At 42.4% G+C, this 63,181-nt stretch overlaps 3 protein-coding genes and 1 pseudogene across 3 annotated transcripts in view; 1 reads left to right on the top strand and 3 right to left on the bottom strand.

The window, feature by feature from the left end:
- The window catches only part of Srp72 (signal recognition particle 72), a 29,283-nt gene extending 28,773 nt beyond the window's left edge, over nucleotides 1-510 (bottom strand). The window contains exon 1 of the mRNA XM_031342813.1: nucleotides 360-510. Within this exon, the coding sequence (XP_031198673.1) occupies nucleotides 360-468 (109 nt within the window). The 5' untranslated portion in view covers nucleotides 469-510. The remainder of the gene's footprint in view (nucleotides 1-359) is intronic.
- A 6,730-nt stretch (nucleotides 511-7,240) lies between these two features.
- On the bottom strand, nucleotides 7,241-24,794 carry Paics (phosphoribosylaminoimidazole carboxylase and phosphoribosylaminoimidazolesuccinocarboxamide synthase). Its single transcript, XM_031342812.1, has 9 exons — nucleotides 24,641-24,794; nucleotides 20,204-20,401; nucleotides 17,528-17,706; nucleotides 15,486-15,665; nucleotides 15,258-15,371; nucleotides 13,105-13,188; nucleotides 10,697-10,877; nucleotides 8,377-8,535; nucleotides 7,241-7,949 (listed from the first exon to the last, which is right to left on the bottom strand). The coding sequence occupies exons 1-9, from the start codon at nucleotides 24,654-24,656 to the stop codon at nucleotides 7,783-7,785; spliced, it is 1,278 nt and encodes a 425-aa protein (XP_031198672.1). The 5' UTR covers nucleotides 24,657-24,794; the 3' UTR covers nucleotides 7,241-7,782.
- On the bottom strand, nucleotides 13,327-15,101 carry LOC116071307 (annotated as a pseudogene).
- Nucleotides 24,795-25,292: 498 nt separating the features above from the next.
- Nucleotides 25,293-58,469, top strand: Ppat (phosphoribosyl pyrophosphate amidotransferase). The gene is made up of 11 exons (XM_031342811.1): nucleotides 25,293-25,539; nucleotides 41,407-41,473; nucleotides 42,074-42,280; nucleotides 46,638-46,750; nucleotides 46,830-46,975; nucleotides 48,807-48,879; nucleotides 50,401-50,552; nucleotides 50,998-51,125; nucleotides 52,301-52,522; nucleotides 54,485-54,605; nucleotides 56,214-58,469. The coding sequence occupies exons 1-11, from the start codon at nucleotides 25,412-25,414 to the stop codon at nucleotides 56,408-56,410; spliced, it is 1,554 nt and encodes a 517-aa protein (XP_031198671.1). The 5' UTR covers nucleotides 25,293-25,411; the 3' UTR covers nucleotides 56,411-58,469.
- The last annotated feature ends 4,712 nt before the right edge of the window (nucleotides 58,470-63,181 follow it).

Raw genomic sequence — 63,181 nt, 5'->3', positions numbered from 1 at the left:
CCCCCCCCCCCCGTCTTGATCATTTCGCTCAAGATAACGAAGAAAAGTCAATCTGACATCTTTGCAAAATCCGGCAGTATCCGGAGAAGACATCAAGAACAATTTGGAAGCCGTTCCGCGTGCCCCGGTCTCTTTAAGTCCCCCCTCCCCCTCGCGTCCGGTCTCGCGGGGACTGAGGGAAGTACACGTGGCCCTAAGCGTCCGAGCTCGGGCCGCCGGTGGCCGTGGGGCAGCGACTCGCCCCCGGGCTTGGGGCCGAACCTGTGGACGCTGCGACCCCCTCCGCGCTTTGCGGGGGGGAGTCGCGCGCCGGACTCAGGCGGCGTCCTCCCCGCAGCCCGGGTCGCCCCGACACTTACTCTTGTTGACAGTCTTAAGGGCACGCGTGAAGTCGCCGTTCTGCCCATAACGGTTCACCTCACTCCACAGCGCCGGGACTGACACCCCGCCGCTGCCGCCGCTCGCCATCTTGGAGGAGGTGGGGTGGGGGGAGGGGGAGGGCGACCTCTGCCCCGGAAGAGGATCTCGAAGTCGGCCGGGCGAAGGAGGAAGTTGATGGTTGCTAGGCGGCCGGGAGTCCCGAGCTGGCAGGTCCCAGAGCCCGCGTTAGAAATCGGTTTTCCTTCAGTCTTGCGGCAATACCGTTGTTTGCCTGACGCCCCTACGTCTAGTCCGAAAGTGGCGGGAGGTAGGAGGAGTCTGATTCAGAAGGCGCTCGCCGAAACTGTCAGCCCAAAGCCGCCGGCGTTCTGGTGAGATCCGGGTGGTATAAGGTGGTAACTAATTTAAGGAACCGTAGGGAGCCGCTTGAAGGCGGCAGGTAGAGGCTCAGCTTCTCATGGGTGCTTCAGAATTGCCATTTTAAGGACACGCACAGTGATTTGGAGAACCTGGGACTGAATCTGGGGGAAGTGAGGATAGGTCTGGTGCTGACGAAAAGACAGAGAAAGGTACTGTTTAGCCTCTCTTTGAGATTTAGTTCAGGAGCAGTGTGGGCTGGAAGCCCGATGTGATGAGAATGTCCAGGTTCTGAACTGATTTTATGACTGAAGTAAATGTCATACAATAAACTAAAGCCCTGGAAGACTTTTTTTTTTGTTTTTTTTGGATTTTCAAGACAGGGTTTGCTTGGCTGTCCTAGAACTCAGTAGACCAGGCTGAGTAGACCATTTCTCGAACTCAGAAATATGCTGGGATTGAAGGCATGTGCCACCACTGCTCGGCTTCTGGAAGACTTCCTTAATGTACTTCTTTAAGGAAATTTGTACGTGCAGCCTAGCCAGTATATATCCTGGTTCTAAGGCTCAACTACCTTGTGGAGAGGACCCATGCATACTAAGCAAGTGCTCTTAGCATTCAACTACACCCTCTACAAGGCTCTCTATTCCGGAGTGCTGATCCTTTAAAACCCCTCTCTCTGGACGACCTATAGTCCTAAAGCCAGAGACCTTATTTACTTTGCTTACTCCCTGAGAGACCTGAACCAGATCTTCCTTCACTTCCCCTAGACTCAACCTCAAGTTCTTTTAATGTTGTTACTCAGCTATTCAACCAAGCATCTACTTCATATTTCTTGTCTGAGTCAAGGGCTGAAACTCTAGGTTGTCTCTTCAGGTTCTTATCTTCCCACTGTTGGACATTTAGGCTAATGTCATCCCGATTGTGTCCTGGGAGCCTCTCCCATCCCTGGCATCTGGAACTTTCTAGTGGTTCCCCCTTATCCCCCACTGCCACATATATTGTCATATATGTGGTCAGTATAGTAATATATCATACTGAACTTATGTGGTTTCTTTTGGGTCATGATTTCATAGATTTCAGACACAGTAGGTTGGCTTTGCTGCTTTGGAACCTCAGCGAAGAGCATCATCATGATGGAAATCATGTCGTGTCACACAGAACTCTACTTCAGTAGTGTCTGGACAGGCCTAAAAACCTGATCACAGACCTGAGGCGTACACTTCCAAAGGAGTCAGTCTCTTGAGGTAGTCAGTCGCTGACATCTCCTAGCTCAGAGTGTTCCAGATTGGTTTCTGCTAAGTCTGTGAAGAGATCAACATGCTTTCTTTATTCAGGCATAAAGGTGCCCTAAGAAATATTTCATTATAGTTAAAACTGAGATTGAACATTATTTCCTGGCCTCTACAGTGTTTCAATAATCCTAATTGACTTCCTACCTGTAGTTAGCTTGGAATTTCTATAAAGAAGGTGTCTTATCAGACAGGGTGTCTCCAAAGTTAGAGATAACAGTTAGGCACTAATTTTCAGAGCAGTCACACACAAGGCAGAATCGCTTTACTGACTAGAGAGAAGTTAATTATCTATGTTATAGCCAAGGTTATTCTCAAGTACACCCAGCTGCTTGCCTCAGACAGACCCAGAGAATTTATCTTGGGGCTGCCAAAATAGCCCAAGAAGGACACCACTGATCCTCCGCCTTGCACCTGGCTGTTTGATCTTACTAACTTTGATGTGACCACTACCTGCCTACGTGACTTATGTTATTTGCCCTGTTCTCTGTATACTATATAAGCCTGACTTCTACTTTGTACAAATTGCATTCAGATACCATACTCCCTTGTGTCTGTTTGCCATTTCTTCGCCAACACCTTGTCTACCTGACTAGGACCCTGTTGCCCCCACGAGTTGAGGGAGGCCCAGACTGGCCCACCTGTGGCAATGTCGTAGTCACCCAAAGCTGCTAACTTAATGGTTACTGGGAAGGAAGGACCTGGAAGATGCCCCAGACAAAATGTCAGCTTTAAAAGTACACTCACACCGGGCACCATCTTCTACAGCCTGTGAGCTGTGACCCCTTGAGGGGGGTACACATTAGATATTTAAATTACTATTCATAATAGCAAAATTAGTTATAAATAGCAACAAAATAATTCTATGGTGGTGGGGTCACCGCAACATGAAGAACTGTATTAAAGGGAGATTGAGGTAGGTCTCCAGGTACCTATCATCCAGGTACCTACCTCCCTCTGCCTCCCATGATTATTGTGTTCCCCCTTCTGAGAGAGATTGAAGCATCCACACTTTGGCCTTCCTTCTTGTTAAGATTCATATGGTCTGGGAGTTGTATTGTGGTTATTCTGAGCTTTTGGGCTAATGTTCACTTATCAGTGAGCGCATGCCATGTATGTCTCCTTGGGTCTGGATGTACATACTTCACTCAGGATATTTTCTAGTTCCATTCATTTGCCTGCAAAATTCATGAAGTCTCCTTTTCAATAGCTGAGTAGTATTCCATTGTATAAGTGGATACATTTTCTGTATCCATTCATCTACTGAGAGACATCTGGGTTGTTTACAGCTTCTAGGTATTATAAATAAGGCTGCTATGAACATAGTGGAGCATGTGTCCTTGTTATATGGTGGTGCATCATTTGGGTATATGCCCAGGAGTGGTATAGCTGGGTCTTCAGGTAGAACTATTTCGAATTTTCTGAGAACAGCCAGATTGATTTCCAAAGTGGTTGTACCAGCTTGCAATCCCACCAGCAATGGACGAGTGTTCCTCTTTCCCCACAACCACACCAGCATCTGCTGTTACTTGAGTTTTTGATCTTAGTCATTCTGATTGGTGAGTGGGTGGAGAAGCACCCTTTTAGAGGCAAAGGGGAGGGGCATGGGTTGGGGAGGGGAGTTTGAGGAGGGAAGACCTGGAAGGGGGACAACATTTGAAATGTAAACAAAAATAATTAACAATAAAAAGATCAGAAAAACTATCAAAAGTACTGTCATTATTCCATATTAGGATCATTTAAAGGACTAAAGCTCTAATTCAGTGGTAGCCATTTAACTAGCATGCACAAGGCCATAGGTTCAACCCTTTGCTGGTGGGAGGAATCCCACAAAACACAAAAATCAACAACAAAAAAGCCACATACATACACAAAACCACAAACCCAAAACCACAAAAATCCCCAAACACTACAAAGGACTATTTAATGTTTTTGAAATGATCTAACCCTGCATACATTATAGGTTGTATTTGTGGGAGGCCTCTAGGGAAAGAGAAGCAATGGTGAATGCGAGTGCGCGCGCGCACGCGCGCACACACACACACACACACACACACACACACACGTGTTTAGGATTCAGCCTAACAGCTGGAGAAGCTAAGAAATCCCACACTCTGTCATATGCAAGCTATCCCCCCTTCCCCACCAAATAGTGTTTAATAATTCTGGGTCAAACATGATAGCTAAGGGCAAGAGATGTATTTCCAAGCTCAAACAGAAATCAAATTCAAACTTTTTTGTTCTGGTTTGTCCTTCAACAGATTTTAATCAGTCTATATTCTCTTCCAGAAACATTCACAGAAGTAACTTTATCAGCTACCTTGGAATCTTAGACAACATTAGTCATTATGTAGGCACTCAAAAGCTTGTTTGTATATGAATAAACTTGGCCAGTTATGATTCCCGAGAAGTTTCCACATACACTAACTTATACCAACAGTTCCATGAGACAAGTGCTCTTTAGCCTCATTTTACCCTGATCTCCAAACTTTCCATATCCTGGGACCATAGGATAACCTGCTCTAGGGATTCCTGTGCTAAGTAATGACAGACTGGATGCTCCACAGTCCAGAAGCAAAGTGGCTGGTGGAATTCCCGGTCAGGGTGGTACTCATGGTGAGTTAATTACTACATAGTAATCTGCCAGGACACATGCACATCCCTATACCTGTATACATACTTGAAGTTCAAGGTTATCCTCGGCTATAGATCAAGTGTGGGATAAATGTGGGCTACATGTCAGTGTCTCAATAAAAAATAGACTACTTGCACAATTAAACTGTCTCAAACAAAGTTCACCTACAAACCATGGGAATGGCAAGGTTTGTGTATGTTTAAGGAACTAATGGCCGGGATAGAGTAATGACCCAGTGGTCAAGAGATTCTTCCAGATAATCTGAATTTGACTCCCATAACCACATCAGGCAATAACTCAGAAAAAGTCTGACACTTGTAGTTTTCTGAGGGCACCAACACATGCATGTACCCACATGTGTATACTTAAAAACAAATGGTGAAACTGATGACCATTTAATGAATGGTTCTATTAACCAGTCTATCCATGATTAAAAATTTTGATGTGCCACAGGTTGTAGGCTCAGCCACAAAAGGGTTAGTAGAGTAGAAATATCAACACATAGCTATGCTATTCAAGGAACAGTATGCCTGACTTGATGTCAAAATTTAAGTCCCCTTAATGTTACTAATTGTCATTAAGAAAATATACTCTAATTTCCAGTAGATATTGAGGCATAGCAGAGTGATAGTTAATGTTCACTGTAAAATTGACAAGTCTTAAAATACCCATGGAAATGAACTGTTGGCTGTGACTCATCTTGAATGTGGGTGGTAGCACCCCAGGGGCTAGGGCATTGGGCAGAGTGAAAAGCAGCAAGTGAGCAGAACACCAGAATTCAGTCACCTTTCTGCCCGTGGAAGCACAACAGGCTCTCCTATCAGCATGCCTTTCCCCTTTAAGATAAACTGACTCATCAATGGCTACTGTCAGGTGTCTTGGCACGGTAATATGCAGTAACTAATACAGCACAAGGCACATAGCGATAACTGTTATAGCCACCATGGCTATGTGAATACATGGAAAGATAAAGCCCAAGTAATATTTTGAAGGATTAAAAAAAAAGTGGGGAACATAGTGATTCCTCTTACAAGTGCCTTGTGCAAGCTTGAGAAGTGCCCTACCACCAGGCTATATCCCTTGCGCCTTTCCCTTTCTGAAACAGGTTATCACATGCCCCTCGCTGGCCATGACCTTGTCAACCTCCTGAGTAGCTGAGATAACAGTTTTGTTAACAGACCTTGTTCACACGAGTGACTTTTAACAGGCCTTCAAAGTACCTAAAGAACCCGTAAAATCAAGTGGTCAGTTGTTTGTGGATTTTTTTAAAAGACAGAGTAAAGTGGAAACTTAAGGGATCTTTGGAAAGTCAATTTTGTTGGAAGAAACACAAGGAATGTCTCGCTGAAGGAGACAAAGGATGTTCTGCTACAGGGTGAGAAAAGAGAACCATCTCAATGTTGAGCTGAGAGAATGGTTAGCTGGTCACATTTAACAGGCCCAAGTAAATAAATGGTAGGAGTTCCTGAAATATGGGAAGCACAGACTGGTAAGGGCTTGTCACCACTTTATCTGTAGCAGCTTAACTCTTGAGGGTCATGATCCCTCTAGAGAAAGCCTAAACTCCCTTCTCATAAAAATGAACATGGAAGTTTACATGCAAACTCATGGGTGCTCAGATGAGTTTTTTACAGTTTAGTAACCCATAGGCCACTGTATTGCCCTATTACTAAATACTAGATTATGGTTTGTTTTGCTGTTTAACAAAACAAAAATGCACAATAATGCTGTATTCATTCACAAAAATAACTTATTAACCGACAATTCTGCCCTCCCTAGACTTTGCATATCTGTAGCAAACATGCTGGCAGGGCAGTTGCCACTAAAAGATGCAGTCTCAAGCTAGGCTTAGTAAATACGTTCAACGCTGTTGAGAGTAGAGCAGAAGCAAGTAGAGCAGGAGAGAGGTAAACCAAAGACCCAACTGGAGGAAAAAAAAGCAGGCATGTGACGAATATGGCAAAGGATGGGGAAACACTGAAGTGAATCTGGCCCATTGTTCAGACATACACTCGCCATCAGCCCACCACACCCACCCACTCCTTCATTATGACGACAAACTAGTGACTCAATTTCTGAAAATGGTGGTAGGATGGTGACTGCAGGTGTGGCAAAAAATACCAGAAAACTAAGTTTACAACCCAGAGAGGCACCTACCAATCCTAGTTAAGCGGCTAAGCAGTACTTACTCCATCTTTCCCTGGAATGGCTTTATTCCATGTAGAACTGTCCCACTGCCCAGAGACCTTGGGAAAGAGACCTTGATAGCACCTCTTTCTTCTACCTCTAATTTCAATTTCTTTAAAAACAAAACAAGCAAATGCCCCCAAACAAACTGGGGTTAAAGCATGGGCAAGGACCGAAGGTTTCCTCAACACTGTACAGACCCCAACAAAGCACACATTCCTTGGCTGGAGATTCATGTAGCATTAACTTAGATAATGACTTAGAATGTACAGACCACGCAGCGAGAATATACTGATAAACACAATACAAATATTTTAATTTTCAAAGCGCTAATTCAGATCAAGCAGAATCTGATTAATAAAAAAAAAATGCTATAATCATTTAGAAATACTTTTTAAAAAGTTTATTTTTTAAAATTGTGTGTTGGGTGGGGGAATGTGATAGTATTTGAGAGCAGGTACATAAGGAAGCCATGGGGTCAGATCCCCTGAGTTTTGGTTATTTATTGTATAATGTCTACAAAGATGCTGAGAACCAAACTCAGGTTATCTGCAAGAGAGCCACGCCAAACCACAGACACATCGCTCCAGTTCCATATGATTTAGCAGTATCATGCCAACTTTACTAACTGTAAAGGTTCCCTCCCTGGCAAGTACAGAGTCTCAATACACACTTCAGGCTGGCCTTGAACTTAGTGATCATGCTGCCTCAGCCTCTAGAGTACTAAGATTACAGGGACATATCACTATGTAGAGCTAGAAAATATTAATAATATCCACTGACAATGTACCAAATCATAAACACTGAGGACCATTTGTTCATTAGTAAACTGAATTGTTTTCTCTTATGTGAAATCATTTTGCTTGATTTTTTTTCTTTAAATCCAAACTAGGAATATGTAACTTTTCTCCTAAAAATTAAGTTGCTTTTTTACAAATTGCATTGTCTGATTTTCTTATCAGCCTGCTTTAAGGATATCCACGTGTTCAATATGCTCGCTCGAAGCTTGGCCCACACCAAATGGTTGTTTAACCCAAATATCTGAGCAGCAAACTGAGCTGATCCTTCTGGAGAAAGTATAGTTGAACAGCCAAGACCTGTTGGTTCAGAAAAGAAAAAGACAGAAAAATGAGTTGGTAGCTTAAAAATTAAAAAAGAAAATGATGAGCCGGGCGGTGGTGGCGCACGCCTTTAATCCCAGCATTTGGGAGGCGGGGGCAGGCGGATTTCCGAGTTCGAGGCCAGCCTGGTCTACAGAGTGAGTACCAGGACAGTCAGGGCTACAAAGAGAAACCCTGTCTCAAAAAACCAAAAAAAAAAGAAAATGATGATAATAAACCCAAATCCTATTTCTTAGAGATGAATACTTAAGCATCTAAGTATAAAATAATTCAAAACTAAAAAGCCTGATTTAAATTAGTAGGCTGTTTTAAAATAAAATATGTAGTCAAATATTAATAGATGAGGCTGGATAAAGAGAGAAATTCTGGGTATACACAGTACTAAAAATTTTCAAGGTCTTACCACTGGGCAGTCGAAGAGATGACCACACATCCTGAACACCCCAGTCTGGTGTGATCGGGGGACAGCTGATAACAGGGTAAGCAGTGTTACCAGACATCACTGGGCCCAGACCATTGCTTCTGCCTGCCACTGCGACAAATACAGTAGGTACACCATCCCCTAGGGAAATTAAAAGATAGTCAGGTCCTTTTGTTTTGTCAACAATAACAATAGCCAGGTACAAAAAACAGTGCAGGGCAGGTAGCTCAGTAGATAAGGGTGTCTGCTGTCAAGCCTGATGACCTGTGTGACCTCTGGAACCCACATAGTAGGAGAGAATTAATTCTGGCAATTGACACATGCATCTGCACACATTCAGTAAAAATAAATAAAAAGTGAACTTTAAATATTTTGAGTAGTCTGTTATAGAGAAAATATCTAAAAGGTAATGACATGCATAAGTTCAAAATATATGGTTCATCTTTTCACATAACTGTATCATAAGCAATAACCCTAGGCAGAATAGGTTTCACTATTTTTGAGATCTGTTGTATAAAAGAAATATCATGAGGTCAGTGAGAGAATGGCTGCCTCATTTTGCTATTCCTGCTTAGACTCAGCAAAATGAAGAATTTCACCAACTAAACAGGTACCTTTATGTTGAGTTGTCTTTAAGTAGTGCCAGTAGACTCATTAAATAGTAATTAGAGATTCTGTGGATACTTCCTAAATTATAAAAAGTGTCCAGGTGCTAGGATATACATGGTATAGCCCCCACAATTCAAGTACATAACATGCTTGAGACTCTATGCTCAATAATTTGCATGCACCAAAAGTGCATTTCAAATTCTTTAAGAACCTTGATATGGGCCGGAGAGATGGCTCAGCAGTTAAGAGCATTGACTGTTCTTCCAAAGGTCCTGAGTTCAATTCCCAGCAACCACATGGTGGCTCACACTCATCTGTACTGAGATCTGATGGCCTCTTCTGGTGTGTTTGAAGGCAGTGAAGTGTACTCATATACATAAAATAAATAAATAAATAAATAAATCTTAAAAAAAAAAAAAGAGCCTTGATATATTTAACAGACAGAGGGTCTTACTCTGTAGCCCAGGCCCACTTTGTATTTACAATAATCCTCCTGTTTTACATTCCTAACTGTTAGGATTACAGGTATGATTCCTACTCCTGGTTTTATGTTGGTGCTAGGTACTGAATCCTGGGTTTCTTACAGGCTAAATAAGCATTTTACCAACTGAGCTACACTATTATCTTTAGTCTGCTTACAATTAAGTTTTTACTGGGAAAGAACCCAAGCTGTTACTAGCTTAGTAAAAGGATCTGAAGCCTCGAGAATCATTTTTTTAATTGTTTAAAACAGTTTTGTAAGCAGATTCCAGAATTTTAGATCAATGATATCCTACTGTTTGTTTAATGTATTATCTACTGAAACTATAGCTTTCTTGCATGCTTCCAAGAAATCTAACAAAAATACCAGAGAGGCTCTGCTGCTTCAGTCTCCTGCAGTGGAGTACGGCCTTCATCATTGGAGCACCCAAGAAACAATGCTAACAAGTGCTGCTAATTAGACAAGGAGGCCAGGCAGTGGTGGTCACGCCTTTAATCACAGCACTTAGGAGGCAGAGGAAGGCGGATTTTTGAGGCCAGCCTGATCTACAGAGTGAGTTCCAGGACAGCCAGGGCTACACAGAGAAACCCTGCCTCAAAAAACCAAAATAAATAAACAAACAAACAAGACAAGGAGACCACACTTCCTCCCGGATCTAGTCTGTTTTCTTTCATACTTATACTTTCTCAAAAGTGTATGTTTGGGTGTTTTGCCTCCACACCATGTGTCTATGCACACTTGTGCAGTGAGTGCCCTTGGAGGCCAGAAGAGGGTGATAGATTCCCCTGGGGCTGGAGCTATAGATGGTTGCATATGTTCTTAATCACTGAGCCATGTTTGCAAAGATTATTTAAAAAATTATGTGTGCCTGCATGAGTTTATGCATGCAGGTGACCACGAGGCCATAAGAGGTCAAATCTCCTGAACTTGAAGTTCCAGGCAGTTTGTGAGATGATGCCTGATGTAGAATCCAGCTGAGGCAGCTCTCCAGCTCCTCTATATACCTGTATTTTAAGTTTTCTCCTTGTTCTTTCATAGGTTTCTTTAAGCATCCCTTCTAAAGATAAGTGTAATAAATGTATATGCTTGACACCTGTTTTTCCTCAGAAATATGGAAAAGCTCTTTTAAGCATTAGTATTCAAAAATATGTACTTTAAAATCTTTTACTCAAATCAGAAATAACTTAAATTCTCTAGTTATTTAAAGTTTACCTTCATATTCTGCTTTAATTCTCAAAGTTTCATCTGGTCCTTTATGTGCAGATGTTACTCTAAGTTCACACGGGATCCCAAAATTTCCACAAGCCTTCTTAATTTTTTCGCAGTGACCAAGGTCAGAGGTTGAACCCATCAGCACTACCACCCTGCACTGACTGTCTGACTTGAGAAGCAACTGGAAAAGAAAAACAGAACTATGAAAAATGGGTAACAGTCAATGTAACAGTGTGTTACCTTTTACTTTTGTGTGTCAGGGTGTTGAGCCTGGATGTTATATAGCGGAGAATGACCTTAAATTCCTGATACTCTTGCCTTAGGTACCAGATAAATGGCTTTCCTGTTTGTCCTTCCCTTCCCTTTCCCTCTTCTCTTCCTTCCCTTTTTGAAAAGGTCTCAAGCAGCCAAGATTGACCTGACTGGAAATCATGGGTAACTGAGGGAGACCTCCAACTTCTGATACTCCTGAGAGCGAGGGTCACAGGCTTGTGCCACCACACTTTGTTCTATGCAGTCCTGAGCAATCAAACCTAGGGCTGCTTGTATGATAGGCAAGCACTTGTAAACTGAGCTACATCCCCAGCACATTCATGTTTTTGATTTACATGATGTAGAGCAGGCTGGCTTCAACCTCAGAGATATGCCATATCTGCCTCCAAGTGCTAGGATTACAAGTCTGTGGTATTATGCATAGCTGGTATTTTCTTTCTGAACAGACTAAAATTAAGCTGAGCAAAACAGATCATTAAAAAAACAAAACAAACAAACCAATGGGCTGGAGAGATGGCTCAGCGGTTAAGAGCAGTGGCTGCTCTTCCAGAGATCCTGAGTTCAAATCCCAGAAACCACATAGGAGCTCACAACCATCTGTGATGAGATCCAATGCCCTCTTCTGGTATGTCTGAAGACAGCTACAGTGTAATTTTATATAATAAATATATCTTTAAAAACAAAACAATGACAACAAAAATCTTGGCCAAGAATAATAGCACCAAATTCACTATGCATTGTGGCACAAACCTGTAATCCCAACACCAAGGAGGCAGGTCAACCTGGTCTCCATAGTGAGGCTGTCTTCAAACAAACTAACATCCCAACCCTGTACTCTCTCTAAACCACTTAACACTCAGAACAGGAACGAAGTATTCCATACCAGAGGCTTCTGCACATTCTGTTGAATCTTTAATGCACAGTCAACCAAATTAGGCTATCAACCTGTTAGTTGGCTTTTTTGAACAGTAAACATAGATTAAGTTGAAAATATTTGTCTATGAAGTGATTATGATTGATGAGTCATATTCAACTCTGGGTTCATAGTAGTAATAAAAATTTAAGTGAAACAGAGGTTAGAAACAGGATCTCAGGGTTCCACACTAGCATCTGGGAACATCATGATTAACTTAGTGGATGAGAGTTCAGTGTAGCCTGCTGTGACCATTCCTAAAGGCGATCCTTTCATTCAAAGTCACTGAAAACAAGATGTAAAGGCCTCTCTCACTTTTATTTTAGCCACTTTCATGTAATTAGGTTCCACACTGGCGTGGAACTTGAAACCCTTTATGTCTTAGCTTCCAGAATAGCTAAAATTGTTGGCAAGCTCCATTACACCTTTTTTGGAAACATTTTTCACTTTTGCTATGTATGTACAAATGTGTGGAGAGGACACCTTCAGATGTTCCTCAGGTACCACCCAGATTTTCTCTTTTACTTAAATTTTTTTCTACTTAATTTTTGTGAATGTAGCCAGGCAGCGGTGGCACATGCCTTTGATCCCAGCATTTGGGAGGCAGAGACAGGTGGATTTCTGAGTTGGAGGCCAGCCTGGTCTACAGAATGAGTTCCAGGACAGCCAGGGCTATACAGAGAAACCCTGTCTCGAAAAAACAAAAGAAGGAGCTGGCGAGATGGCTCAGCGGTTAAGAGCACCGACTGCTCTTTCGAAGGTCCTGAGTTCAGACCCCAGCAACCACATGGTGGCTCACAACCACCCATAATGAGATCGGACACCCTCTTCTGGTATGTCTGAAGACAGCTACAGTGAATTATGCCAGATCGAGCAGGCCAGCAGAGGTCCCAAGTTCAATTCCCAGCAGCCACATACATGATGGCTCACGGCCATCTGTACAGCTACAGTGTACTCATACACATAAAATAAATCTTTAAAAAAAAAAGAAAAACGAAGAGAGGACTTGGGGGGTGGGATCTTCTTGTCTCTAATGGCCCAACCTTGGTATTCCAAATGTCTGCCACTACATCTGTTATTTTCTTTATTGTTTTACATGGGTGCTAGAGAATCGAAGTCAGGTCAGGTCTTTGTTTTTGTAAGGCAAGCAAGCACTTTACCAACTACTGAGCTAATTTCTCAGTCCAATAATGTTATTACATGTCTGCTTGTGAAGAATTACCTCCACTCGGTCTGCAACCCACTCAAAGTTTTTCTTTACCATCTGGAGTCCTTCCTGAGTTACTTCTTTGAGATCACGGTAACACTAGAAAATAAAACAAAATTTAGAAAGTTACTTTCTTGTGCTATATTAAAACAGGGTTTCCTTCAAGTCATGAAGTTTGTATAATGAAATGTATCTGAAAATGCACCTTGTCGTACAAATGCTTTTTCAATGGAAAAGTTCAGTAGCAAAGTAAGTAAGTTTCATTTGAGGTCAAATGCTTCCTTCATTAGCAAAGTAACCGACTTATGAATTAACATGCATTCATATATTCAGGATTTTGCCTTAACTTTTTTTTTTTAATTTGCTGCTTGATCAATGTTTATTGTCTTTATGAAAAAAATCTTCATAAAAAAGTGTTTTAGCTTTCAGCAGCCCGTTCCTGAGCTCTGAGGAAGCTTGCCTTCTTTTGAGCAACCCTGTCTTCCTTCTGAGCAGGAGACATTTTGGGACGATTCTACCTCCTCTTCTTCACTTCTTCTCTTGGGCTTCTTCTCATAGACTGGGTTCTCTCAGATAGCAGCATGAGCTTTCTTATACATCTCCGTCATGTCTGGAGTTACGTTGTTCTTGATGTACTGAGAGAACTGTTTCTTGTACGCATCTTCATCTTCCTCCATTAGATAGCACATGTAGTCTGCCACATTCTGACCCATGATGTGCTTCCGATGCACCTCTGCATTGAACTCTTTGCTTTCAGAGTCATAACCAGGGAATCGTATGGTACTATGAGGGATAAACAAGCCTTCATCCACAGCTCCCTTCAAGGTCCCAAAAACTTTATTGCCAGTTGTAGTTCGGGCAAGACCTGCATGCAAATAGCAAGTGAAGGCACCAGGCTGACCGTCATTGCTTTCCACATTGTATTCACCTCCACTTGGCCTTCATAGATCTTGTCCATGCCAAACCTATTCAGAAGCATGCCAACTTTCACACCGTATTTTGGAAGTTCATGTGCATATGCTGCGCAGACGATCATATCCCCTTCTATATGGGCATATGTAATCTGGCATATGAGACCTCTGTTAGTTACATGAACTATCATCATGTATTTGGGTGTGTTGTACTTGTTCTTGTCCTGGATCACCAATCGTTTCTGTGCATAGTAGTCAGTTTTGCCTTCTAAATCTCACTTGGTATCTTTTAAAGTAGGCCTTATTCTTGACAACTTTCACGAATCCCATCCTGCGAAACAGAAACCGCAGCTCCACACAGACCTGCAGAGTTGGCAGCGCTAGGGGGAAAAGCTGCCTTAAATTTTTGTTAGAACTAAAGCCTGTTGTGGCCCCGGGGACTTGATGTCTAGAGTCCCAGATCCGTCATTTAGCCTTGACGTTGTGATGATACTTATCAGATAAACAAGGACACTTGTTCTTTACTGTTTCAGAATCTGAACATGATAAATACAAAAGCTGTTTGTTTATAGGTTAAAAGTATTTCTTAGGGCTAGCAAGATGGCTCAGCGGGTAAGAGCACTGACTGCTCTTCCGAACGTCCTGAGTTCAGATCCCAGCAACCACATGGTGGCTCACAACAACCCATAATGAGATCTGATGACCTCTTCTGGTGTGTCTGAAGACAGCTACAGTGAATTACGCTGGAGTGAGCGGGCCAGATAGAGTGGGTCGGTCCTGAATTTAATTCCCTGCAGCCACATGATGGCTCACAGCCATCTGTACAGCTACAGTGTACGCATACACATAAAATAAATAAATCTTAAAAAAAAAAAATGTATTTCTTAGCACCAAAGGAGATTTTTGTTCATTTTTACTTTTTTGGTGCTGAAGAGTGAATCCAGGGCTTTGTATGCTTTGCCATTGCCATTGTGTGGAGGGATGATTTGTTTTTTAAAAAAGCTTTATTTTACTTATGCAAGTATGCTGTAGCTGTCTTTAGACACACCAGAAGAGGGCACTGGATCCCATCATAGATGGTTGTGAGTCACCATGTGATTGCTGGGAATTGAACTCAGGACCTCTGGAAGAGCAGTCAGTGCTCTTAACCTCTATGCCATCTCTCCAACCGGAGAAATGTATAAGCACGTATCAATAAGACTAAAACCCGCCCCCACCTCTCTCACAACTTGATAAATAAGCTCAAACAACACATACCTGTTTGTCTTTCTGCTGGCTCCGATCTCCCGATGGCCACAGTCTCCAGGAATCATTATCAATGACATCAGCAAGAACAATCTCTTTGGTGGTTACATCAACACCAAACTCAATCTAGAAGCAGCACATTGCCAAGGGAATGATTTGAAAATGACACAGAACTAAAGACATTTCGGAGTTACAACGTTCACTTTTACATTACATTTTATTGATAAAATTTATCAATACCTTCATATCAACCAGCGTACAGTTCTGGGGCAGCCAGGATTTCTCCAGAATTTCAAAAATAGCTCGTGTGGCATGACTCATGATGTCCACTTCAGTCTGCCCAATAACAAGTCCAGCAAAACAAAATTTTGCTGCGATGAGTTGCTCCTCAGACCACTGTGGATCATTATTGGCATCGTCCTAGGAATAAAGCAGTATAGTTAATTTAAATCTTGGAATTTTTAACTTTCCTGGAAAATAAGTTTTCCTTTAAATTTATGGTCCTAAGAATTGCTATTTGGATGTAATTTCCTCCCAGAATACCCTATGATTCAAGTAATTTTTTGTTTCTTATTTTGTTTTGTTTTGGTTTTGTTTTTTGAGACAGGGTTTCTCTGTATAGTCCTGACTGTCCTGGAACTCACTCTGTAGACCAGGCTAGCCTCAAACTCAGAAATCCACCTGCCTCTGCCTCCCAAGTGCTGGGATTAAAGGCATGCGCCACCACTGCCTGGCATTTCAAGTAATTAAGTGTACTTTAAATTTTACTTTTTATTTGGGTCTGTGTATATATGCTGCACTACGTGTGGAGAGGAGACCAAATTCTAGTTCTCTTGAAGAGTACCAAGTGCTGTACTACCATTCTGGCCCCAATTTGCTTACACATATGCCATTTGTGCACCATGTCCATGCCTGGTGCCTGTGGAGGCCAGAAGACTGAAGCACACACCAGGGAACTACTAGAGTAGCTATGATATGGCCAGTCATGCGGTGCTAGAACTACTTGAACTTTGAACAAGTTTGCATGCTTTCATGCTGAGCCATCTCTTCAGCCTCTACTGTTTACTTTTAATTATTCTTAAGGTATTACATGAGTCCCTTATTTTAGGTAATGAAATAATTCATTCCAATCTCTCTGAAAAGCCATTTTTTTATGTGTATGAATGTTTTACCTACATACACGTACATCACATGCACACAGTTTGAAAACAAGGTCAATAGTGTATTTTTAATCAGGTAGCTGTATAACTTGTTATACATTATAACTAAATTTACAAAAATCCCAGCACTTGGGAAACAGAGTTTGAGGCCAACCTGGTCTATAAAGCAAGTTCAGGACAGCCAAGACTACACAAGAGAAATCCTGCTTCAAAACAAAACAAAACCAAAAACCAAACCACAACAAACAAAACAAAACAAAAAAACAAAAACTCCTGCAAACTCAAAACCACTTCCCTTTTACATATGAAAATTTGAAATGTAAAAAAACAAACCAATCAACAATCTTTCTGAACAGGTTCTTATTCCATAGCTCAGGCTGGCCTTGAAATAGCAATTCTTCTACACCTATTCTTTAAGTTTTATGTATAAATAAATATGGGTGTTTTGACTATATGCATGAATGCACCTGTAGGCCTTAAGAGACTGTCAGATTCTTGGAACTACACAGGTACGAGCCACCAGTGAGTGCTAGGATCAAACTTAGGTCCTCCACAAGAGCAGCCAGTACTCAAGACTGCTGAGCCACCTCTAACCCCTGCACTCATTAATAGTTGGCAGGAATATGGGTATGTACCACCAAGCAATGTGCAACTAAATCTTTTCCCCCGCCTCAAGACAGGGTTTCTCTGTATAGCCCTGGCTGTCCTGGAATTCACTCTGTAAAGTAAATCTTTTTAATATGTTAACTTTCTTCTTGATTTCTGCTCATTTAAATTTATTTTTGTTAGTCCATCTTGTCAAAAAATATTTTCATGCTGGGCAGTGGTGGTGCACGTTTTTGATCCCAGCACTTGGGAGGCAGAGGCAGACAGATTTCTGAGTTCGAGGCCAGCCTGGTCTACAGAGTGAGTTCCAGGACAGCCCCGGCTACACAGAGAAAACCTGTCTCAAAAAACAAAAAAATTTTTTTTCAGGGATTCCTCCCCTTCCCCCAACCTGATTATTATTGCTAATGTAATTCTACACTATCAACATAAATTTCTAGTAGGACACATATAGTTTCAGATGTTTTAATGTTTAACATTTTGAGTTTGTAGTTTTAAGTCACAAAAAGCAATTACCTTGAAGAACATCTCCACTTTTGGTGGATAAAACTTATACCCTTCCTTTACTCCAGGGTTCCTTTTGAGAAAAGATCCAGTTGCTATTCTTCGGCATACCCACTCAATTGGAATCATTTCACACTGGGGTGCAATGAAAGCAGTCTCCCCAAATTTCTTAGTGAAAGCAGTTTTTATACCTACAAATTGATGATAAAAGAGGGAAAAAGCAATGAATTTTTTTTTTAGGAAGGTGGATAAACTCTAAAAAAGTTTTCATCCTTTAATTTTTTTTAATTTCTTCTGATGTGTATGTATGTGGTTGTGCATTTACACCCATGAGTGTCATGACATGTTATGCATGCAAATGCACAATGATGTGTATGTTCTTGTGGATGTAGTTCACAAGCCTGTGGTTGTGTGTTTGCATTCATGCAAGTCAAAGAACAGTTCTCCTCCCTCTTTACATAGTTTCTATGGCTGCACTCAGAAAGTTAGTCTCGCATGGCAAGTGCTTTACCTCCTCGGGCAAGTCAAAACATCTATCAAAAATAGACACCAGCATGGGATTAGAGAGAACTCACAGGCTAAGAGTGCTTACCACTATCCTAAAGCACCAGAGTTCATTCCCATCACCCACGACCCACAAGCCCTTGTAACTCTAGCACCAGGGGATCCAATGCCTCTGGCCTTCTATAGCACCTGCACTTCCATACACCCAAACACAGACATATATAATTAAAACCGTAAGGTTAACAAAATAAGATTTTTTTCTGTCTATGAAAACACCAGACAGTTACATTTTAATATCACACGGAAACCTAAAGACTGGAGTTCAGTGTTTTAGCCTCCAGCTTTTCATTCATATTCAGATTGTCTCCCTTCTCTACTTATCTAACCTTGTAGAAGTCACATAAGTCATCCAAGTGGCATTAAATTACCTCTAAAGATAACCTGACTACAGAATTCTCATGTTCTACAGTTTGGTATCATATTAATTCTTATAGATTGGTCTACCTTATCAATCAGAAGAGCCCTAAATTCTGAAGATACTTCTTCTTTAACTGCTTAAATAACCCCTGAAAAAGCCTCCAGCAGGTAATATCTGGGACACTGCAGCTACTCTAGCCAACGATGAGGAAAGCAATGCTCTTCCTTCCCTGCCACTGGTACTGAACAGCTTTATGTGGTGACCTTGGAAACTAACAACCTCTCTGAAAATAGTTTAAACCTGTCATATTCCAGGCCTGTAGAGCAGTAGAGATTATTTTCAGAGAAGCTGGGTGCAGTTCCCAGCACGTGTACAGCAGTTTCCCAGCTCCTATAACTCTAGTTCCACGGGACTGGATGCCCTCTTCTACACACACAAAAAACCTTATGATCCAACATGGAGAAGCGCCCTAACTGCCCTTCCTTCACTCCAACATTCCATAGATAAGTTCTAATTTTAGTTTCATCTTTTACTTCTCTAATGGAAGAGAGGTCTTTCACTTAGAACGGGACAGGAAGGCACAGCTGCTATCTTCGAACACTTCTCAGGGTTTACAAGCAGAATCAGGCTTACAATTCTGTACTGTCCTCAACAAGCAGAACAAAGCACAACTGTGTAGCATTCCAGGTTCAGCATTCCAGCATTCCAGTGAACTCAGGTTATTATTTGGGGCTGCTATACCAGCAAGGCTTCTTTTTAAACTCCCCAAGGCTAAAGATGGCCTTGTAGAGGGAAGTTACACTGGTGATTCATGTGACTGATCAAAATTGTAGGAAACTTAGCTTCTTTCTCTTGAAACTTTTCTCTGTGGGAGGTAGTACTTTGAATGCTTGGTCCCCACTTGGTAGAACTCTTTGGAGGTGTGGCCTTGCTGGAGGATGTTTGTTATAGGGGCAGGTTTTAATATTTCAAAAGCACAAGTTATTCTCAGTGTGATGGTTTGTATATACTTGGCCCAGGGAATGACACTATTAGAAGGTGTAGCCTTGTTGGAGTAGGTGTGTCACTGTGTGTGTGGGCCTTAATATCCTAGTCCTAGCAGCCTTCAGATAGAGATGGAACTCTCAGCTCTTCCAGGCCCATGGCTGCCTGGATGCTGCCATGCTCCTGCCTTGATGAAAATGGACTGAACCTATGAACCTGTAAGACAGTCCCAGTTAACTATGAACTGACTATATGTCATCCTCATAAAAGTGTCTGTTCACAGCAGTAAAGCCCTAACTCATACACCCAGTTAGCTTTCTTTGCCTCCTACTTGCAGTGTAAGCGCTCAGCCACTGCTCCGGTGCCCAGCCTGTCTGTGGCACACTCCTGCCGTGATGGTTATGGACTCCCTGGAACTTAAGCCCCAAGTTAAATCCTTTCATTTTATTTTACTTTTGGTAAGTTGCCTCAGTCAAGTAACAGCAAAGTCACTAAGACAGTGGGCAATATTGAATATTGAACCTAAGACTTTATGTATGCTAAGTAAGTACTTTATCACTGGGCTATCCTTAGCTTAAGCTTCTTTAGAACACCATTCATTACTTCCAAAGCAACTTAGCCTGTGAGACATTCCCAACAGGTTAAGTCAAACAGCCATCTCCCAGAGTCAGTTACCTGCTTTAGATGGAATAACACATGAGAAGTATAACATATTCTTGATCCAGACAATTTCTCCCCTGGAAAATGACCACTGTGAAAGACTTTCAAAGGGCAGCACTCACCAGCTTCCTTTAATAACTGAAATATGCAGCTGGTGATCTTATTGGAGATTGCAGCTTTGCCTTCCAGGTGGTTCTTTCTAGCTGCATTCCCTGCTGTAATCTGGTCCTTGGACTGCAGGAGGACTCTGCCTGGACTATCTGTCAGTTCATAGACTTCTTTTGTTTTACCCTCATAGAGTTTCTTCCCGACGTTCAGGACTGTGGGAATAAAACATAATTATACCAGATTCTAAGATTTCTTAAATAGTAAAGAATCCATTGAAATGTTGAATCACTCCATGGATAGTAACTCTCATATAATTGTGTGTTAGTATAATTATAACTATAAAGATATTTCCCCTGACTTTTCATAGCAAGCTAAGTGAGAAAATTCAGAACAATTTCTTCATTTCAAATTAATGTACAAGAGGCTCCTTTGCTCATCAAAAAACAAAAACAAACAAAAACAACAACAAAAAAGTAAGTAGTGGAGGCAACGAATAGGGGTGTATTAGTCAGGGTTTCTATTCCTGCACAAACATCATGACCAAGAAGCAAGTTGGGGAGGAAAGGGTTTATTTGGCTTACTTCCACATGGCTGTTCATCACCAAAGGAAGTCAGGACTGGAACTCAAGCAGGTCAGGAAGCAGGAGCTGATGCAGAGGCCATGGAGGGATGTTCCTTACTGACTTGCTTCTCCTGGCTTGCTCAGCCTGCTCTCTTATAGAACCCAAGACCTCCAGCCCAGGGATGGCACCACCCACAAGGGGCAATTGAGAAAATGCCCCACAGCTGGATCTCATGGAGGCACTTCCCCAACTGAAACTCCCTTCTCTGTGATAACTTCAACCTGTGTCAAGTTGACACACAAAACCAGCCAGTACAGGGGGCGTAGCTCAGTGGAGCTTGCCCAACATGTAAAAGGTCTAGTCGAAAGTCTAGCACCAAAGGAAAAACAAACTAATTCCAAACCAAAAGAAAACTTTATGATGTTAAGTTTGGATGCTAGTTCCACTAGGCATGGAGACAACAGGCCCTCCTTTATTTATGTTTCCATTAACCCAACCGGGCTACTTCTCAATCCTCTGGCATCAGTACACTCTTTATTGAGGATGTAGGAAAGTATCAGGAAATGGACACAAAGGCGTTTTCTTTTCCCTGAGACAGGGTCTCATTACTGGCTAACCCTGGCTAGCCTAGAATGTCCTTCCCAGACGAGACTAACATCAAACTCAGATCCATCTGCTTTCCACTGTGATTAAAGATGTGCACCACCAGACCAGGCAAAACCATCTAATGTCTTCAGCCTGAGACTTACTACTGAATAAGCTCACCCCTTCCTAGTTCTTTCTGAGCTCTGGCTGGCTGGTTCAACTCAGCTGCTCTGGCTCAGACTCATCTCCAGGCTGATTGATACAAACTGGCTTTTCTCTCCTTTCCCAAATTGCTCTATTTGACCTCAAAGTAACTCTAGCAATCTGTTCTAATCTTCTGGCCCCTTCTCATTCCCTGTCTTCATCTTTGTCTAGCTTGTTGTCTCTCTTCCACCTGTCACTGTACAACTGTCCCAGTAAAACTTCCTCCTGCTCTCTGCACTTCACCATAAGTAGCTTCCCTTTTTTCTCTCTTGTGAGAGTTAGGCATATCCTATTTTCTCAAATCTTTCTGATTCATCAGTTTGTCTGCCACTCAATTAGACCTCACTTTCAAACATGGGTGCTTCCTTCTACAAACTAACTTTACTATTGTTTGGGGTTAAAGATATGTGCCACGGACTGAGCTACATCACAACTAGAAACAGCATTCCTGAGTAAACAACACATTCTTGGTTCACAGCATGATCAGATATCTTGCAACATTTATCCTCAGTACTTTCCCAAAGTATTTGTGTGCCAGGGACTGTGGACAGAACAGCAAATGAAATCTAGTTTCTGCTCAAGGGACCTAAGTCTTGAAGAAAGCTAGTAATAAATAAGAAATCATAATAACAAGCAGATTTCTGAATTTAAGGCCAGCCTAGTCTACAGAATGAGTTACAGGACAGCCAGGGGTACACAGAGAAACCCTGTCTCGAAAAAAAAACCAGAGGAGGAAAAAAAAAGGAATTTAACAAGAGGAATTGAAAGAGATAAGACCAAGGAGCCAAGTCAAGGACAGCATGGCTAAGCACTTAGTGTTCTAAGTACGTGTGATTAAGAAGCAACCAAGTAGATAGGAAAAAAAAATACAAAACCCCAAACTAAAGAGCTGATCAGGTCACACCACCAGCTGGCACAGGAAATAGCTCAGGAGGCACAGGAAACAGTGAAGTGTCCAAGAAGAAAATCAATGGCCTATCATTAGTTCAGTGTACCAAAAAATGTATGCAGGAGGCCAATTCTTTTCTTACATCAAATTTTAGTTGGCCACAACTATGTGAGAGGACCTCTAGAGTGGACCAAACTGGATTTCTAGAACATTAGCTTCACAACCTGTTATCTACAATATACTGACTCCTGCCCCCAAACTACTCAGAAATAGTTTTCTTATCAGAAAACCCAAGTTTTGGTAACATCAACTATACTCCTGTAAGTGATTTGTTATGAAGCTTTCTTGTGATTTAATATACTATAAAACTAAATACACCATTCAAGCCTACTTGCCTTTAGGTATCTGAGATTATAATTCTAAGTAGCACTAAGTAAATGTAATTTTCCCCCCAACTAGGCTAAATTTGATTCTGTGTTGACATTGGTGATAAATAAGTTGGCTAACAATTGCCAAGTTGTTACCTCACTGTGGTTCAGTGATGTAAAAGATGAATACAGCATCTTCCTAACTTAGCATCCAGAAGAATTAACGAAGTCTAAAAAGCCCCTCGTGGCATGACTGCCATGAATTTCCTTTCTGGAAAAAAGCTATAAATTTGAGCTATAAATTTCCTTTCTGGAACTCCAACTTCCTTAATGTTTGTGTCCTCTTCCCAGCCTCTTGAAAAGGCCTGGCACACTGCTCATTCCATCCAGTTCACTACTAACTCATCAGCTATGTAGACGTGACCCAAGGACCATGGGGCTACTAAGTACTAAAGAGCAGCACACAGACGTAAGATAATGATTTAACACAGATTTAACAGTTTTAGTCAAAACTTTATTTAAAGAATAAAGGCTCCTGTCTAAGATCCAAATTCAGTTCACAGCAGCTACACTGGCTGCTCACGTTTAATTACTCCAGCTTCAGGGCAGGACCTGGCATCTATGTGGCAAACAACCACAGATACAAAATGAACAAAGTAAAACAGAAGCGGTGAGAGATTGCTCAGCAATTAAGAACACTCGCTGTTTTACAGAGGATCCAGGTTCAGTTCCCAGGCCCTACATGGTAGTTCACAACCATTCTAAACTAAGCTAGAGATGTGAGGACCCTTCTTCAGACCCTTGTCGGCACAGGGACACAAGAGATGTGGAGGAGAAGAAGAGGTTAGACTCTAAGATTTTTACAAGTTTAGAGGTACTGGCATTGTGATCTCGGAAAAAGTCTGGCCATAAGTCCCAATCTTATGGAACTAAACTACAGGAGGTGGGGGTGGGAGTTTCCTTTTGGTTTTCATAGGTAGTAAAGAATGTGTTGGGGTGCCCACACGATTTGCTTCATTAGTAATCTTAGAAACGGGTGTTGTTCCAAGACAGTGTTTTGTTAGTGTTAAAGAACAATCTTTCCCGAGGCTCTTACCATGAGAGGTCAAAATGGTAATTGTAACGATAAATCTATCAAGTAAAAAGTAGGTAAAGTAACCTTCGATCCTGGCACTTCCCAAATTGTTACTAGCCCACACCCATAGTCCCAAATTCCTGGGATTGCAGAGCAGCACCTGACCAAATATTTTGAAGCAGGGCAGTGGTGACGCTCGCCTTTAATCCCAGCACTGGGGAAGTAAAGGCAGGCCGATTTCTGAGTTCGAGGCCAGCCTGGCCTACAGAGTGAGTTACAGGACAGCCAGGGTTATACAGAGAAATCCTGTCTCGAAAAACCAGGAAAAACAATTTTTGGACCTGTTTTCACAGTTTAAAACTTGCAGCAAAGGAGAATATTCTGGTAAATATTCCAATAATCTTTCAAAGAGTCGCTAGATTCCTGACTGTTTATCTGCTTATTGCAAGGTTTCTAGGCACTTCGTTAGTTTCTGGCCATTTCTCCTCCAGAGTACTTTCCCACTCTGCTACTTTTCTCCCGTCCTCGGGCTTTTTTTGGGGGGGGGGGGGTATTTAGGTAGGCCCTGGGTGCTTAGCGTTTAAGGCACGTCTCCCAGCGCTTGGACCACGTGTGCAGGCCCCAGGCGCCGTCTTGGGGAAGTCGACCGGGCACTTTGCCAGAAGGGCTGCCATCCAACCCCGGGGCCGCACACGTCTGCGTCAAGCCTGCTGACTCTCTGACGGAGGGTTAGGGCACCCTAGCGGGTCCGAAAACAAGTTACTCACCTTCGGCTGTCGCCATTATCCTAGGTGAGCGAGAGGAGCAGACCGCGCGGGAAAAAGAAGCAGCTCTCCGGAAAACGAGATCACAAGATTAGAGAGCGGGAAAGGGAGGTGCAGTTTGCGGGCACGCCCTAAGGGGCAGGCAGCTATTAAAAGTCCAGCCCTGCAGCCCACCGGCGAACTCGAAGTACCGGACTGGCCGCGCTTCGGGCTGGAACCGCGTCCCCGGGCTTCCCGCCGCGCAGGCGCGCTGACGCGACCCCGCTTCCGGGTGCCCCCCTCCCCGCCCGCCAGGCAGTCAGCCCAAAGTGGCGCGCAGGCTGCAGGCCCCCGCCGGCCGGAGAGGTTTCTGGGTTGGGGCGGACCAAGTCCGGACGGGTGGGAGACGGCGGGAGACCAGGGGCACGCACAGCTCAGAAGCTCGGAGGGACCAACGCGACTAACTGCGCGGTTCTCATCACCTACGCCCTGGGAGAGCGAACATAACGGAGACGTCCACGTGCAGGAGAAGCAGCGAGCCTGACCTCTGCCGCGGAGGACAGCCCCGCCTCCTCGACTCCATAGCCCCGCCCCTGCTCCGTGCGCTAGCTGATTGGCTGGAGGCTGAGCCTTCTGTGAAGCGCGCCGCCGCAGTAGCGAGAATCTAGCCCGCGGGTAAGGGGGAGGCAATCTGTAGCGGGTGTCTCAGGCTTTTCTATAGCGGAGCGGACAGCTGGTTGGTGCTTGGACCACGCCGCGGCAGCAGGTCCCTCTCCACGTGCTTTCGGAGGCGCCATGGAACTGGAGGAGTTGGGGATCCGTGAGGAATGTGGTGTGTTCGGGTGCATCGCTTCTGGAGAGTGGCCCACGCAGCTAGATGTGCCGCATGTAATCACTCTGGGACTCGTGGGGCTACAGCACCGGTGAGCAACAGGATGAGGGGCGGGGGTGGAGTGGCAAGTATTTGCCACAGTTCCACGAGCCGCTTCCCAGCTCTGTGCCACGGGGAACGCAAGACTAGGAGGGTGGATCTCGGGAATCAGGACCAGTACCTACGCAGAATATTGACCAAGTGGGGGTTGGGGGACACCTTGCCTGCATAGACATTAACTTAGCCTGTCGCATTCTCTCAATTGCTCTTTAGTGGTTAAGTCCAAGAATGGGCATCTCTCCCCGCGGGTTAGTTACGCTGGAGTTTGCTTACACTAGCCAGGTTGGGAAGGGATCGTTCAGATCTCCTTGAAACTAGAACTGTTCCAGAGATGAGCTTTTGTAGGGTGGTGGTGCTGAAGGTCCAATCAACACTTGAAGCTGTTTGTATGTTTGTTTGTTTGTTGTTGTTTTGCACGGGGCCTCCCTGCTTTCAAGAGCTTTGTTCGCAGAGCTATTGAGCACATTGTCAGCCTGAAAGCAGTTAAAGGTTTGGGGATCATGAGTTTGAAAGTAGTTCTAGCTATGGGAAAATGGGAAGATGCCTTTGAGGTAAGCAAAGCAAAAAAGACCTTGCTTTCATAATCTGTTTCTTTTGGGGGGGGGGGGTGTTCGAGACAGGGTTTCTCTGTGTATCCCTGGCTGTCCTGGAACTCACTTTGTAGACCAGACTGGTCTCGAACTTAAAGGCATGCTCCACCACTGCCCGGCCCAAAATCTGTTTCTTACCACTTGACTTAAATGGCAGTTAGTATAAATCCGTTTATGGAACTAATACAAACTAGGGTTTTGTCTGTCTTCCAAAACTATCATATCACGGGAGTTTCATAAGACAATACAGTAGCAACAATGTCTAGAACGGAGCTGGGCAGTAACCCTTATCAGTGTGGGTGCCACATGCATCACTGAGGATTATCTTTCTTGTACCAAACTTAACCTAGAAGTTGTCTTGTTTTGCATCTTTTTCAGATTCCCAAGTCTTTGAATTTGTATTTCACGTTCTGTATACTCCTTTTTTATTAAAAAGCATCTGGGATGAATCACACAGAATGTTTAATTTGAGTCAGTCTATCCTGAGAAAAAGTTTACACACTGAGCAGGTTGAATTTATGTACTTAGAACTACACACCTGCATGATAACAATGAACAAAGGAAGGATATATGGATGATTTTGGAGTGTGGGAGAGAGGGGAGGGAAGTGATGTAATTAATTATAATCTTAAAAAGTTAAGAGCTGGAAATGTGCTCCATGGCAGAAGACTCGCCTAGATGAGTGGGAGCTGTAAGTTCAATCCTATTATGGGGGGATATTCAGAAGATTATGTAAATAACCCAAAACAGAAACTTAAATGTGATTCTGAGGAACAGTAGTGGATAATAATTTTAGACATTATTTTGAATATCCCATTAGGAGCAGTGGGAATGGATGTAGAGAATTTTAGAGAGCAGATGAAAGGGACTCCATCTTTTTCTTAATTGTGCTTACATTTCGGTTAGTTACCTAGAAAGTTCCCTCCATGTTTCATTTGTCTTTCTCCTTAAATGTGAACCTGAAGAAAAAGAAGCTTTTTTAAAAATTGTTTTGAGAGAGTGTGAGTGTGTGTGTGTGTGTGTGTGTGTGTGTGTGTGTGTGTGTGTGTAGGGGACTACATGTGGTGTTTTCTTTTTAAATTAACTACAACTTGCCTGGTGCAGTGGCATATGCCTTTAGCTCAAAGCATTGGAGAGGTCTGCAGAGGCAAACCGAGTTTTTGTGGCTGCATAGCAAATCCCAGGCCTGCCATAGCTACAATGAGACCCTGCCTCAATAAATACAAACTACAATTTATTCTTAGTCACATGTCCCTATGTTACTATGTTTCCTACACTTGCTTTTATATGAGAAAGCTATATGATTAGATAACATAAGAACAATAAAGATAAGATGTGTTAGTGGTATAAATGGATTATATTTTATAGTAGAGTTAATCTCTATGCTGGCAAACATAGGAAGACTTGTCTACCAAAAGGGGAGGAATGACTTTATTGGGATAAGTATTTAACTAAACTAAGCAAGCCTTTATTAGGAAACTAGTATTGAAAATAAGACTGTGGGTTGATTTGTTTGTTTGTTTCCTTTTGAACAGCAGTGATAAGCTAGTTTCTGGGGAACAAACATATTACCAAGCCACATACGATTTTTTTCCTGAATAAGAATGACATTAAGGTTTACTTAATTCTTGATTCTGAGGAGCAGTAGTGGATGTGATTCTGAGGAGCAGTAGTGGATAATATTTTTAGACGTTATTTTGAATATCCCATTAGGAGCAGTGGGAATGGATCTAGAGAGTTTTAGAGAGCAGATGAAAGGGACTCCATCTTTTTCTTAATTGTGCTTACATTTCGGTTAGTTACCTAGAAAGTTCCCTCCATGTTTCATTTGTCTTTCTCCTTAAGTGTGAACCTGAAGAAAAAGAAGCTTTTTTAAAAATTGTTTTAAGAGAGTGTGAGAGAGAGAGAGAGAGAGAAGGAGAGGGAGAGAGAGAGAGAGAGAGAGAGAGAGTGTGTGTGTGTGTGTGTGTGTGTGTGTGTGTGTGTGTGTATCTCAGTACAAATGTAGGCAATGCAACATTTTAAATTAGGGAAACATCTCTATCATTTAGTAGAGTTAATTTTATTTGGGAAACCAGTAGAACGCCATACCATTATGTTTAGGAAATATAATAATTGCCTGTTACACTAAAACAGGTCAGGGCCAGAGAAGAGTAAGGACACATTGTGAGGGATGATGTGCTCAGGATGGCACAGGGGCCTCACATGGACTAAGCACACACTGCCAACCAAGTAACATACCGAGCACAAGAACTAATGAGTGTCTACTGCACTGATGAGTGCACACATGGGCATATTAAAACCTGAAACCTAGAAAGGTGATCACAGGTGAGTATATAATAGTATTATAGACACTGTTTCTTCAAAAGAAAGGTATGATAGAGTGGGGTGGCAGCCGTGGCAGCACATTCCTTTAATCCTAGTACACAGGAGGCAGAGGCAGGAAGATCTCTGAGTTCCAGAACAGCCAGTAATACACAGAGAAACCCTGTCTGGAAAAACCAATACAAAGAGAGGTGTGGTTTATTGTAGAAGTCTCCATTTTTACTTCTCGCATGAAGATATGCTCACATAAGAGTCACCAGACACTATGGGCTTGGAAACATCAGGCCTAGTCATTTGCAGAGTTCTGAACAAACAACTTCTCTTGGTCCATCACCTTTATCTTTAAATCACCATCACCTCTTATGGAGAGCAGAGCAGTTTGAACCTAGTTATTTAAAATTCCTCTTTAAAAAGGAATTACTAGACACACGTCCCATGAATCAGCTGCCTAAAGGTTCTTTGTGTCGTGTGAGGGTGGTTTATTTTCCAAAGTGTGTGTGTTGGGGGGAAGTGGCCTCTTGAGAGATGGAGTTTACAGGAAGCTGAGTAGTTGGGTATTGTGGATTAACAGTGGTCTCACTAAGTTAGCTAACTCTCTGAGAGCAAGCTGCTGTAAAAGGGTGAGCCTGACCCTGGAAATCTTTTGCTGTTCTGTCCAACTATGCTCTCTCTTTCTTTCTTTCTTTCTCTCTCTCTCTCTCTCTTTCTCTCTCTCTCTCTCCTCCCTCCCTCACCATTACACTTGACCTTTACCATGAGGTCACACACACTGAGGATCTCACCAGAAGCTGAAGTGACGGGACTTCCCCAAATATGAACTTTCAGCCTCCCAAACTGACCAAAAAGAGAATAGGTACCTGGGCTGGGCATGGTGATGATGGACACCTGTAATCCCAGCGCTCAGGAGGCAGAGGCAGGTGGATCTCTTGAATTGAGGCCCAGTTGGTTCTGCAGAGCGAGTTCCAGGCCAGAGAAACCCTGTCTCAAAAACTGAAAGAAATCCAAACACCAAAAAAGTACAAAGTACCTAGCTTCTGTTATTTTGTTATAGTAATGGAAAATAGATGATTGATTTTCTGTTAGTTAGGAAAAGAGCATGTCCTCTGTCAATGAGTGGTTGTGTTCCAGAACAGAAATTAAAACCAATGACTATAATACTACATATTTTTATACTTCTCAACATTTGTGAAATTTACCTGATGGAGGTGAGGGTCCCGATGGAAGAAACATCCTGTAGAACCTTCCAGTTCTGTTAAACCTTGAGGAAACCAGTTTGTAGTGATCTCAGGAGATGTTTTCTTGACAGGTGTAGACACCGTTTCTGTAAAGAGTATGTAATATCACCAGAAAAGCACTCAGTAGGGAGAGGTACACTCAGCCTTCAAGGCAAGTATTTTCAGGCCTCTTCCTGAAAGAAGAGGAACACAGTCCAGTCGGAAGCTGAACTTTTTGGGGGGTGCCAGATTAAGGCTGCTGGTGTTAACAGTGAAGCTAAAACACCAGCTTGGTCTCGGCAGTCCTCAAACTTCTGGATCTGTTTGTTCTCTTGGGCTACAGGGACGCTCTTTCAAGTTCTAGTGTTAAGATTCAGTTTGTTCAGAAGGCTGCGTTTTATGTGTTAAGCCAGCATCGATCTCTTTGCATGACATCCACTGGAGGCTAAAGGTGGGCCAGCATCTATCTGACCTCCATTTTATAATGTACATTTTAAAATGGGACTACAAGATTCTCACCTCACTTGAATTACAAGAGTCAGGGGTTGGGGGTGTGGAGTTGAGTTTCCTCTACTCTCCAAGGCTGTTAACGTGTCACCTAAGTACAGGGATATTGTATTCCAAGAAATGCATCATTAGGCCATTTTGTTGCTATGCAGGTCAATCACTCAACAAGGTCTCTTGGTTCAATCCAGAGGCTGGGTAAACATTAGATGTAGGAGGCTGCTGCCAGGGTAACACAGCACAGTTGTTTTACATCATGGGAGCCTCTATAAATAGTCATACATAATGATGAAAAGTACAGTCTAGCAAATACAGAATCCTCTAGCAGGTGCCCACTACCATTATCATCAAGTGCCACATGCTGTTCCGTGACTGGGCTGTACTTTTAAATGACTGGCGGTGTGGCCTTCTTTTCTCCAACATGACCAAATGTGTGAGATTTTTTTCCGTGTTGCTTTATGGTGAATGTCACTAAGTTAGAGCTTTCTGCTGCTCCTTTGTAATCTTCCAGGATTCCTCTAGCATATACCGCCCACACCCTGTGTTGGCCTGCAGCACAGGGCTGTACTTCGTTGAGCTCTTCCTAGGTGTACCCAAGGTGCCCTGATGAGTAGGGGACATGGGGTAAGTGTGGCTTCTGCTCTCACAGAAGTGTGTAACTCACTAGTTCAGAAACACAGGATTCTCCAGGATCCAGTTTCCGAATTTTAAATTGCCCATGATGATCATAGCTACGGCATAACTTGTATGGACTAAATTCTTATATATAAATTGTGTAGAACAGTGAGTACCTGGCTATAAGAATGGCCTACAGCTCTTTCTATCCCACACTGTATGCACTCAGTAGAGGTGCATACAGATGTTCATTGACAGACATGCAGTTACTCACAATGGCCTTAATCTGGAAAAAAGCTGGAATAATATAGTTGAATGGGGGTGGTGGTGATGAAATGCATACAGTAGATTCCAGAGTGATACACACTACATTCCTAACATAAGCAGTTAGGGATGGATCTCATAAGCACTGACTGCTACTTGGGAAGAACTTGACATTTAAAGTTCCCACTAAGAAAAAAAAGCACAAATCTTAGGCTAATCTATGATGGTAGATTGATTAGTAATGGTCTTTTATGGGATGCGTTAAAAGCTAGCCAGTTTATGGGGGGGGGGTGGCTATTTGTTGTTCTCATTTTATTTTTTGTTGTTTTACATACTTTTGCTGTATAACCCAGGCTGGCTTTGAACTTTTGATCCTTCTTAGCCTCCTGAGTATTGAAATGGGTGATGGTCACATGAGCGTGCTGTCTAATTAGGAGCAGAGAGAGACTAGAACTCACTTTGTCTTATCTTCAGTCTTGTGCATATTCCTGTATACAGTCAGCCATCTGTCTACATGCATTCTGTATCCATGGTTTCAATCCATAAATATTGAAAGTATTTTTTTTTTAACTAGCTGTACTGAACAATAAAGGCTTCCTTGCCATTGCTCTTTAAACAATACAGTGTGGCTATTTCATAGCAGTTACATTGTATTAGATATTGATAGCAATTAAGAGATGGCTTAAAATATCCAGGAGGATTTGTGTAGTTTATATACAAATACTGTTGCCTTTTTATATAAGGAACTTGGACATCTGCATATTTGGGTTTCTTTATATTGCATTGAACTTCTTCTTCTAGTATCTGGTTGGCTCACATTTTTACTTTTTGAGATAGGGGTCTCACTCTATCCCAGGCTGGCTTGGAGCTCTATTATGTATCCTACGATGACCTCTGCCCAATTGTGGGCTCCCCTCAGCCTCCCAAGTACAAGGAAATGAGTTGTAACTTCTGGATTGCTGATTGATTTTAGGGTTTAAATTTCTATAATTCTAAAAAGACTTTATTGTTTGGCTTATCTTCATAATTATTAAAACAGTTTACCTATTATTACGTACCCTTTGAAAAAAAGAAATTTTATAGCTTTTTAATTTGTTGGCCCTATTTCTTTTATATAACTAAGTGCAATTTGAAGGGGCGTGGTTATTGCACAAAGTTACCTGACTGGGAATGCATCCAATGACTTTTTGAGTTCCTCGTTTAATGAGCTGTGAACTAATTTCCCAGCATTCTCTACTCTCAGATAGTTCACAAACAGTGTATTTAGTCTAGTTTGTCAGGGACAGGGCTAAATATCTTTGTTATCAGAAAAATGCAACAAAAGTTTTTCACAGAAAAAAAAAAAGCCCTGGCATTTCCCAGGCTTTTACCATCTTCCTGTGCTTTTCTCTTGTTGCTCCCAGTTGCAGGGCTTCCAAGATGACCTTCAGGTAATTCTTAAACAAACAAAGTCAGTGTGTGGCCCCTTGTGGTATGTGTTAGTTTTCAAGTATGTTAAACTAGGAATACTAAAGTGATTAGAAAAATTAACGAGTTTAAGGATTAGGAATATTTTGGTCTGGGCTTAGAAGAAAATTGAAGTTAGAAATATATTTTTCTAATAATATTTATAGTCAGTTGAATAAATAATGGTGGCGTATGGACTTTATGTTTACAAGACCTTTTTTTGATATCTTAAATGCAAAGAGGAAAGTTCATACAGCTCTTATGTTAAAGTCATTACCAGGCTTACCATGTTTCCATTTGGTAATTCCAGAAGTCCTGCTTTTTAGGATGCAGTCAGTTTCATCCTGAAATCTATGTTTGCTCTGAGGGCTATCCTTTATCTTCTGTAAAACTGTTTTTGTATGCGGTGGTGTAACGTCTCCAGCCTCTGTCTATCCCAAACTGAGTAGCTCACCGGGCGGTCTCATCAAGCATTTGCCTGATTTTTTCATCAGGCCATATTTGTATCGGTGCTCTGACCTTGTTTCCAGCTCCTGGACCATTCGTTGTTACAGTATATGTGTGACTTTCAGCATCTTCTAAGGGAATACGATTACCTGTAAATTAACAGGGTTATTCAAACATGTTAGTAATTCTGGTGTTTTGGGTATCATTCACTTACCACACAACCAGGATTGTCGTAAATCACTGAGAATTAGAATAATTTCAGTAGGGAGGGGTCAAACTTTTTTCATAACTCTATATTCGATCTAGAAATAAGTCAGACTACCATCTTGTAGCTGCTTTCAATCAATAGGTTTTCATTGGAATTTACAAATATAGAAATCTATAAGGAATAGACAGTTTTCTTTCTCCTATCATACTCTGTATCAACTTGGGTATAATAAAGCGCTGAGGTAATATACAATAGAGATCTAGCTTTCAACTACTTAAGGCATATTTTAGATGAAAAATGTCAAAAGAACACTTAAAATTTAGCCATCTGGACCCTGGCCTCGAGTAACACTCACGGTATTTTCCTCTGTTAGAAAACAGAGTAGCTATTTAAATTTAATCTATTCTTTCGGGTGAAGGTTGTGTTGAACTCCACTATCGGCAAAATTCTCTCTTCCAAAACATAACCCTGAAACTGAGAACGTGTGCCCATCAGCCATGTTTTTAAGGCAGTCATGTTGGAACTGCAGCATCCTTCAGCATCTTCAAGTATTCAGCATTAAACTGCAAAGCAGTGTGCTGAACGTGGAACTGGGTTGGCATTTTCAGACCGAGTCTCTTTGTTTAGCACCTAAAGGATGTTCCTTAGTGTAGTTCATATGAAGGCGGGAGACCACTGTAGTAGCTTTATCAGTTTTCATGTTGAAACAGTAGACTGTATTCCTCTAGAAGAGTTTGACTAGGCAGAGATCTCAATCATAAATATTTAAAGGAACTGCTAGTCCTGAGCCTAGTAAATGTCATGGGGTTATCTGGTATGCTGTGCACATAGGAGTTGTTTGCTGCAGGTCAGGTGTTCATACCCTGGGTAAGGCACTCTGAATGGAAGTGTAGCATTCTCTGATAGTACTTGCTATCCTTGGGACAGTATTTTAATAATAGTACTCTGTAACTAAATATGTTGGACAATATAGATGTTTTCAAAATTGACTTGAGTGATTGTTTTCAAAACAAGGTCTCTATAGCCCCGGGTGTTCTACAATTCACTGTTAGTCTAGGCTAAACTCAAACTCATGAAGATTCACCTGCTTCTGCGTCTTGAGAGCTGGAATTAAAGGCATGCACCACCACATCAGTAATAATCCTTTTTAAACTAGGAAATAATTAGTATTAATAAGCCAGTGAGGCAAAATAATAGGAGACCTGTAAGTATGAGGATACAATAATGGGTATAAGGAGAGCTTCCTTAGGCCAGAGCCCAGAGCTTGTTAAGGACATATTTGCACAGTGAGATGAAGATGAAATGTAGATTGTGGCAACATCAGACCTCAAATGATAGACTGCCTTCTGGAGTCATGTAGAGCCACTCAGTAAGACACAGTTTCGTCCCTCTCTCCTCACTTTGAGACAGCATCTCCCTACTTAGCCTTGGCTGGCCCGGAACTTGCTTTGTTGACCAGGCTGGCCTCGAACTCAAGACATCCAACTTGCTTCTTCTGCCTCCTGAGTGCTGGAACTAAAAGCATGTGCCCCCCACACCTTGCAATTCTCATTTTTAATAATTCCACTGTGTAAAGCTGACATGGGCTCTGGACCATTCCCCCCCAGGGAATATACAGAGTTAGGCTCCTAGTAAATGGTTAGGCTCTGGTTAGGGTACTTTTCACCGAAGATCTTGTGTATTTCTGCTTAATGTAGATTCATTTACATTGAATTCACTGCCAACAGTGTCTGTAAGTCATGCCTGGAGGAAGGTTATCTGATGCCTTTTCTCAACCAAGCACGTAACCTTTACAAGTTGTAGATAGCATGGTAGCACTGCACTCCATGTTCAAATAAAAGTCACCCCCAAGGGTACAAAAATGTGGGAAAACATCATTGTGCGTACCCTATGGGTAACGAGATGGAGCAAGTCCGAAGTCATCCTCTGCTACATAGGGGGTTAGAAGCCTGTCTGAGCTACATGAGACCTCTGTAAACAAACACATTTAATTAGACGCTCAATTAATTAGAGCCTGGACCCTGGAAAATGTACCTGTTTTTCTAGTGTTAATAAAGTAACCTTACCACAAGAGCATAGCTGATAAACTACATTGATTTCTCAAGTATATTCAACTGTTTCTTATTAATGTTTTTCCACCTTAGGTACATGGCATTTCATTTTTATTTTCTTAATACTCTTGGGAAGGCAAATATTTGAGGATGGATTTTCGTTTTCCAGGGTGACAAGAAAATCATCAAAGCTCGAAAATTTTTTTTTAATCTTGTTTACATTATGGGAGCTAAAATAAAGGCAATGTGTTGCGTTTTCTGACTTGAACTGGACAAACCTGAGCAAGCCTTTGTCAGGATACTACAGATTTCCGTGCTGCCTTTTGCATAGCAAATGTCCCTTGAAACTACCTCAGGGACTGATTTTCTTATTGCAAAACGTAGTAAGTAATGGCCAGCTGTACCTGGCTACTGTACCAGAGCCACCCACATATGCTAGGATAGCAGGCTGTTGGTGCAGGCTTTTGAAGAGATGTAAATATCTTTTCCCATCCCTGAAAAACTTGAGTTTAAAATTTTCTTACATGTAAAAGCTCAGACAAGAAAGAGAATATGATTAATCTCGGATACTTTAATGAAGTCAAATGCTGGGGAGGTTATCTTGATAAACTAGTAAGTGGCCTTCACAAATACTGGTGTAGAGCAGCCAGGGGGAAGTGAGGGATCGCTCTGCAGTGTTTAAGATTGTAGTGGAAATGTAAAATGGTTCAGTAGCTGCAACACTTTTCTACCCCAGAGTTGAAAACAGGTTCTGCATAGAGTCAGGTACTTGGTCTGGATAAACAGCATATGCAAGTTCCTTTATAAACGTTAACACATTACCATGCCCCTGCCCCCACTTGAAGCTGGAACCACGGCTTTTGTGGGCTCTTATTCTTCCTAGCAGCATTGTTCAAAATAGCCGAAAGGCAGAGCCCAAATGATCCCTGACAGGTGAATAGCTGTGCGGATGGTAGCACAGATTTGGCCTACCGCACACTGGAACCTGAAGACATTATGCTAAATGAAGAGATAAATTACTGACTGATACTGCTCATGCGAGTAATCAATCGCATTGAGAACAGAAACAAAACAGTGGTTATCACACTGTAAGGAGAATTGGGAGTGCCTCCTTAATGGATATGGATATTTCAGTTTGAGATAACAAAACAATAGCAAGAGGTTTCTTTTGTAACTAGCCTATGGGACCTTCTAACATTGAACTCTCTACTGGAACAGTACCTAATTTTCCCCCATGGGACTTTTTCTTGTTAAGAAGTGTAATCTGATTGTCAAGTCATGACTTTCCCCCTCCCCGAAGCCTATGAAACACAGACCGGCTTGTCTAGTAAACCAGAGAAGAAAGGCTACTAGATTGTATGGCTTTGCTTACAAGTTACCACTGGCCTTTCTCCTTTCCAAAGCTGTATGAAGCTTTCTCCTGCAGCAGCCCTGTGGTTTGAGTGGAAGAAGTGAGCCATCAGAGAGAAAGCTGGCTCTCTCTACCTTCCTATCCTTTACCACAGGGCAGTGCTTCTCAAGTCAACATGCACTGCCTCACCCAGAGGATTGGTCTTCTCCGTGGTCTTAGCATTTCTGATGCTGGAAACCAATGGTTTATTTTAAGTCAGTTCTCCTATGACACTGCTCCCTCTGCAATTTTAGAACAACAGCCAACAGAAAGTTCCCTTATTCTTGTTAATTTCCCCTTCCGTTCATATATTTCATAAATATGAGTGTTACTCAACATTTTACATGATGCTACATCTTAAGTAACATCTTACATTCTTGTAAAACATCATGAAGGCCTCCCCCTCTCATGACTTCATCTAAACCACAATTGTTCTCCAGAGCCATTCCCACAAATACCATGGGAGAGTTGGGGCTTCAATACAAGAATTTTCTGGGAACTAAGGTAGGATAATTAAGTTTATTTATAGCAGTACCCTATAATAACATCTTATTTTGTCTTCCACTTATAAGCAGAGCATTTTACTTTACCTGTATCAAGACATTGTTTTACATCTGAAAAGCTGTCTTCTGATATATTGCTTACTGAATCCTTTCTAGTGACTTCTCCAGCAGCGACTGTAGGAACATAAGGAAATATGTAGTTTTTATTTTATTCCCTTTCAGAATTTCACTTTTAGCCGGGCGGTGGTGGCGCACGCCTTTAACCCCAGCACTTGGGAGGCAGAGGCAGGCAGATTTCTGAGTTGGAGGCCAGCCTGGTCTACAGAGTGAGCTCCAGGACAGCCAGGGCTACACAGAGAAACCTTGTCTCGGAAGAAAAAAAAAAAAATTTCACTTTTAAGTCACTGGTACTCTGCGTGATCCTTTGCTTTTAGATTCTGCTGAGCACTTGTACCTTAGGCCTCTGGTAGGTATTGATCCTATGTAAATTTCTATGTGTTCTGACACAGATTCCACCCACACCTCTGGGCAGTGACAGGTCACCGTACCATAACCTGTGGGCAATTTTATCAGTAGATAGCTTACTTTTTCCTTTAATGGAAACAGCTGCAGAAATACCTAACATACTTGTTTCTTCTCCTTGCAGGAAAGTTTCAGTCTTAGCTGCTATTCCTTCTTTAGCACACAGTAGGGTTGCATCATTTAAGCCACAAATAAAATCTTTAGTGAGGTAAGCGAGTATGTGCTGGGCTGCGTTGGGGTTCCATCACTGAGGCTGACTTAGAGTTTAGATTCCTGGCTCCTGATCCAGAACTGGTTCGGTTCCTTCTGATACCTGTTAGTGTGCACTGAATCTCTGTCCTTTGAACTACAGTTATTTTTAAAAGACTTCAGGAGACCTCGCCCACCTCTAAGGATTTCTTGACCGCCATTTTTAGATTTACTATTTTATGCTGTTGGTGTGAAAACTTTCCTTCTGTGATCTGAGATTGCATATTGGCTTTGAAAACTTCATCTAATTTAAGATTTGTCCCAAAAATCCTACTTTATTTCTTTCTTACTTTGTAATGTAATTTTTTTAAAAAACATTTTGGAGGAGAACAAACATCCATTAAATCTTCCTTATCTATTCAGTAACTGGTTTATTAAATAACGTTTAGGGGGCCCACCTGATGGTTCAGTGGGTAAGTGGTGTGCATGCCCGGCAACCTAGAGATGTTAAGCTGGAATGCTAACTGTTTTTTCATGGTGCATTTGTATAAAACAAAGAGAGACAAATGAGTGGACTCTTGGCCACTGTGGGCATATGGTCCAGATTGCTTTCAGTTGTGAGACCATGAGCCTTATATGAGATGCCATTGACATGAGGAGTCATTTACAGAATGGATAAATCTAAAAATGTTGTGCACTGCTAGTCATTAGGTGTGGAAGTGTCAGTGGTGGGGTCAGGAGTGTAGAGGTTAATTTCTAGTCCCCGGAAAAGGGGGGGGGAAGCAAGAAAAGGAAGGACTCATCTTATCTACACTGTTATAAACAAGGATTTCCAACCCACAAGAGCTAACTGAGAAAGGGCTTGGAAGTGTAAAGAATTCCGCACTTGGTGGGCAAGCCCAAGGCTGTTCACTCCTCAGAACTGCATAGGTGGGGGTAGGGGTGGAGTGGTAGGTTAATTGTTCTTTTAAAAAAGAAAGAAAGAAAGAAACAGGTGGCAAAGGGAAAAGAGAACTGTCAGAGCAGCCCTCCAGAGGCATCTTTACTCAAGGCGCCAGCTACTATCCCTGGCCGCTTCACCAAGTTCTCTTACTGGATCTCCCGCCAAGGAGCCTGCCTGTGTGTGCAGATGCTTGTCTGCACTGAGACAATGATGAAGTACACGGAGAAGTGGGGGAATGGGCTTATTTAGTCCTGACCAAAGCTGAGGGAAATCTCCATCTTCTGACCTTGCCTGTGGCCATGACAGGGTGATGGAAAAGAAGGTCTTTGTCACACGAGATCCTGCAGGCAGCCTGTTTTCATTTCTAGCCTTCAATTTCCTGGAGGAGTCCCAGTTCCTGGGGGCTCCATTACAGATTATTTTTTGTCTTTTTATTTTCCATTTAAGAGGTGGGGATATTATTTGAGAAATTTCAGTCTTGTTTGGAGCTATGTGAATGACAGCAGCTGGACAGCATTATTTGATATTTTCCCTTTTGCTAAGAAGACTTTCCTAAAGTATTCAGACCTGTCTGTGTTTCAGAGGTGCGTCAGCCCAGCCGTAGTTGGTAGAGCAATTTAATGCCATTTTAATGTGTCTTTGCTGTGTTGGTATGTAAGAAGTAGTGGTTTGGAAATTCGTACCTTGTGCCAAATGGTGTGATTTTTTTTTTTTTTAATTTTGATATTTGAGGTTACATTTATCATACGTATTCAGAAATTGTAAACGCAGTGACAGACAAAAGAGTGGCATTTTTCTTTTTACCTTCGGTGGTGTCTGGGGCGGTCATTGAGCTCAGGGTTGCCAGGCACGTGCTGTTACCGTCCTTCTCCTCTCTTAACTGTGTGCTCGGTTCCGACTGCAGGATGGCGTCCAGATCATGGAAGAGCTTCATCATCTTCAAGCTGTCTCCTGACCTGTGGGCATGCTTGACTGTCCTGTACTCATACTTGAGGTTTTGATACTTTGCCCGCACTGTTTCCAATCTCTGTGTACCCCTAGTGATCGCAGCCTTTTAGCAACATAAATAAAGAGTTCTCTATTTCTCAGAGTCCCGTAAAGTTGTTTTCGTATATTTCTTTCTGCCCAGACACTTAGTAAAGCTTTAACCTCCTCCTCAGTCCAGTGTTTTCCAGGTCCACTCTCCATGTTGAAAGTGACCTGGAAGTGATTTGCTATTTCTAGCTCATGTTTTTGTTTCCTAGGAAACCAGAGGGCAGGTTGTCCGTAAGCTCCTAAGAGCTTGAGAGGGTGTAGTTTAACTGGTTCAAGCTGCCTAAGGGAGTAACTTGAGGATCTGCCAAATAAGCAGGCTTGGTGGTTAAAGATGCCTGGACCTAAATGATTGCTAATCTCACTTATTTGGGCTTCAGGGAAAAATTAACCTTGGAACAAAGGGAGTGAAATGTACTTTGACAAGGGTGGGGAGTCTATTTCTTATATAATTTTTGGCTTCATTGAAAGTGTTGGTTTTTAAAATTACATGGAAATGGTTGGCAGTAGCTGTGGGGATTTTTTTTTTTTAAGGTGTATAACTAATATGAATAGCTATGTGTTTAAACGCATTGCATTAGGGCTGAATTGATAGCTCAGCCCAAATTAAGAGAACTTGTTCTTGCAAGCGAGGGGACCCAAGCTCTGTACCCAGCATTCATATAGTAGCTTACAAACGTCTATAACTCCAGCTCCAGGAGATCTGACATCCTGTTCTAGCCTCTTTCGGGGATACCAGGCACCCACACGGTGCATATACATACATGTAAACAAAACACCCAAACACAGAAAAGCAAAAGGAAAGACATTTGCAAAATGGTTACATTTTGACTGAGGTTTGTAGCTAATAATAACTTGAAGACTTGTTTCGTCCTGAGGGTGATAGTGATGGTGCCCACCTGTGATCCCAGCATTAAGAAGGTAGAGGCAGGCAGATCTGAGGGTGAGGCCATCCTGGTTCACATAGCAAGCTCCAGGACAGCCAGACTACACAGAGAAACCTGTTACCATCAAGGAAGGTGGGGATTGATTTGTTGGAGAAAGTTTGGAAAGTATGAAAAGCAAAAGACAAAAACTTTAGCTGGATGTGGTGATGCATACCCTAGCTGGATGTGGTGATGCATACCCGTTATCCCAGCACACCGGAGATTAGAGCAAGAGGCGCGCGTGAAGCTAGCCTGTGGTATTCTGTTGATCTCTGCATACTTCACGGGTTGAGACTTTGTTCAGAGGCAGATTATAGGCATTAGATATCCAAATTCTAGAGTCAGGTCATCTGTTCTGAACGCCACAGTACAACCTGTCATCTGCACATTTGGCATGCTACTTCATTTTCTTTGCATTTCCCTCTGAACTGTAGTCATAATTCCGATTTCACAGGATTGCTGTGAAAGCCAGATCAGATGCTTCGCGTAAATACTGGTGACCGAAGGACTTGACATATCAATTAGAATTAGATGACGCTATCCGGTTGTCACGACCCAGAGCTGTGAGGCCAGTCAGTGTCAGTAGCCTCAACTTATGGATTCTTTTGGGAAAGGTATGCTTGATGAAGCTCTGCAGGAAGCTTATCATTTGGCCCAATTTAACAGATGATACATGTATTTTGTTTACAGAGGCCAGGAGAGCGCTGGTATTGTGACCAGTGATGGGAGTTCCGTGCCTAAATTCAGGGTGCATAAGGTAAGTCTAAACACTGAAGAAAGACGGAGGCTGGGGAGAACTGTTGCCAGCTGGTTGTTAAGGTCTGTGGTGGAGTCTGGGCATGATGGTGGGAATCCTTAAAGTGGGGGAGGAGGGTTGAGGCTGGGCGTGGTTAGGACTTGAGGTGCAAAAGCGGGTGGAGCTGAGTTTGAGGCTAGTTTGGTCTATGTAGTAAGACACTGTTTCTAAGTAAGCAAGTAAGTAGAGAAATATGCATGGGAGTGTAAAGAAAGCTGTAGCTAGAAGCCATATTGGCTAGATCTGCCTCCAACGGGATGTCCTCACATTTGTCAAATTAGGATGGATGCATTTCTTTCCAGTGATTTGTTTGCTAGGCTGGCTCATTCAAGCCAGGAGGTCATCAAGAACTCGGGAGGGGGAGACAGAGGCAGGCTATAATCTCTGAGTACACAGAAAAACCCTGTCTCACACTTCCCCATCCCAAAGTGAATTCATTCAAGTTCTGGAGCACAGAGACAGAAAGGTATCTAATTTTGGGTCACCCAGGAAAAGTCTTGTTACTTAGCAATCCTAGTTTCTGGTTTTTCCTAAGATCCACTTTTACTTTGACTTCTCAAGGGGATGGGTCTTGTCAACCATGTTTTTACCGAAGACAATCTGAAGAAATTGTATGTCTCAAACCTTGGAATCGGACACACGAGGTATGCCACCACCGGGAAGTGTGAGCTGGAAAATTGCCAGCCGTTCGTGGTTGAGACTCTTCACGGGAAGATAGCGGTGGCTCACAATGGTGAACTGGTAAATGCAGCTCGGCTGAGGAAGAAGGTAAGTTGGTTTTTAACAGCTCCTTTTTGATAGGTCACGAAAGGAAGTTGAAGATCTCTGACAAAGGGCTTCCTCTAGCTATCGCCACTTGTTACCTCCGTGCACGGGGCCATTGCGTCAGAATCGCCTGGCCTGCTTGCTCTAAATCCCGATTCTTGTACTCCCCAAGTGATTGGAAGCAGTGCCACTTTGTGATTTGGAATGTTGGTGTATGGTTACTGTCAACAGCACAAAGGGTTACTGTAAACATCTCCTTATGACTCTGTTCCTATGCTCAAAGTTTGTGAGAGAGGAAAACTCAAGCACTGTTCTCTATGTCCAGACTCAGCACAGCCATATTGCTCTGACCAGCCAGCGAGTGTCCTGTGCTTCCCTTCTCCCTCGGGTCTCCTGTCTCAGGACCCCCATGTCAAGAGCTCATTCCATAAGACTATCTCTCAGTTCAGATGCCCACCCCACGTCTAGGCCTTGAGCACTTAAGGGCCCACAAACTGTAAATTGATTTCCTTACATCCCTCCTTGGCTTTAGTTGTTTGGTAGCACAGTGGTTCACAGAACTCAGGAAAATGTTTAATTTGTGCATGTTGATGTATTTTAAGAGACATGAAAGATACGGAACAGGTGATGAGATGGGGATGAGCTTTTGGGAGGAGGCATGGGGCTTCACGGCCTTTTGGGTACCCTTTTCCACTATGCTCAGCATCCAGAAGATCCATGAAGCCAGTCCTTTTAGATTTTATGAACACATGTCTGCTATGTTATTGGCCTTTGGTGGTCATCTTGACCTTGGACACCTCTACCCTCTTTGGAGGTTTGGTCTAACTAAGGCTGAGTGTGACCCCCTGGTCACGTGATTATTTTCCACAGTAGCTTCCTTCTATCCTGAAGCTATCAAGAAGTATCTAGCCATCAGTACTATCCTTATTATATTACTGTACAGAATACATGTATTTCAGTGGCGCAGACAGTTTTAGGCTTGTGTGCCAGGAAAGATTAGGCTGAAATCATTATGCACTCTTTGGCTCTCCAGATCTCTCAATTGTAGATTAAAAAAAAAATGTATTTGGAAGTAGAAAACAGTGTCTATTCTGAACATGCATAGCCTCCTTCTTTGATGTCCTGAATAACCTGTCAGTGGTTTGCATTGCATTAGTTACTTTAAGAAATAAAGAGACTGCATGGTGTTGGTGGTGCATTCCTTTAATCCCAACACTCGGGAGGCAAAGGCAGGCAGATCTCTTGAGTTTGAGGGCAGCCGGGGCTACACAGAGAAACCTTGTCTTGGAGGAAAAAGAAAAATAGAGGGTTTAAGCGTCTTCTTGTTTGAGGTTCTGGAGGTTGAACCCAAGATCTTATGTGTGTTAGGCAAGCAGTGAGCCATGTCCTTAGCTCCATACCAGTTTTTTATAAGGGGCACAAACATCTGCAGACGCAGGCTTTGCCAGAGCCTGGAGCTATCCTCCATGGGCATCAAGGGCAGCAATGTATTTCTTTTATCTTTTCTTGTGACCAAGCCATACTGTATCCCAGATCAGAGCTCTAGCTGTAGCCAATCTCAAACTCATGGCAGTCTTGCTACCTTCATCTCCCAAGCTCTAGGATTGCAGACATTTTCCCTATCTGAACAATATCATGAAAATGTAAGAAGAGGGTGGAGCACAGACTCAGGATTCCTTGTCTGAAATGCTTAGGTGAGAGGTCTTTCAGATTTTGAAGTATATACGTGCCCATTGTGAGATGCCAAGTCAACCTGAAGATTATCTATTTCATGGTACAAATTAAACACATTGGCTAAATAAAGGTGATTTTTGTGAGATTTTTAAGCTGAGGGATTCTCTGCTCCATAACGTAGAAAGCGTGAAGACACAAAGTACAGCTCCCTTGCTGTCACAAGTTCTGAGCCTACGGTGTCAGGGCTCTGATGCTAGTGTAACTGCTCTGGGCTTTCCGTGCCAGTGACCCAGCGTCTAGTGTTACAGCCCTGAGCTTGGGGGGTTGGGTAGTCAGAGGCAGCGAGCTTTGGCAGCATTTTGGAACTCTTCCAGCTCAGGTCTTGGCAGCTTCTTTCTCCACAGCTCTTGCTGTCCACAGTTCTCTGCTGTCTCTCCTTCTCAGTACTTTCCACAGTTCTTTCTGTTTTATTTTGTGTGTGCACCTGAGTATGTGTTTTGTACCCTGTTCATAATGGTGTCCCTGGAGAGAAGAGTGCACTAGATTCCTAGCTACTGGAGTTGCAGAGGTTTTTTGAGCTGCCATGTTGATGTTGAAGATTTAATCTGAAGGAGCAGCTTGTGCTTATAGCTACGGAGTCATCTCTTCTTCTCTTTCATTTCCCACAGTTCTTCGTAATTCTCTGTAGTCTTCTGTAGCCTATTGTCCTGACCACCCCCCTTAGAACTCTTTAGCCTTCTTCTAGATGTTCCTGGGTGTCCCTGGGATGAGGAGCCAAGGAACTATCTGTCCTTCATTCAGCCAACTCGGTCTGCTGGACCCTTAATGAAGGGTCCTGAGTAGGTAACAAAGCTAATCAAATAAGCCAGCCGATCAAATTAGTGGCTCTGCTGCAGCACAGGGCAGTGTAGAGGAAGGAAGTCTCCCAGACAGATGTCCAGAGGGTGAGAGTGGCCTTGCTTATGTATTTGGACAGGTTGACGTGGTTCAGAGAGGAACTGTCCCTGAGATGCTGAAGACAACTATAATGAGGTTAGCTGGAGTACTTCGGGCTGCTGGACGGTTATCTGAAACTGTCATGGCATAGTAACCTGTGAGGGTTCTGGGAATTGGAGTGCACACATCCTCCACACCGAAATAAGTCTTATGGGTGACCACTGTTGGTCTGAGTCACCCCAGTAATTGTCCTGACCCTTTTATTTGCAGCTGTCAGGATTTCCCTGAAAATGATGAACGCTATAGTTAGGGCTGTCACCTTCCCCAGGAAACACCAGGCACTGCACCACAAATGACCCAGCCGTGCTCCTCACAACTCTGCCATATCTGGTGGCCACCGAGATAACAGAAGCAGCTCTGCAGCTGGTCTCTGGCTTCTGTCTCTGCTGTCCTCAGGCAAATACAGGCCAGATCTTAGGTAACTGCTGCAATGGCAAGACTCAGGCAGGGTCTGACAGCTGTCAATCATGGGGCCCGAATGTCTAGTTCTTGACACTTTCCTTTATCTAATGAAATAGATAATTGGAAGTAATTACAACGAAGATCTGTCGTGAAGTTAGAAACAATCACAGGAAACTAACATCTGAGAAGAGGGGCAGCGTGCTTCCTTGGGCAGCCTGTGTGAGCTCCCTTTGTTAATGGTGTGCGGTTTCTAAGTATGCATGCTCATCTCATCTTTTTGCTGCTAGTTACGTGGCGTCTTTATGTTCCTGGTAGCTCCTTGGACTCATTTATGCCACTCCTTTATAATCAGCTTTCTTCAGTTCTCTAGATTCTGCTTATCTTCATTTGGTAAATTCAGGACCAGGCTGATTGTGAGGTGATAATAGGAAGTGTCTAGAACCCAGGCCTCATTACTACTCAGTGTCATTCTGCTTTCTATGCTAGCTTTAGGAATCTTTGTGGGTAGTGGCACTGTGGCGGCTATAGTACACATTTCTGTCCACAGATTGGGAAAGTGAGTATTTTCTTAAAATGTTGACAATCACAAAAGTCTAAATGGGAAGTGAATTACAAAAGTTCACTGCTTAGAAATAACGATCACCAAAAACTCAATCTAAACCTGTTGCTCTGTGTATTCAGACATAACTCCTTATCCAGGTATTAGACTGAACTTTACACAGTTAGCCAGCTATTAAAAGTGCTTTGTGGTGTCCGCTTAGATCATTCTGTATGTGTCTATGGTACAGCCTCTGTCTTGGTCAGTCCTGGTCAGAATTTCATGATCATAAAGCACACTCAATCAATGTTTATTAAATATCTCCTACATTTAGTCATTTAAAATGTTGATTCCTGACTTCTCTCGGTGATCAGAAGTGTGGATGTTTATTTATGCCACCAACAAATTCGGTTTGAGAGTCATTGGTGATGTTTGCTACTGTTAAGGAGTGTGCCCTATTCATCAGGATTGTGGAGTGGAGGAAAGGCTGCAGGTCAAGCCCTTTGCAAGTCTACTCACCCTCAGACTTAAGATTTGCTTTATATCTGCTAAAGTACTTTTTTTCTGCTTAGCTTTGGAAACATCCCGTTGCTCCCAGCAGTGGACCACTGCCATGAGTATACACGTACCCTTACTGGGACTCGGGGGTTGTAACTTAGTATCTGTGGAATGCCTGGTTTCTATTACTGTGCTTTTGGACGGGGAGTGGGGCATCTAATGGTCTAATGATGAGACGTCTCTCTCCTGTAGCTTCTGCGGCATGGTATTGGGCTTTCCACATCCTCTGACAGTGAAATGATTACCCAGTTACTCGCATACACCCCTCCTCAGGAACAAGATGATGCTCCAGACTGGGTAGCAAGGTAACTATAGAACTGGCAATGAGGGCTTTGCTCGTCTGTGTTTATAGCCAGTGATTCATTCAGTTCCTTGTAATTCCAGAATTAAGAACTTAATGAAGGAAGCACCCGCAGCGTACTCTCTGGTTATAATGCATAGGGATGTCATTTATGCAGTGCGAGATCCATATGGAAATCGTCCTCTATGCATCGGCCGTCTTATGCCAGTTTCTGATGTAAATGACAAAGGTAATGAGCTTCAGAAGGAATTTGATTTTCATAATGCGTTTCAGAGTTACTGTCTTCCTTTTGGCGAGTCTTAAAGTCTTTGCCTTGCCTCTCCCTTTCTCTCGTATGAGTGTTATGATCATAAAAAGAGACAGGTGCCAGGCGGTGGTGGCTCACGCCTTTAATCCCAGCACTTGGGAGGCAGAGGCAGGCGGATTTCTGAGTTCGAGGCCAGTCTGGTCTACAGAGTGAGTTCCAGGATGGGGGGCGGCGGGCAGAGAGGGGAGAGCTGAGGAGCAAAAGAAAGAGGAAGGGCCAAGAAGCCCCTTTTATAATGGGTCGAGCATGCCAGGCTGCTGCCAGGAACTGTGGGGGTGGAGTTTAGATGAAATCCCAACAATGAGCCCCCATTCTTATAGATGGGAAGAAATAGGGAAGAAGGAAAATGGATGTCTGTCCATACTTCGTATGTGGCTTTGTGCTCCTGTGCTGCTTAAGGAGGGTAGAAGAGGGTATCTGACATCATCCTCTGTCAGTCTCTACCTGTTCTTGTGAAGCAGAGTCTTTCCTGAACTTGGAGATTGCTGGAAATCTAGCCTCGGCTGGTTTTACAGATATGTGCAGGATGCCAGGCTTACTACATGGGTGCTAGGATCTGAACTCTGGTCCTCATGATTTCATAGCAAACTCTTTAGCTCTAGACTAGACGTTGATGTTTTTAAAAATGTACGAAGGGGTTGGGGCTGTACACATGTATGTGTGCATACAGGTTGATTGGAGGTCAGAGGTCAACTTCAATTATCGACTTCTGTTGCTTTCTACTTTGCTTTTTGAGACGCGATCTCACAGTTTTCAGCTAGAGTGGCTGGCCAGCAAGTTCTGTGGGACTCCCCAGAGCTGGTCACAAGTGGTTACTGCCATGCCCACCTTTTAGCTAGAAGCTGGGAGCCAGACTCAGCCCCTTATGTTTGCATAGCCAGCAGTTTAGTCTGGCTTTAGTCTTTTTAAAGATAACGTTTCTTTGGCCGTGTCTGACCTTCCAGTGTATTTAATACCATTTTCCTGGTTTTTTTTTCCTAAATTGATAATAATTCATGTCTTTGGCCTATCCTCTTTATTTCTGTATCAGTTTTTCTTCATGATTTACAATCTTTCCTGTTCAAACCCTGATATAACAGGAGAGGGGAACTTGGCTTGTTCACTGTCTTTAAGTCATGTGGCACCCACATGATAGATGATATCCACGTTTCTATATTTGGTGTTTAGCTGTTCTATTGGAGAAGCTTCTTCTTAAAAACAAACAAAACAAAACAAAGCATTACATCCTGTGTTTGAGTGCATAGTGATAGTGGCATGTGGAGATCAGAGGACCTTACGTCTGGGAGTCCGTTCTCCCTCTGCCACTTGGTTTCCGGCGATCAAGCTTAGGGTGTCAGGCTTGGCAGAAAGCATTCCTATCAGTGAGCTATCTCAATGACCTAAACACCTCTTTAAAAAAAAAATTACTTGAGGGGCTGGAGAGACAGCTCAGCGGTTAAGAGCACTGGCTGCTCTTCCGAAGGACCTGAGTTCAAATCCCAGCAACCACATGGTTGCTCACAACCATCTGTAATGAGATCTGATGCCCTCTGGTATGTCTGAAGACAGCGACAGTGTACTTTCATATACTAAATAAATAAATCTTTTTAAAAAAATTACTTGAGGGGTCTGGGGATACAGCTGATTAATACAGTACTTGCCTGGGTTGTGCAAGGCTCCTTGCTTCTGTCCCTCGGACTCCATACAAAAAAAGCAAACACTAAGCAAGGGACCCTGAACCCATCCACTAAATTGATTGTCTTGTAACTTACAGAGAAAAAATCTTCAGAAACTGAAGGATGGGTGGTGTCTTCAGAGTCTTGCAGCTTTTTATCTATTGGTGCAAGGTAAGTTGTATCCTAGGCATCATATTATTCCCCTCTACATTTATGAGAAAAAAATTTCCACCAAATCTGATGACACATGCCCATATTCCTAGACTTCAGAAGTATGAGACAGAGAGGTTACAACTTTGAGAAAAACCTGAGTTTTGTAAATATATATATGGACACTGTGTCTCATCTCCCTGTACCCCCCAAAGGAGGGCTGGTGAGAGAGAGGAAAGAACAGGCTCACACCTAATACCCAGAGCTGGTAAACTCTTTTCAAGTGGGAAACTTGAAAAATATTTGAACTTTAAACTCAGGAGTTAATGCCATCTTGAGCAACCCTGTGTCCAAAAACAAGAGATAAAGAAATGAAAGGGTGGGATTATAATTTTTAAAGGGAGGTGATAGATACTTTTTCTTACTTTACTTTTTGTTTCTTTGTGTTTTGTTCTGTTGTTTCTGAGGCTGGGTGGGTGTCTCTGTAGCCCTGGCTATCTTGGAACTCACTATGTAGACCAGGCTGCCCTTGAACTCATAGAGATCCCCCTGCCTCTCCTTCCCGAGTGCTGGAATTAAAGGCTTGTGCCACCACCGCCTGTCTGTATATTTTTTATTTTTCCATGCCTTTTTCTTTGCTGTAAGAAAGTATTTGTAATGTGTTTTGTTATTTATAGTATGCATAGCAGTTGTACTGACTTGAATGCTCTAATACTATTTTCTGATTCTGAAAATACTGTCAGTCTTTAAAATGCCACTACTCACTTGAATTTTTTCTCGTGTGTATGTGTTTGGTTTTGATCCTAGGTCATCCAGGCCACCCTGGAACCTGTGGTAATTCTTCTTCTGCCTCCTAGAGCTGAGATTACAAATTGAGACACTGCCCAGCTCACATCATTTAGTTTGTTTACCTTATGATTACATTTATTTATTTTTGTAGGGAAGGGTACATGCAGCATCAAAGGATAGCTTGTAGGAGTCAGTTCTCTTTCCACCCTGTGAGTCCTAGAGATCAAAGTAAGGTCTTTAGGCTTAGCAGCAAACTTCTGTACCCACTGAGCCACTTTAGAAACTGGGAACTTGGGAGCTGGAGAGATGGCTCAGTTGGCCTGCTGTCTGAGCATGCAGACCTGAGCTTGGATCTCCAGCACCCAAGTAAGCTGGTAGCATTATAATCCCAGCCCCCGGGAAGCAGCTGAGGAGAGCTGTCTCTTTTATATTTATTTTGTGTTGTGAAGGGGTGTGTGTGCCACTGTGCACCTATAGAGCCATAAGAGGACAAAGTGAAGTGATAATATAGATTAGAGAGAGAATGTCAAGACTTGACAGTGGGCACATGAAGAAGAGTACTTACCGACCCCTTTATTTTTCAAAAATCAATAAAATATAGGTCCCTTGCTTTTAAAAAACCATATATTCAAGAAGCAACAGAGAAATTAAAGATCTTTTTCTTTTGCCTTTTAAAAATTACTATATATTCATTGTATAAAAAGATAGGCTTCACAAATGTCTTCTGGTTGTTTGTGTATGTTTTTTCCCAAGATATTGCCATGAAGTCAAACCTGGAGAAATTGTAGAAATATCCAGACATGGTATCAGAACTCTTGATATAATTCCAAGGTCTAATGGAGACCCGGTGGCTTTTTGCATCTTTGAATATGTTTATTTTGCAAGACCAGATAGTATGTTTGAAGGTAAGTATATTTCTTCTCTTTGACTATTTAAATAATCTCACTTATCTTAATGAAACATGATAGTCGCAGGGCGATGGTGGCGCATGCCTTTAATCCCAGCACTTGGGAAGCAGAGGCAGGCAGATTTCTGAGTTCAAGGCCAGCCTGGTCTACAGAGTGAGTTCCAGGACAGCCAGGGCTACACAGAGAAACCCTGTCTCGAAAAAAAAAAAAAGAAAAGGAAAAAAAAAAGAAAAGAAACATGAGAGTCCTTGGCCCAACGGCTTATGTGGTTCTTGGGCGAAACATGGCTGTATGCTGTGAATATGTGACTGAGTTACAAGTCTTAATTGCTCCTCTTTTCAATTGTTAGATTTTGTTTTTAAGTAATAAAGATTAACTAATACATAGTAAGGTGAGATTATGCTAAGTTAAGAGAATTTGGTTTTCTTTCCAAACCTTCCAGACCAAATGGTTTATACAGTAAGGTACCGGTGTGGTCAGCAGCTGGCAATTGAAGCCCCCGTGGAGGCAGACTTGGTTAGCACGGTTCCAGAATCTGCTACACCCGCAGCTCTGGGATATGCGACAAAGGTATTGACTTTGAATTATTACCTGTGAGTTGGTCATCTGGCAGTGAAATAAGAAATGTGAAATTCATTAACTTACTGTAAGGAGGAAAATTCATTAACTTACTGTAAGGAGGAAAGATTTGGGATCTAATGTTGATTCCTGTGCGTGAGTTATTAGACATCTCTTTCAAGAAATAGTGGGCTGAGCCGTGGCTCAGCTGTGGGTACCATGTGAGTGCCTAGGACCCATACCTTGGAAGGGGAGAGATGACTCAAGTGAGTTGTCCCCTGACCTCCACACAAGCTCTGGGGCATGTGCATGCACACATGCAATAAGTGATTTTTAATCACCCAGAGGTTAGAATATTGGCCCTCATTTTAAATGATTTCAGCACACCAAATAATAGATTTCACTGTGACATTTCCAGACACGTCATTTACAGTGTTCTTACTCATCCCTTCCTCCCTTCCCTCTCCCTCTTCCCTCTTGCTTCCCCACAGTAGCTCTCCTGGGATTTCACGTCACATGCTTTCCATTATCCTTTAGTTCTACCTTCCTCTAGGGATGCCTCCCTCTCTCGCCTGGACGCGCGCGCGCGCGCGCGTGCGCGCGTGTGTGTGTGTATGTGTGTGTGTGTGTGTGTGTGTGTGTGTGTGTGTCCCACCTCCGCGTAGATCTTCAGGTTAGCCAGCTTTCCTTTGGTGGTGTGCTCATCCTTTTCTCGGTGTTTTAAACTGTTAATTCTTTTGTGAGTTTCTACAGCACTTCTTCCAGTCCTTGGAATAGAGTCTATTTTCTCTTATTTAGGCTCTTCGTGGGGTCACACAGAGGAAGCTGCTGGCCCAGCATCTTACTTGAAAGTATTTCTGGCCTCCATTTTTAAAAAAGATAAAGGCTATTTTGTGGTACCATAGGCTTTCAATCCCAGTAATAGAGAAACTGAGGCAGAAGCATTGCTGTGAGTTGGAGGCCAGCTTAGGCAACACAGTGAAACACTTTCCTAACAAGATGGCATTATGAATCCGTACAGAATTTAGTGGTAATATAGAGGAGCGTGCTTAGGTAGCTTCTACATGAAGTAATCTACATGTGCTGTAGACAGTCACTTTGAGGATTGGATGAATACCTTTTGTCTCTAAAGGGCATGATTTTAGGCCAGTATTGCTACTAATGTGCATTTGTTTCCCCTCCACCAGTGTGGGCTGCCGTATGTGGAAGTGCTGTGCAAGAACCGGTATGTAGGAAGAACCTTCATTCAGCCAAACATGAGGTTAAGACAGCTTGGTGTTGCAAAGAAATTTGGCGTGTTGTCTGACAACTTTAAAGGCAAAAGAATCGTTCTCATAGATGATTCGATTGTGAGAGGCAATACTATCTCACCCATCATAAAACTCCTCAAAGAATCAGGTGCAAAAGAGGTAAGTACTTTAAAATATCCGCTGTAGCACCAATAATTAACCGTATGATGTTGGCATAAAAAGTGCTGAATCTAAGTGGATAGTCAGTGTAAGTTTGCCTATCAGATTGCTCTCTGATAGCTGGGCAGCAATACGGAGAACATGTGCTAACTACTCTTACACTATACTAAGTTTAATCTTTAATAGATTGAAAAACTAAACATAGAAGATGACTCCTAGCACTTGGGAGGCAGTGGCAGAGGATCAAGTGATCAAGGCCAGCTGTGGCTGCTGATAATCCTATCTCAAAAAAAAAAAAACAATTAAAAAGCCCATTTTTAAACATTTTCTCAGTATAATAGTTCTGAATTAATGTTACATATTGTTCCTTTAGACATCATGCGACTTAGTTAGGTTTTTTGTTTTTTGTTTTGTTTTGTTTTGTTTTTCCGAGACAGGGTTTCTCTGTGTAGCCCTGGCTGTCCTGGAATTCACTCTGTAGACCAGGCTAGCCTCGAACTCAGAAATCTGCCTGCCTCTGCCTCCCAAGCACTGGGATTAAAGGCCACCACTGCCCGGCATTAGGGTTTCTGTTGCTGCAATGAAACACCACAACCAAAAGACAAGTTGGAGATGAAAGGGTTGTTAGGCTTAAACTTCCATATTATAGTTCATTGTTGAAGGAAGTCAGGGCAGGAACTTAAGCAGGGTGGGAACCTGGAGGCAGGAGCTGATGCAGAGGCCGTGGAGGGGTGCTAACTTACTCCTCGTTTGCTCAGCCTGCTTTCTTATAGAACCCAGGACCACTAGCCCGGGGATGGCACCACCCACAACAGGCTGGGCCCTCCCCCATCAATCACTGATTAAGAAAATACCTTACAGGCACGCCTCCAACTACGGAAGCATTTCCTTTCCCCCCCCTTATTTATTTACTTATTTACTCATTCATTCATTCATTCAATTTACCTCCTGCTCACTGCCCTCAGCCACCTCCTCTGAACTTCCTTACTCTCCCTTCCCCCCCATTCCTCTGAGCAGGTGCGCTCCCACCATCCCCCGTGCCTGGGCATCACCCTACCCTGGCACTTCAAGTCTCTGTGAGGCCAGGTGCTTCCTCTGATGGAGGAATTTTTTTAACTGAGGTTCCCTCCTCTCAGTTGACATAAAACTAGGCAGCCCATCACGTTACTGTACCTCTAATAGACAAAAGATGGTATAAATTCTTTGAAAAACCCAGAGAATCTGTATAACTGAGCTCAGAGCAGTGTTTGTTCTCTTGTAGAAATCTGAAACAAAGACTCCAAGGTACACGCTTACCTATTTAAGATTGTATTTGTAAATCTTAAACTTTATTCTAACTTTAAATATTTCAGTCCCTTATAGAAGCAGGATGCCATATATATTTAACAGTTGAATGAATTTGAAAAATACGATAGAGAGCAATAAGGATGACTTCTATTTAGAACATTTCAAGAGTACTATGGTTTTCCATACAGTACAGGTTTTTTTGTGACAAGTTATGGTTCTGCTATAATTTCACTGTTGAAACTCTATGAAGATTATAGAGTAGAAACAAGAGAATATAATATATTCAGCATCTGTTTCTAGAGTAAAGAACTGCTAGCCACATACCTTGCAAATAGATTAAGTGTATAAAGTGACATGCCTGCCTGTGTGATGAAATATAGTGTGGACATTTAAATCTGTATGAAGATTTGTAATATGAAAGATTAAGAATAAAATGTAGCTACTGGTTATAACCATGTAAATAGATCACACAGAAAGGGCAAAAAACATTAGTAGACAGAAGGGGCTGTGTTATGATTAGTAAGATTTTCATTGTAACCTAGCAGATTTTATTTTTTACTATGGTAAAATAACCATATAGGCATTCGAACAAAACAAAAATAGCACTAGGAATTTATAGCCATTCATCAGGAATGCATAGTTTGACTGTGAGTATATGATATGATTTTTTCCAAGGTGCACATTCGAGTCGCTTCACCGCCAATAAAACATCCGTGCTTCATGGGAATAAACATTCCTACAAAAGAAGAGCTCATAGCCAATAAACCAGAATTTGAATGTCTTGCAGAATACCTTGGTAGGTATTAACATTTCTATAAATATTAACTGTTTTAGTTTTTTTTCAAGATTTATTTATTTTATGTGTATGAGTACACTGTAGCTGTACAGATGGTCGTGAGCCATCATGTGGCTGCTGGGAATTGAACTCAGGACCTTTGCTTGCTCTGCTCGCTCCTGCCTGCTCACTCCGGGGTAATATACTATAACTGTCTTCAGACACACCAGAAGAGGGCATCAGATCTCATCGCAGGTGGTTGTAAGCCACCATGTGGTTGCTGGGATCCGAACTCAGGACTTTTGGAAAAGCAGTCCATGCTCCTAACCACTTAGCCATCTCTCCAGCCCAGCTTTCTTAATTTTTAAGTGTACTTTTCTATAAAACAGCAATTAATTGGAAGATAAATTTGAGTGCTCGGGAGATAGAGATAGCTCTGTGGTTATAGCTCTGGCTATGCAAGTTTTGGGGGACTAGAGTTGAGTTTGTAAATGTTACATGGGGTAGGTATGTCTTTAATTCCAGAGTTCGGGGTGTGGAGACCATATACTCAGAGTAAGCTGGCTAGTTAGATTCAGAGAATCCGTCACCCTGAGACTATTAACCTTGGCCTTCTACAGATGCGTGTATACATGACTACATGCACACATACAAACTGGGGGAAATCATTCACAGTAGCACCAAATGTTATCTTCTAGAAATAATTTAAACATAAAGATTGCAAATCCTATTTAATGCCGTGGCACATGCCTTTAAATCTAATATGGGAGGCAGGGGCAGCCAGGTCTGAGTTTAAGGCCAGCCTGGTCTACAAAGGTAATTCCAGGATAGCCAGGGCTACAGAGTGAGTGAGACCTTCTCTCAACAAAACAAAACAAAAAAGCCTCCCACAAAAATTATTATAACATTAAACACTATTCCAAAGAGTAAAGGGGATGGGGCACTTTTTAGATTAGAGCTGTAGGTCAAAGCAGGATCAGAAGTGTTTTATCATAGAGTAGAATAACCCCACATGCACACACAGGATTGAACTGGAGGTTTGTACGTTCTAAACCAGCATTTTACCACTAAGCTACATTCCCAGTTTCCCTCTCCTTTAAAAGTTTGAATTGGGGCTGGTGAGATGGCTCAGTGGGTAAGAGCACTGACTGCTCTTCCGAAGGTCCTGAGTTTGGATCCCAGCAACCACATGGTGGCTCACAACCACCTGTAATGAGATCTGACGCCCTCTTCTGGTGTGTCTGAAGACAGCTACAGTGTACTTACATATAATAAATAAATAAATCTTTGGGCCCGAGAGAGCAGGGACTGAGCAAGTGGGATTGACCAGAGGGAGCAGAGGTCCTGAATTCAATTCCCAACAACCGCATGAAGGCTGACAACCATCTGTACAGCCATAGTGTACTCATATACATAAAATAAATAAATAAATGTTTAAAAGTTTGAATTGTCCCGGCTGGCTTGAACTTAGCATTGCCTTGCCTCGGCGGACAAAGCAGCGGGGACTGCAGGCTGTATGCCATCACATCCGGCTTCCTTTCTTTTTTTTGAGAGAAGTTTTCCTCCTGATTTAGATGATGCTGTTTGTAGCTGTGTTGTGGTGAGCCGTGTTTTCCTTTTCTCCTGCAGGAGCAAACAGCGTTGTGTATCTGTCAGTGGAAGGACTGGTTTCATCTGTGCAACAAGAAATAAAATTTAAGAAGCAGAAAGTGAAAAAACATGATATTTCAATTCAAGAAAATGGGAATGGTCTGGAATATTTCGAGAAGACAGGACACTGTACAGCTTGCCTCACTGGGCAGTACCCTGTGGATCTGGAGTGGTAGCTGCCTGGACAGATGTGTGGCTTCCAGACTACAAGGTCGTGAAGAAGTGGTTTCCATACTGTTACTCAGTTGGTACAAAGTGGACACCACAGGCTTACGTATGTATACCTTAAGCTTTGAGATTTTCTGAGGTTATTAAATTGCTATAATTGAACCATGAAGATTACATGTAATGCAACATCTGGGGATTCTTTTTGTACAAGGATTAACTGTTCACCTAAGAGAAGACAGGAAGTTAGTGGCATTTCCCAGAACCATGCAAGAGTGGTTTAAAAGAGGCTAGATTAGGGGTGTTCTGTACACAGGACAGGGGGCTTTATAAAGTTTCATGAAGAATTTGAATTCTTTGTGCAACGTAGGTATCTAGTCTATACAGTCAAGCCTGTAATTAAGGCCTCGCTCTTAGATCCTTCCACCCCATACACACGTGTTGCTCTGAGGACCAGTGTACAACTCTTAAAAAATGAAAACCTACGTGGGAAACTGAGGCAGGAGAGTCCCGAGTTCAAGGCCAACCTGGGCTTTCTGTCTCAAGATAAAAAGCCTCTTCTGTGCCTGGGACTCCCCATCTGTCATTCACACACTTACTACATAGCAGGAATGTGCGCACTTGTCGTAGGATGTTTAGAACTGTCGTTTTTCCCCTGCATTTTACAGTGCATGGTCATTAGCTTTTGCTAAATTAGTTTTCAGTTTCATTGTGATGGAGGGAAATTTTTTTTTCTATACTTGATGAGAAAATATTTAGTCTAGCAAGTAACTTAGTGCATTGGAAAGAGAAAGTTTTAATTTCACAGAAGCCTTCATCCTTAATTTGATTAAACTTGGCTGTTTGAGTGCTTGATCATTCACAGTAATGTATACTTGTATGCATATCTACATATGATTTAAACAGGGCAAATAGAAACATAATAGGGCTGATTTTGTTAAAACTAAGGGGGCAGCCACTGTTTGGGGAATTAGATGCCTGTACCCAAGCGTTAGCTCAGAATCATGTTTTTTCTACTTTGTTAGGTAGGTCTAGTGACATTTTTAATTTTTTTTTATGACACAGATTTAGTAGATTGAGGTGGTTTACTAACTCCTGTTTGTGTAAGATTTTTTCACATGGAAAAATAATTATTTCTATATTGTTGCCAAAATTTGCTATATACTTTCCAAACCCACTTAGAAATATAATATTTATTAATAACTGAAATTATTAGTCTACATTTGGTATAGTATCATGTGTTACATAATGGCAGGTCAAGATAAAATGTTACTACTTTAAGGTCATGTGCTGCAGTGCCTGAAGTTATCCTGTGGCATGGACACAGGCAGATTGGCATTTCACAGCCCTGGGGTCATTTCAGTGACTGCAGCCTCTTATGTTAAATGCATTTCCCAGGGCAGCATGGAGGGGTAAGGCCTTTAGGTCAATTTTTAAATGGCCTTATTTAAATTTGATGTTTTACAAAGAAACTCAGGGAAGGGACTACAACCAAAATCTCTAATTTGACTTTTGTGTTTTCCATGGTTTTTATTTTGTCTTATTGGAATACTTTTATAAAGGTAAATAATAACCAAGGTTGTCTGTATAACTTTCTTAATTATTTCTTCATTGTTACCTTTTATTTTACAAGTTTCTGAATATGGGTTAACACTTTTTTTTATCAGTTTCAAGCCTTGTTTTATCTGCTTTAAATGTATATAACTAGAGTACTATATGCTGAAAAGATGAAAAATGTGTTTGAACACAATTAACGTCCCAAACTAATGTAAGCCTACTTTCTGTGTTTTTTGTTTTTTGGTTTTTTGGGGTTTTTTTTTTGATTCTTTTTTTGCAACAAATATATGTAATAAGTGTGTTTATATGTGTGCTTTTAAAAAATAGTAGTAATCAGTACATTATGGTGCGCAACATGAAGATAGCACCACGTTCCATACCTGGCACCAGCTGGTGAGATCTTATTTCTCTGATTCAGGCATTTTAATAAATAGTCCATCTCCTGTGAGCTGGGCAACCACATGCCAAGTAGGAGGGCAGTTAAAGTAATTGGAAAATAAAATGTCAAGTCAACACCCGTGTGGAGCGATTTCTTTGGAAGGCATGGTTCCTGGTTCAGAGTAATTTGGAGGGCTTGAAACATCCAAACAAAAAATGAACAAATCATCCAGACAATGGGGTCCTATCCAGTGTTAAAGGAACCAGGCCAGGAAGCAACCCAAGATTTAGACACATGAACATGTAAACGATGCTTGGAGGTGCCACACACTGAGTAATCTCAACTGTCTAGTCCTGGAAACTTGGGGGGCAAAGACAAAGCCGTCTTCAGGTGTCCGGGAGGGAAGAATGAGCAGGGACATCCCTTGAAGACCTGGATCCTAAGACTGAAGAACAAAATTCTCCTCAGTTTCCAGCCCTTGGCTCATTGCTCAAAAACTTGTTACCTAAACTCCCACCTTGCTAGCCTGGCCCGGTGACTTCTGACCAGCCAGCCTCTGCCGGGTCCAGCGTCCACACTGGATCGAAGTTCTCAACTGGAAGCAGGGATATCTGGAAGGTGTATAATAAATATACACAGACTACTTCTTTGGGTACAAGCTGACAGGCAGTCCTTCAAGGCTTAAAGTTTCTCTCTCTTCTATCTCATTCTCTGCTCTCTTCCTTCCTTGCTCATTTGCTCGAAGCTTGAGGCTGCACACACTCTGCATTCTTCTGCGCACTCTGCTTTTTTCCTGTGCACTTTTCTTGAAGTCTCATACTCATACACACCTGTGCGTTCTCCTTTCACTCTCACACGCACTCTTCACACACATCTCACACACACACTCTCCATTCTCTCTTCACACGCTCTTCTCATGCTCTTTCTCATTCTTCATTTGCTCTCCACATTCACCTCACATACTCCTTACTCGCTCTCTACATGCTCTCTAGCCTTTTTCTTGCCCCACTCCAAAAGGGTTATTGGTACTCCAAAGGCAAATTAAAAAAAAAAAAAAAGACATATACTCATTGCCAAATCAAATTCAAAAGAATAACCACATCCCACAAAGAATCAAGAATTACAATTGTTCCCCAAAGTTTCAAGCTTCCCTATTCCCAAACCTGTAGCCAAAATAATAATAATTGCAAACCTATCATTATTTAAACTTTAACTTATTATACTTCAGAGCTCTGAGCCCAGCTACTTGCATTTTTCTGTGAAGCTCTAATGACATAGCTGCCAGGCAGTAGCCAGAAAAGAATCAAGTTAACCCTTAATTCAATAGTTCTGCTAGCTTTCTGCTTCTGCACATTGCACACATTGGTTTTTCAAGACAGGGTTTCTCTGTGTAGCCTTGGCTGTCCTGGAACTTACTCTGTAGACCAGGCTGACCTCGAACTCAGAAATCTGCCTGCCTCTACCTCCCAAGTCCTGGGATTAAAGGTGTACGCCACCACCGCCTGGCTCTGTTTCATTTTCTTTCTTCAAACTTTCTTTGCAAGTCAAGTATTAATCTGGAACTACAATTGTGCAGTTATTACATTGTTTGAGAACACACGGCATGTACCACCTGGGCCATTAGGACTGCTGTGCTGTGCCCCATGCCTCAATTTTTTAATTGTTTAAAGAATCATTACATCAAGGAACATCTAGTTTCACAGAATTCACCAGAGCAGAAGGAGAAAGAAGAAAGTCAGATATAATAGAATAATTATGCACACCAAGGCCAAATGAAAAGCAGTCATGCACAAATGAAATCTATACAGCCATTGTCCAGGGCTAAGGTTAAGAGAAATGGGAACAACTGTTGTTACAAGGAACTGCCGTGAGCTACTGAGATGTCTCCAACCTGGCCTACTGCAGGCAGTCCTGTCATTGTATGCTGTCCCCAGTCAGCCTCCACAGCGTCATGAGTAATTTCCTTTAATTATTTCATCCATCCAGATACTTACATCCTATTGCTTCTTTATCTGTAGAGTCCAACACCATGGCTCATTTTCTTGAGAGTGCATCTCTTCCTTCTTTTGTAAATCACTCCCATTACTGCCTTTTGAGCAGCTGGACAGTAAACCACACAGTGCACTGTAACCCAGGCATGATGCTTGTTTTGGGACCACATTAGCAGTTGTAGTATACGTCGTATTAGTAAATTGCAATGTTCTGTTCAAGCTTACTTAAGAACATGGTTTTGGCCTTCCTAGTTTTTTGGGTTGTTGGTTTGTTTTTTGAGAAGGGGTCTCACTAGGATGCTCCAGCTATACTAAAACTCAGAAATATGCCTGGCTCTGCCTCCTGAACTCTGAATGAATTAAAGATGTGCACCCACCCCATCTAGGTTTTTTTATTTTAATCTTGTGTGAGTGGGAGGAGGGCACATATGCACTAATTATAGGTGCCTTCAGAGGTAAGAGACATCAGATTCCCTGGACCTGCAGTTACAGGTGATTTTTGAGCTTTCTGGTACAGCAGCAAGTGCCTTCTCATTGGGCCATCTTAAGCATTTTTGTCTTAAGAGTGCCTTCCAAGACCAGTTGTCTTGGGCCAGGCTGGGCTCCAGCTCTGAGAAAAGAGAGAAAGAAGAGCAAAACAGTGTAAAAATGAAAATAATGTGTCCTTGAGAACAGACAGTGAGTAAAGAGACTGTCCCTGAACAAAGCTGAGGGTGAGTTACTCCCCAAACTGAAGCCCTGGGCTTATCCCATAATATAAAAATGCCTCTGGTGGGAATGACTTCGGAAGTCTTGCCTGGGATCCTGCTTGTCCCCTGCTGAACTGATCTGTCTCAGAAGTTTAAGCTAGTTCTTATATCAGCTCTAGGATTGGAAGAACTCTGAGAAATAATAAGGCAGACAGATTCACTCTCTGCCTTTGGGCACTTGTGAAGGAGATCATGGAGGAGAGAGAGAGTCAGAAAGCGAATTGAGCTCACAGGACTCGGAGAGCACAGATACAGAAAGTGAAGAGTCAGAATACTTCCTCAGAAAGCAGATCTACTAGGTCTCATGGAGAGGAGTGGCTTTCATACCCATCATCTGCTTCTTCTATGTCTACGATGACAGGAGAGAAGGCTCAGAGAAATTTACAATTAAGTAAATTGGAGTTTGAAATCAAGTTGCAGAAATTGAATAATGAGCTGAATGAACTAAAGGCTATGGTATCAGGCAAAAGAAAAGACAGCAATCATGAGACAGATCAATTGCCTTTAGAGAGAACAATTAATCAGGCTCTTGAAAACGGGCAAGACACTTTGGAAGTGCTAATGTTTCCTGTAGTGGAAAGGCTTGATCAGCAGAACAAGAGATATAGACAATATCAGACCTTAGAATTCAAGGTGATAAAAGATCTAAAAGAAGCAGTGGCTCAATATGGTCCAAATGCCCCATTTACGCAGGCACTTTTGGACAATGTTATAGAGTCAAATCTAACACCTCAAGATTGGAGAACTTTATGTAAGGCTACATTGTAAGGAGGTGATTTTTTTTACTTTGGAGTTCAGAATGGCAGGAAATTAGCAAAAGAACAGCTGTGCAGAATGCTCAGTCAGGTAATCCAGAATGGAATCTAGACATGCTCCTGGGAGAAGGGCAGTATGAAGGAAATGCTAGACAGATTGAGTATCCTGCTGGGGTATATGCACAAATTGCAATGGCAGTGAGAAGGGCTTGGATTCAATTACCTACAAAAGGTGAGGTTGGTGGAAGTCTAGCTGGCATCCGACAAGGTCCAGAGGAGCTTTATCAAAATTTCGTAGCCAGGTTACAGCAGGCTGCGAGTAGAATTCTTGGGGAATCTCATATGGACAGTCCATTTATTACACAGTTGGCTTATGAGAATGCTAATGTAGTGTGCAAAGCAGCCATTCAGCCACACAAGGGTCAGATGGATTTATCTGGATATATTCGCCTTTGTGTAGATATGGGACCTTCCTAATAATCAAGGCTTGGCTATGGCAGCTGCATTGCAGGGAACTATGGTTCAAGAGATCCTGGCGCAAAGGCAGGAGAATAAAGGATGTTTTAAAGTGAAAGTCTGAATCATTTAAAAAATGATTGCCCTAGGAAATTAGGAGCCATGAGCAGGCAGCAAGCAGGTACTGGCCCGAGAATCTGTCCTCGTTGCAGGAGAGGGAAGCATTGGGCCAGAGATTGTAGATTTAAAAAAGACTTTCAAGACAATACCTGGTCGGGAAATGAGTGGAGGGGCCAGCCCCGGGCCCCCTTTTTAAAACAACAGGCAGCATATGGGGCCATGAGGCTGCCACCTAGCCAAGGAAATCCGTCTTTGAACTTTTCAGGGCAACCCCAGGAAGTGCAGGATTGGACCTCTGTTCCACCTGCCACACAGTATTAACGCCAGAAATGGGAGTTCAAATTCTGCCCACTGGAGTTTTTGGGCCTTTGCTCACAGAGACTTGGGGATTTCTTATAGGGAGAAGTAGCTCAATTGTGAATGGATTGCAGATTTATCCAGGTATTATTGACTGCAATTACCAGGGGGAGATTAAGATTATGGCTGCTTCACCTCGTGGTGTTATTATAGTACTTGCTAATCAGAGAATTGCTCAGCTTATTTTAATCCCTCTGTATCCAATGCCTTCTAATTTTGTTAAAAATGAGAGAGGACAGAGTTGTTTTGGTTCTTCTGATGTATACTTGGTACAATCTATTACTAGTAAAAGACCTAATCTTAAATTAATTATTGAAGGAAAAAGTTTTGAAGGTTTAATAGACACTGGAGTTGATGTAACTACCATTAGAGGACAAGACTGGCCCTCAACTTGGGCTTTGTCTGAGACAATTACTCA

The sequence above is a fragment of the Mastomys coucha genome, unplaced genomic scaffold, assembly GCF_008632895.1.
Source record: "Mastomys coucha isolate ucsf_1 unplaced genomic scaffold, UCSF_Mcou_1 pScaffold22, whole genome shotgun sequence".
Classification (NCBI taxonomy): Eukaryota; Metazoa; Chordata; class Mammalia; order Rodentia; family Muridae; genus Mastomys; species Mastomys coucha.
This window is presented reverse-complemented; position numbering and strand designations above follow the sequence as displayed.

What these genes read in the sequence shown, in the direction of transcription:
- Paics (XM_031342812.1), bottom strand. An exon ending in GGGTTGCAGACCGAGTGGAG is followed by an intron (nt 10,878 to 13,104) that starts GTAATTCTTCAC and finishes TTTCTTTTCCAG; the next exon opens with TTGCTTCTCAAGTCAGACAG. An exon ending in ATCTCTTCGACTGCCCAGTG is followed by an intron (nt 7,950 to 8,376) that starts GTAAGACCTTGA and finishes CTGAACCAACAG; the next exon opens with GTCTTGGCTGTTCAACTATA.
- Ppat (XM_031342811.1), top strand. Translation starts at nt 25,412, where the DNA reads ATGGAACTGGAGGAGTTGGGGATCCGTGAGGAATGTGGTGTGTTCGGG. An exon ending in TTTTTATCTATTGGTGCAAG is followed by an intron (nt 48,880 to 50,400) that starts GTAAGTTGTATC and finishes TTTTTTCCCAAG; the next exon opens with ATATTGCCATGAAGTCAAAC. An exon ending in ATGTCTTGCAGAATACCTTG is followed by an intron (nt 54,606 to 56,213) that starts GTAGGTATTAAC and finishes TTTCTCCTGCAG; the next exon opens with GAGCAAACAGCGTTGTGTAT.